Below are 72089 nucleotides of genomic sequence, written 5' to 3' on the forward strand. Positions count from 1 at the left end.
GTGCACAGCCTACAGTTGGTGGAACAGTGCGTAACCGGCAGTAAAGGAACAGTATACAGCCGACCTTTACTGTTGGCCGTAGCCTATCCACCAACCAGCATGGCCTGTGCGTAGTCCACTGTTGGTGGAACAGGAATGCTATTCAGCCGGCTGTACCTTCTAGGAAACCTACCTTCGGCTATAAATACTCCAACACCTTGGAATGGTAAGGACATCATCTGATATCTCAATCTTATCTAGCAATCTCTTAATATACACTTATATTCAGAGCAATCTAGTCTGATTCTCACGCCGGAGAGTGGTCACAAGGAGGAACCCCCCCTTCTCAGTGACGAGCTTACGGTGTCTGTTTTGCAGGTCTCCTGAAGAACAACCTTCTCTGCTGGACCTCATCCTCGTGGGAAACATTACTTAACCCCCAGATTATCTATAATCTGCCCAGGGTTCACTTAGTGTTTCTTCACATTCCCTTTTGTATTAGGATCTATTTATGCGTTAAAATAGATAAATGAGTAATATAAGTTACCCGATACTTAAGTGCAATCTCTAATGGGGCATTTTGCTTGATATCGTTGCAAACATTTATAGGCAACTGCTACAACATTTGTTGCTTTAGATTGTCATTGACGTTAGAAGCTCTGTGAAAACTCAATCCTAATCGTTCGAGCTATGGAAGCTCTGCCCATGGGCCATGCACATAACTTTTAAATTGATGCAATACACATGTTGTCATGCTGAAAATGCTTCAAAGGGCATTTTTATATCACTAGATCCACGGTTTGTAATTCATCTGAGTTTTCACACTCGATCCTGATCGTTCAAACTTTTCCCGTGTTTCTTTCCACTCTCATGTGCTTTATTGTTAAAGTAAATGTTATAGTCACAAAGTGATTGATAAACATTCAAATCACTATTAATCTATATTATTATATTATTAGGGGGGGTGAAAGACATTCATCGTAATTTCACAATTAGAGGACGATGATAGAAACGGCATTTCACAATTGAGCAGGAAAGTAATTTGTCATTGCATGATTTCGTTCTTCAAGCGTATCGTATAAGTTCATGAAGCTTCATCCATTTATGAAATTACTCTTCCATCTTTATGCAAAAGGTTTTTAACTACATTAACTAGATATAATAATGCACAATTAATTAATTAATTACATAGCATTAAGTTCATATAATACAACATCTGTTGCAATTTTAATGATGATATTATAGGCATATAGTACAACATCTATTGCAATTTTAATGATGATATTATATGTATATGGTGCAACATCTGTTGCAAGTGCTTCGAGAGCAAAACTAGAATATGTAATTACATAATAACCATTCTTCGACTCCTGCTTAAAGAGACCATCCGTTTTGTGACAATCCTTGATTTCGGGTCAAATTGTATTTATTTTGTATTTGTTTTTATGTTGTAAACCTACCCGATTTATATCCCGAACATTTCAAATATATAAAATATTGGATTTTATGTTACTAAAACATTCCCGCTTGTCTAATTTGAAAAACCCCTTTTACGGATTCGAAAACGGACTTAAAACGCTCAAGATACATCAAAAACGAACTTCCGGACGCGAACCGACGTGCTGACCAGCAGTAGACCAGCAGCCCATTTTTTTATTTTTTATTTTTTTTGTTGTTTTGTGACTTTTCTTGACCCCTCTTGCATGCAAACCTTGATATCACACCCCATGCTTGACCATTTCAACCCACTCTATATATACACCCCTATCCTCTTTATTAATCCTTGCTCATTCATCTCTTTCTCTTCCAATTCTCAAGCATTCAAAGGTGTTCTTCATATTTTTTATCGCAGTTTGACTTTCCAAAGTCAAACTGACCATAGTCTTACATTATAATCAACTTGTTAACACTTATTTATACTTGAAGATTGTTATACAACATATATATAATAGCACCCTTTGTACCTTCGGTGGGCATTTCTCCGGTCTCGGTCTGTTAAGTGTCCGGCCCATAAGACAAAGCTACATGGAGGACTCGTAGTAGTCCTTGATTATATATATTTTTCGCATCTAACTATCAAACTAGTTATACTTGTTTAACTTCTGCTCATCTTAGTTTTATATTACATTTTGAGTTCCATGGTTATGGGTTTGTAGAGACTAGCCTCGGTTATTCCGAAATAGCTCAAAACTGGAAGCCGAACTCTTGTTTACTAGTTTGTTTAAATAGTTGTATAAACATGTTTTATGTAAGATTTGAGTTTCTAAAATCATTTTAATTAGTTCCATGGTTATGGGTTTGTAGAGACTAGCCTCGGTTATTCAGTAAATAGCTCAAAACCGGAAGCCGAACTCTTGCTTACTAGTTTGTTTAAATAGTTGTATAAACATGTTTTATGTAAGATTTGAGTTTCTAAAATCATTTTAATTAGTTCCATGGTTATGGGTTTGTAGATTCTAACCTCGGTCTTATCCCGAAACAAGATCCGAACCGGAAACCGAACTTTCGTTTAAAGACTTTGTTTTTGACTTTTTGTATGTAAAACTTTGGTATTATTATTTATAAATTATTTTACAAGTTCTATGATGTTTGGACATGTGGTAACCATTCTTGGCCTTATTCCAAGATAAAAAAACCGAACCAAACCGAACTAAACCAAGTTTACTCGCTTAAGACACACAAGTGTGTTTTTAACCATTAAAGCATATATATTTCTTTAAAAGTACTTTATAAACTGATTTTAATTATATTCACAAAGTACTCGGAATGTTGAATCCAACTTGATTCTATAACAAAGTTTGGACCAACTAAACCGAACACTCGATTAACGGACGTTGTTAGTTCTAAAACAATAGAACTACATACTTGGTTAAGTCTCTTTAAGATTTATTGAGTTATCTCATACATTTATTATTTTGGGAAAGTTGACTTTGGGTTTGGTCAAGTCACCAAGACCCGAACCGACCACCCGAACACTCGTTAAAACTCGTTTTAGTATCTATATTATAAAGGGACTTGTTTTCTTGCATTTTTACCCACCTTATTACTTAACATAGGTTGAGTAAAATTAAGGGCTAGATACTTTAACCCAGTTTCGAGTAAACTTACATTTTTAAAGGACTATTATTATAATTTCTTAAATATTTACATTTTAAACCTTAAACTTTAAATTGTTTATATTTCTTATCATTTATTTTCATTTAAAGACTTCCAAGACAACTTTTCTAATACAAGACTTCTTCTCCTTTAGGCTTCGTTCGTTAAACTCATCGTTCCGGTTAATCTCCAAATCATCAAATCTTTCAAGTTTATTACTTGAATGTGAGTACTTTCATCCCCCGTTTTCACTCTTTTATATTTTGGGGGTGACATTGCAAACTTATTCAAATCCAAATGATTTATACTTGAGTCTTAAACCACAAACTTTGTTGTATGCTTCACTTAAATAAATGCTCGATTTGGTGATTACATGCTTAAGTGCTAATGTGTTTACCGCTTTTGGATGGTTGATTCATAAATCCGAGTATATCTGGCATCCCCTTATAGAAAGGTGTCGTTAATGTATTCTTATTAACGATTTCATACAAAATCAGAGTATATTTGACATCCCCTTATAGAAAGGTGTCGTTAATGTATTCTTATTAACGATTTCATTTATCTAAATTGTTGCTATTATTTATTGTTTTGTATACAAGCTGTGGAATTTCATATTATATATCTATTGTTCAAAAACTATGAAATTGCTCACCAACCTTTGTGTTGACAAAATCTATTTATGCAATGTTACATGTTTGACTTTAGGTTGACTCGAGGACTTGAAGGAAAAAAAAACGTTATCGAGACTATTAGGATATTAGCAAAACGAACAATATATTATTTACTATGATTTGAATTCGGTTATTGTATGAACAAGTTGTGTGACTCTTTGTGTTTTTATGAATTTAAATGAGTTGATTAAATATTGTCACTTAATAGTGTCGTGTGCGATGAACAATCGGTTGCGCCCCGACGTTTCCGTCATGGTCAGGGTGTGACACGTTTCATGTAACCATATGAAACCCTTCACCTATTTCGTTAACTTGTTGAATGTTTGGTTATTTGCAGGTTACATTTACAAATTACCTGGGTTCCATCACTGACATGCCTTTGTAAACCTTCTAATGAATTCCATAGTAGAGCTCTAAGTTTTTGTTGTTCTTTCAGTTTCTTATTACTTTGATGATTGTTGAAGATAATCAAACTTCGATCTTTTTGAATCAGGATTTGGTTTCAAGGGTAGATTATATTTGTCACATTCACTTTCAATATCACTTCTATAAAATGTACAGTTTTGTCTTTTTATTTACCCTCTTTTGTCCTCAAAAGATGGGTTTGCTTACAACAAATCAACTTTGCTTCAAACTTTAATCAATCTATTTTTTATTTTTTTATTTTTGGTTGAAAAGTTAGGGTTTTAATGCAAGTTTAAGATGAAACAAAATGGCTAGAGAAATTGGAAAAAAAAAGTTTGACTAACGTAAATGAAACAATTGTAAAAAATGATTATTATTAATTGGCGATTGGCATTTTCACTATGTTTTTAGAAATAAAAAAAGTCCTCATTTAATATGATTTTCAATTCTTATTGCAATAACTATAATCTCTAAAAGTTACCTTAAGTCGTTCTTAGTTTTATGACGCAGTGGATACCCAATAGTCACATCCAACATGTTTCAGAATTGCAAAGGTTTCATGCAATGTATGTGTGTTGAACCTCCTGAGTTTAGTCTGCATTTATTGGCTTATGATATGATACAGATATGATGCGAATTTTAAAAACGCAGACATGAAAGTAGTGAAAGGCAGTGGGTAGAAGCTAAAGTTGAGAATGCAAAACAAGTTATTCCTTTAGACACATAAGAATTCAAGTAAAGTAGATGTATCAACAACCTATAAGCAAGAATATATACTGAGCTTAAAAGTTATAGATTTGAGTCTTATCAATATATAACAGGTGCACTTTTATTAAAAGCTTGAAACGACTATTATCTGCATCCTTCACCGCTGCACAACCAATTTTGACACATCGGGTAGATAATATTTTCTTTTAAACATAACCACTGAATTCTAATTTGTTGTTAGAGCTTACAAGTTGAACTCAAAATTTTGTAGACTCTGGTGAAAAAGGTAGATGAGGTGGAAACTTCGAATGCCAAATTTTCTGTTGCAAAACTAGTAACACATGGGCACAGCTAGAAGAAAGAGGTAAATTTCATTCGAATTTTTATATTATTTGTAACTAATCTCTAAATTAACGATGGTACCAAAAAGTATTCTGTGTATATTGGGTGATAAGAATTACAAGAGATGTAAAGCCAAATAAATACAAGTGGTCAATCTTTAGAAAAAGGAAATAGCAAAACATGTGGATGGTGGTAAGGAATGTGAGCTGTAATAGGAGTAAATCATGGTGACTAAATCAAGGAGAGAATAATTGAGTAGGTTGACCATATCCATTATAATCAGTGTTAATAATATTCGTTTATATTATTTTTAAGTATGACATGCAATTTAAGATCAGTGAAGTAACAATTGTAGTTTTTAGAACTGCTGTTGTGTTGAGTACAACTCCACACTTTTTTTTATGCCAAGTCAAGATGACCTTTTTATAGGAAACTTTGAAAAAATGAAGCGAAGGAATTTGGATATAACTTGTTTTTGGTCCTTTCTTGCACAACTTTTTTTTAATGAAAGTTTGTTTTAGGTTCTTCCAGGTTCATTCTTCTTCAATCGTCACTTTATCTATTGTTTTTATAGTTTGGACACAAAGCCAGCATCAAGAAGCAAAACACAAATCATTCTTCAACTGTCACTTTATCTACTGTTTTTATAGTTTGGACACAAAGCCAGCATCAAAAAGCAAAACACAAATCATGAAAGGGCAGTGATAAGTTACAAGTACACGACCAACACAAAATCTCCATCTGTAACTAAATGTTATCATTTAGCTACCATATCAAATTATCAACCTCTAACTTTTGTAACCATATACATATAGAAACCTTAAGATATTGTGGTATAATTCAAGATATGTTCTTAGTTAATACCCTAATTGTCTTGGACCGAACGGATTCTACCAATTTTTCGTACCTATGCTATAATTTAAGATAGTTTTATTTACAAATTAATTATAAAGAATTTTGTAGGTGTGTAGTTAATTACACATAAAGTTATTGTGAATTGGTACATTAATTGATTAATGGATTAGTTTAAGAAACACACGCTCGTCGCGAAGCACGGGCTTTCCTACTACTTGTTACATTATAAAACATTTGACAATGGTAGTTCAAAAATTTTTTATTTGTATGAGTTTTACAATACTTTATGTATAAAGTACAATATTTGAAGACTTCAGATTTAACTTTTAAGTGATAAAAACAGTAAATTTGTAAAGAACTTTTACCTATGCTTTTGAAAAAATAAAGCGCTGCCCATTATACCACATAAAACACTACAAACCAATACGAAAGGATAATTTTCACGAACACGCAAGAAAAGCACGGGTACTACTGATAGTTAAGCTAATTATTAAGTTCTTCATAAGACTTGAGCTAAGTCTAAAGTAAACATTACTACATGATTTGGTATTCCCTGCCACTAATTTTTATCTTCTAAACATGTAATCCAACTTCAATTGTATTTGCAAATTTCATAAACTATAAACCTTAACTTCTCACTATTTTTCTTTATATACTTTTAAATATTAAAAATGAAAACATTTAAACAATTTCACTTTTTCAACACCATTTAAGTTTAGCTCAACTGACATGGAAGATAAAATGAAGATTTGAGCTTAAGATCGCAAGATTACAAGTTTGAATTCGAATTCAACAGGTTTTACTTAAGTTGGCCTTCGGGCAATAAGGTTTCTTTGAAACAGAAGATGATAGACGACTACTAATCTTAGTCTGCGTTTACTATCTTATGGTATGGAATCGTATTTTGCCATTGATTACCCGAGTAGCCGGGCTCTATTCTCTATTCGAGAAAATAAAAACACCATTTAAATCAATCTAATTACACATATCACATATATATATACTGGAAGCCTGCAAAACCCTTGGTACTGTGTTCATTTTCGTTCTAGAACAAGCTCCGGCAACCCATGGCGACTGTCACCACCAGACGAACCCTAACCACTCTCTGTTACCGCATCCTATCATCACCATCACCGTCATCTCGTTACCGATACGCTCTCCCACTCCTCAACCACCACTACCAATCCCCCCACCTCGCTCCACGGATCCATGCCCGACTCAAAACTTCCGGTTCGGGTTACTCCCCGTTGAACGATTCGTCACCGAACTGGAGCAACCGTCCGCCAAAGGAAACAATATTACTTGACGGCTGTGATTACGAGCACTGGCTTATTGTTATGGAGTTCCCCACTGACCCTAAACCCTCTGAAGATGAAATGATTGATTCTTATGTTAAAACCCTAGCTTCTGTTCTCGAAAGGTAGTGTTTATTTTGATTTTGTTGTTTATTGTGAAGTTTTATATATTTGAATTGTAAAACCCTAATTTGCTTTATGTTATTAAACCCTAGTTGATTAGAATTTGCAAAATCCTTGAATGCACTGCTTTGTATTATTGTTATTTGATATGAATCTGTTATTACTGCTAGGCCGTCTTTGAGGATTTAAATACCTTGGCCGAGCCCGAAAAAAAAGGCCCATAGCCTTAACGACTAATGAAATATATAGGCTAATTTTTTTAAACGAGGCTTAATGTTATAACAATAAACATAGAAAAATATACTATTAAAATAAAATACCGTAATAATTAACGATTAACCAGTGATTCGTGAAACTCTCCTAAGTCCTAACATTGGAAAAAAATAGCTTGGTCCTTGGTGGCTAGCTTGGTCAACCATGGAGGAGCCTGGTGGTTAACAACGAACCAATAGTGGTGGTCGGCTGGGTTGGTCGTTGTTCAGCATTCGCAAAGAAGGAAGGAACCAAAGAGAAATTTCAATCGACCGCTATTTCTTTTATTTTGCATCGGGTTTTTATTTAATTTTTTTTAGTTTTTAGTTTTAGTTTGGGCCCAATAATTTAAACTTAATTAAATGGATTATGGATAAAAAATAATTTCAGGCCCAATAATTATAAGATGATAAAGAGCAATTCATATTTTATAAGTTTTATATTTTTAAATGTATATATAAAAATGTAGATACAAAAAATTTTGGCCCCTAAAGATTACGTGCCCCGGCCGACGGTTCAACCGGCGCCACTCTCTAGCTGGCCCTGATTACTGCATTAGTAGTATATAAAATATTTTTTTATGTGGTGGTTTTCAGTGAGGAAGAGGCGAAGAAGAAGATATACTCTGTTTCGACTACAACTTATACTGGTTTTGGTGCTTTGATATCCGAGGAGCTATCTTACAAAATCAAAGGTTTCACTTTAACTAAATCTTGATTCTTTTAGGTCTAATAATTAAGATTTAAGGCTGTAAAAGAACCGAATCGAACAAGGTCTTGTTCATGTTCGCTCGTTAGGCTTTTATTGGGCTAACGAACGGTTCGCAAATAGCAAACTGATCGAAACTTTATCTGTATGCTCGTTCATCAAGGAAATGGAATTGTTCATGAACGGTTCACGTATGAAAACGAACAAACACACAAAAAAATGTTTTTATTGATTTTGCTAACCGAGAATGGTTAGTGTCGATGGTTCAGTCTGACTACCAAGTTTGTATTGGTGTTTTATTTGGCATTCATATTCATATGCTAATTTTACATATAAATTAATCACATTCATGTGTATATGTTTTTGTTTTATAGTTAATAGGTTTGCTTAAATTTATAGGATAAGATTACAAAAGTCAAAAGTGTTAACAACCGTCAGTACATAAACAAATAAACATTAACGAACATAAACTGACATAAATGAATGTAAACAAACACACTGTCGAACGCTCATGAATGCAATTGAACGAACATGGCCTCTGTTTGTGTTTGTTCATTTAGTTAACTGAAAGAAATTCCTTGTTCATGTTCGTTCATTTGTTAAACGAGCGTACATAAACAAATTTCTCACCGAACATTCGGTTTGTTTACAGCCCTACACATACTGTTTGTTTGTTTCTTTTAATTTTATTTATAAATATTGTTTATTAATGAGAAATATAGCATACATGTTTTGTAAGCTCATCTTGGTTGTTGACAACATTAACAAGTTTTCATTTTGAGCAGGTTTACCTGGTGTGCTTTGGGTTTTGCCTGATTCATATCTTGATGTTCCAAACAAAGATTACGGAGGTTTGTATAAAATGAATTTTAGTTACAGACTTACAGTTACAGTCCCACTATTTCATTGCCATTTCAAATGCGTTTAAGCATTTTTTTATGTTTGTTTGTAGGTGATTTGTTTGTTGATGGGAAAGTTATACCACGGCCTCAGTATAGGTTTACTGACAGGCAGCAAAACAGTAGGCCCCGGTCAAGGCCACGATATGATAAACGTCGTGAGACAATGCAGACTATCCGAAGAGAGCCCGTTCAAAGAGACGGGTGGGTTCAGGGTCAGGGACAGAATGTGGCCCAACCGGCTGTAAACCAGGGTTCGGGTCAAAGTGATGGTGGGTTCCAGAACCAGGGTGGTTCTTAACGGTCTACAAGTTAAGTTGTCACTGTTATAAGTTTTTAGTGGTTTTGCTTGTTTAGTTAACTTAAGTTGTCACTGTTATAAGTTTTTAGTGGTTTTGCTTGTTTAGTTAATAACGTTACGTTTTCTTATATGTCATAATTATACATTTGTTCTCCATGTTTCATAGTTACTTTGTAGTTCTTGGTTACAGGACCTGGACTGCATTGCCTAGGCTAATCTTTGTGAGGTCTTTTTGCTCAGGCCCGTGCTTTTTGTGTAACGTCCGACTTTTAGAAATAATAAATAAAGTAATATTTAAATAAAGTTTGTTATTTAATCGTCATATAATAATAAGTCATAAATTAAAATGAGAGATGGCAGGCTTAAATGGATATGGACTTAAAAATAAAACATGGACTTAGTGAATTAATGGGCCTAAGGTCCATAAGATAAGGGTATACTTATAAGTACCCCTTAAAACCTTAGATCTCATAATCTCATACCTTTCCATTTTTACCAATACACACTCTCCCTACCTTGAAACCCGGGAACGAGATCCAAGTTGTTTTAGTGATTTCCGCATCCAAACAACAAGAAGAATCAAGATCTAGCTCGTGTCAAGATTTAAGCTCTAAAACGAGTTTCGCTAGAGGTACGTTTGTAGTGTAAAGGTAGTCCTTTTGATGTCGGTTCTCCATGAAAATTGGTAGAACCATAGATCGGGGCCTAAAGATTAATAAAAATATAAACTTGACGTAAAAATGTGAACCTTGAGAGTCAGATTCGTTGACTCATTAGTCAAGTTCGGCTCATTTATAATTATAGATCCAATGAAGATATTGGCTCTTTATAAACCTAAGATAAAATATTTGAAACTTGAAACTAACCAAATTGGATATTTGGTTATTAATAAAATATAATAATAATTCAATAATATAATAACAATAACATGGAGGTAGCTACTGTACGTTTAAAAATAATAATAATAATAAAACGTCGACAACAATGATAATATTAATATTAATATATATATATTAATAATAATATTAATATATATATATATTAATATTAATAATACTTTAAATAACAATGATAATAATAATAATAATGAAAGTCAAAAGAAGCAACATCCCAAAGAAATGTCGACAACATGCAGCATGTTGAATCAACAATAACAATAATATTGTAATAATGGTAACAATAAATAATAGTAATAAATGAAGGGAAGCATGAGAAAACAATATCCATATATAAATAAGTGGAATGAAAGGAATACCATCCAAGCATTCTAGCTTAGTGGTGGAGTTGTTGCTTTAAGTGTGAGAAGTCGCGAGTTCGAATCCCAACTTTCGCGTGATTTCTTTTTATGCGAAGAAGGCTATGCAAAACAGACCAGGTCCAAGCGAAGCGAACTGAGTCCAAGGGTTCAAGCGAAGCGAACTGAGGGGTTCATGCGATGTGAACTGGGTCATTCCTAGATAATCCAACAAGATGAACCAAACCAACTAACCTCGTCACCTCTGTATGACCCGATATATTTTTAAGATAAATAATCCGTTAAAGCAAAGAAATATATAATATTTAATTAAAAGAAAGGTACATATATATATATATTGCATATACACACTTATATATTAATGAAAAGGAACACATTATTATAAAGGGGAGAAATATATATATATATATATATATATATATATATATATATATATATATATATATATGTATGTATATGTATATATATATATATATAATAACAATTGGAGAATGTGAACGGGAAATAAAGATCGTCATTAAACGAAGTAATCCCGTTTGATTCGTTAGCCCAAACAAACGAGCCTAGCCTATCAACTACGCTAGATTAATAAATACAAATCTAATTAATTATGTTAGTACATGGTTAATTAATGAATATATGTGTTAAACAGTTAGCCGCGCACAACTCAGGAAGGGCATTACTATAAACGGTAAACGTAATAGGATCCAGGTGAGTTCTAGCCCCTTTTATGTGTTATGTTTTCGGGGCTGTGTGCATACTACGATGTGTTTAGATTTATACACTTAACTTAAATGGTAAGTGTATATTAGATACATGTTTGTATACGAATGTGAACGTTATGGATTGATTAATTAGTATGCACATAATGTTATATTAGTTATGATTGAAGGAATTCGAAGGAAATGAAATGAAGTTAGAATGGTATGGTATGTTAGAGGGCATCGGGCCCTAATAATAATCGAGGTATGTAGGGCACTAGACCCTTATAATATCCAAGGTAAGTAGGGACTGGACTCTGAGGAGATCCAAGGTATGAAGGACACCGGATCCTTATAATTCCGAGGTATGTAGGGCACTGGACCCTTATAATATCCAAGGTAAGTGAGGACCGGATCTTTATAGTATCCGAGGTATGTTGTTAGTAAAAAGTATGAAAGTATGAATGTATGTATGATTGAATGATAGACGAACGAGTAAGTATCAATACGTATCTTCGGACGGTATTGGTAAGTAAGTGAATGTAATGTACGTTGATTAACTAGAACTCACTCAGCGTAGCTGACTTTTAGTATGCACGCAGGCAAGTAGAATGAGACAAGTTGCTTGATGAGGACACGTGGCAATAAGAGAAAGACTGGCATCGCTATGAAGAAGACACCGTGTCGTTTAATGTTTTATGTTTTGTGGATTTATGTTATGATGTTTAAGACAAGATAGTTATGTTATGAATGAATGACTTTTAATTCCGCGCAAAGTTTTAATTAACTCTGATTTTACGAATTATGTGAATGAGTAAATCCAACCAGCAAGAAAGTAGGGCACCCGGGTCGGGGGCCTTAAATTTTGTTGCGTTGCCAGTTGAGCCTTAATGCAGTTTAGACCCAATTTAGGTTGGGCGCGTTAATGGCTTGGTAACAAACGTAACTAAACAGGGGCTCACCCATGTAACCTGTTTATGTATGACACGAATGGTACGTTTACCTAACCGTGTTAAATGAGTTAATAGGTTTATATGACACGTTTAAGACCTGTTTAAGCGTTTTATAAACGTTGTTGCCTCATTAGAACAGGTTATTGACTTGAAAACCATAAAGTATGAAGAAGCGGTAGGTAGATTAAAGGCCTACGAAGACCGTGTGAACAGTGTTGATGACGAGCCCGAGAGTCGTGGGAAGTTATTGTTTAATAAGGCAAAGGCTGGAAAGTATAAAGGGAAGGGCAAAGGAGAATCTGAGCAATCCCGTGATGACTCAAAAGGTGACCGAAACAAAGAAGGTAATTCATGGAAGAAAAGGGATTATTCAGGGGTTCAATGTTTTCGTTGTGACGAGATGGGTCACTTTGCCTCGGTATGCCCAGAAAGAAGAGGAAAACGGGCTGAAGCAAACGAACCACCAACAAATAAGGAAGTTTTGATGAAAATTAGCATTAATGATCAAGTTTTTTTGAATAAAGAAAACGTGCATCCGAAGCGGTACGAGTCGGAACCGATGGAGGATGGTTTTTGGTATCTTGATAACGGGGCGAGTAATCATATGACGGGTATGAAATCTTATTTTTCTGAATTAGATGAAACCTTTGTTGGGCAGGTGCGCTTCGGTGATAGTTCATGTGTCGACATCAAGGGAAAAGGCTCCATTACAATTACTTATGATGATGTTGAGAGAATTATCTCAAACGTTTATTTTATCCCGGACTTAAAGAGCAATATTTTAAGTTTGGGACAAGCAACCGAACATGGGTGCAAGGTGATTATGGAGGATGACCAACTTTTAGTTCTTGGCAAATCGAGAAAGGTGATTATGAAGTTGGTTAGATCAAGAAATCGGTTGTACAAGGTTAGGCTTCGGGTTGAAACACCGATGTGTTTGTTATCAATTACTTCAGTTAAAAAGTTTGATGACCGAAATACCCCTATGGTTAATCTCGGTACCGAACCCGGAAAAAAGGAATATTGAAAGTATGACCCCGGTTCAGAACAAAATACATCTTTCTCGAGATGTGATCTTTTATGAGAAAAGAGGGTTGAACCGGGTTGATAAAAATCTCAAAAACCGAGTCACGAGTGGGGCTACACAGTGCTCATTTTCAGCAGTTGAAATAGTTGGGCAGGCGGCCCAATCTACTGATAGCATAGCTACTGAAAATCTGCAGTCCAATTTAAAAATTCAGAAGCTTCGTTTCGAACGAGGAAGAGAAAACAATTTTGATGATCCAAAATTATTTTTAACTCAAGATGGTGAACCGGCGAGTTATGTCGAGACATCCGGATGAGTAAAAGAATGCGAGAATCGAGACAAAAGAGACATGCTCGGAGTGAGATCCATCTATTTCGAGTCAGAAATTAGGGGGTGATTGTTGGAATTAATTCCCGTCCTCAAGTCAATGAGGCGGGTTGGACCGACCCATCAAGCCTATGATGGATTAGTATCTTGTTTATCAAGTTGAGCACGTGACTTGATTTATATGGAATAAATTACTTGGTGAACAAGTCGAGCGAATGACTTGGACAACAAGGAATTTATTTATTAATTATTATTTAAATTTTTTTTACCCAATTAATATTAGAATATGATTATGGTATTTGTATTCTAGTCTAGTTGAGTTTTCAAATTTAAATTAGTATATATACCCGAGCTTGTGGGTTATATCATTATGAAGAGTTTAGGTATTGTAATTTTCGAGCTAATGAAGAATTACGAGATTGAGCTTATGATCTAAATATCATTTTTGTGTTTATCGATCATGGTCACCAAACTTCAGATTTAGCCAATCCGTCGGTTATCAGTGGGTTTTCACCGTTTTACGGACATGGATAAAGGTTTGGGTTTGGTTCTGGTTCCTCTCCGGGTTGGTTCGAGCCGTTTAGGGGTTCAGATTCCGTCGTGGTTCGAATCTGGGTTCAAGTTTACTTTGGGTTCGAATACGAGACTCACTAAGTCGGTTATGGTTCAGATCTGGGCTCGGGTTCTCGTTTGGCCAAGCCGCTGGGATCCGGGTTTCACAAAACACCCGTTTGTATCAATTTCTTATTTGTATTATTTATTTACTTATCAAATTCCATTATTATTATTGTTATCCATTTGCTAGATTGAAGGAAACTCGTTTATATTAGTTCGCTCATGTCGATTTTCATGTTAATAATCTTAACGAATAAATGCACGAAATGAATATAATATTTATCTCTTGGATTTGATTGAGCTAGACCTAGGATGGAATGAACTTGGATTTGGAAGGTTTGGTGTACAAGAGGTTTTTGTGTGTATGTGTGTGATAATGATTGGAGAATGATGGTGAAATGATAAGGATAGAGATGATTTAGGGTTTTAGGGGTTTAAATAGGTTAAGCCCAAAGGCTTTTAGGCCCAAATCACCCTTAATTCCATTAAACCCTCTTAATATTATCCACGCTTCTACATATTATTTAATTAATTTAACGACGCCAAATGATTCGATAGCTAAAATAAAATTCACGACATTTTGTTTGTTTATTTATTACCGAAACGAGGACGTTACAGTATGTTGTGAAACCTGCGTATTAAAGATGTCTGTTACTTATTTGACGTGTCGCACTCGTTGAACTAACGTATTAAACCTGTTGCCTACTAAACTTGTTTAGTAACTGTAAATGTTAGCTTCCACATACGTGTTAAGTTAATGATCAAATTTTTTGTTTGAAAAACAAATAGCAAGAAGTTAAAAAGAGTACATAACTAAAACGCAAAAAGAATACAAAAGACCACAAGGTAATTACAAATTAATGATCTTACAAACATTTTTTTTTTGAAAGATGGTATTATACTGAAACAAGACAACTAGCAAAGACTAAGCCAACAAAAAAACAAGGCACAAAACAACAAACTATAATTCTAGTACATCAAATTTGTATCATGTTTCCCAATCAACACCCATTTTTTTTACCTTGCCACCGCCCAAAGGAAAGCTATGCCTTTGTCTTCCGTCACTAATTTGCATGCGTTTGTGTTAACCTCATTGGAGATCTTTTCATTCCTCGCTTTTCAAATACTTCAAATTATGACCCCAAGGATAGCATGAATTGACTTTTTTTTTTTGTTGAACTACGAACCAAGTGATCTTGATACTTCATGACATCGGACATCGAGAAAACGCAAAAAGGTGGTAGTTTATACCACCTAGCAATTCCTTTGCCAAATCGTATCCGCCAAAGAGCACGGAATTAACAAATGCTCCACGGTAGGGATGAGATTGGGACCGTACCGGTACCGACTGGTCCCGGCCCCGAAAATCCCGGTCCTGAAAATCACCAATTTTTGGTATCGGTCCTGGTCCCGATACGAAACTCAAAATTTTGGTACCGATTTGGTACCGACGGTACCAGTAGTTTGCCCATCCCTACTCCACGGTATCTTGGTGATCCAAACAGAAAGGGTAGACTTATAAGAGCGGGCCTTGTAGCAATTCGTTCCAAGAAAGTTAAAAAAATTGCTTTTTTTGGTAGGTCAACTCATTACTCATACAAATATAGATAAACACCTTGAATTGATTTTCTAGCTATTCACACTGTACAGGGGTTTTAAAAGTCAAATGGGTAAATTTGTAGTCATAGATAATCAAGGGGCTATTTATGCCACTAGTATATTCTTCTGCCGTTCAGACCAAAAGCCAGAACAGAGAATCCAATAATCAATCATCCATTTCTTTTCAAATCCATCCGGTGATCCATCAATTCCGTCGGTACACGGCGGCACTGACGACGGCGTCCATAAGGTATTACTCAGATCTCATTCATTCTCCTCCGATCTATTCATTCCAGATCCTGTAAACTTGAATTCCAACTACGGTAGATCAACTCAATCCGGATCTCTTAACAATTTCGATTTCGATCTCGGACTCAATTCCAATCGCTCAAAGTCTCTTAATAGTAATAATAATAGCACCTACACGCAACCTAAACCTAATACGACGCCGTCTTGGCAATCGAATTATAATAATAATAATAATAATAATAATAATAATAATAATAATAATAATAATAATAATAATAATAATAATAAACCTTCATGGACCCACCAACCTGCTGCTCCTTCACTTAACGGACCTACATCTATGGTCGGAGATATCACCGGAAGAAGCTGGGCCTCGTCCACACCGACACCGCAGCTGACGTCGAATACTGCGGCTGCGAGTGTCGGTATTGCGAATAAGAACCCTAATTTGTTTAGTGATTTGCTTGGATCGAATTTGGGGGCAAAATCCAGTAATGTTCCTTTAAAGAATGCTGCACCGATTTCGTCGCAGACGAGTACGAAAAGTGCTTATTCGATGGGCGGTATGGCGGATTCGTTGCCGAAAACTGGTGGTACGGTTAATAGTGGTGGCGGTTGGGGTTCGGGTTCTTCACAAGGTTTTGGGAGTTATAATTGTTATGGGAGTAATAGGAATCAGAATCTTGGAGGTCCAGCGATGAAAAGTTCGAGTGTGAGTGGTACTGGTATTGGTATTGGAGGTAGTATGAATTCAAACAAGGACCCATTTGGATCGTTAGTTGATTTTAGTTCTAAGCCAGCTGCTAGCATGAAAGCTGGAAGTAAAAAAACTGCACCGTCATCATCAGGAGATGACGTGTTTGGCACCTTTCAGAATGCACCAAAACCTAGCGTTGGTTCTCTGTCAAAGTTTGATGATTTTGGTTTTGGTGGTATGCGAAGTCAACCCACGGCTCAATCAAAAGTTGATGATTTTGGCTTTGGTGGTATGCAAAGTCAACCCACGGCTCAATCAAAAGTGGATGATTTTGGTTTTGGTGGTATGCAAAGTCAACCCCCGGTCCAGTCAAAAGTGGATGGTTTTGGTTTTGGTTTTGGTGGTATGCAAAGTCAGCCACCGGTTCAATCGTCAGGAGTGAATGATTTTGATGCGTTATTAAAAACAAAGAAACTTAGGTACTTGTTCTTGAAAATAATATAACAACGTGTTGATTAAAAATAAAAAAAAGGTAAAATAGTTTGGCCACCACGAGACGACCATGACATCTCCAAATCAAAAAAACCGTTGAACACAATTTCAGTTTCAATTCCAACCCGACCCGTTTTACAGTATTCTGCCCATAATAAATCCAAAATTTCCAAACTAGACTTCACAGATTTGTTCCATTTACGTTACCTACCCTTTGTATTCTCTCTCATCAAAATTAATAATAACTTCATCACATTCATCTTCTCTTCCTCATCAATCCAACACAACTCATACACGTAACACCAATTTTCATTCATTAATTATTATTATTATTATTGTTTCCAATTTTGATCGGAGTTGAGAGTAATAATAATAATATCCATGGCATCGGAGCAGTTAATATCGTCGACTGGATCTCACTACGTGCAAATGCAATCTGAGCCGTCCAGACTCTCTTCCTTCTTCTCCTTCCACCAGAATCCGCCTGAGTCAACTCGAATATTCGATGAGTTGCCCAAGGCTACAATTGTGCAGGTTTCGCGTCTTGATGCCGGCGATATTAGCCCTATGCTGCTGTCTTATACTATTGACTTTCAGTATAAACAGGTATATATATGTATGTTTGTATGTATGTATGTATGTATGTATGTATGTATGTTTGTTAATTGTGAGTTTAGCTTGTAAATTTGTAATTGAATTGGTGGTGATCGTGTATGCAGTTTCGGTTAACTGTTTGATTGAATACTATTTGAGCATTAATGCTGTTAGTTAGAGAATTAATTTGAATTTATTGAGATGAGATTTATTCGAGGTGGTTAATGGTTGCTTTTAAAACCTAGGGTTTTTTTTTCGGATGCGAAATTGATCAATTTTGTTAGCAATTTGTCAATAGCATTGATGTCATCAAAGTTGTAGTAGTAGCTAGTTGAGCGGTTAGGTGGTGACTAGCAATTAATCGGATCGGACTTTAATGTATAATTTTCAATTTTATACACACATACACGCACGCAATTTTGTATGTAATATTCACACACACATTTCGGCCGGACATTTGTTGGAATCTCGCCAGAAACTGCTGATTTTGGTTGGATCCTCGCCAGAAAACGCCGACCAAGTCTGGTTAATCCGGATATTGCCGGATTTGACCATTGAAGTATTAATTGGCCGGCTAGCTCAAAATTAATCAGTGGGGTGGGGACTAGCGATTAGTCAGGGATTAATCGGCGCCTAGTCGGGATTTTTGCAACCATGGATGTCATGCTATTAGGTTTGATGTGGTTTATGAGTTTTATGATTGATCAATCTGTTTGACCAAAATACAATTTAGAGTGAGACCCAAGTTACTGGGAATTAAATAGCAACGCTTTGCTTAACAAACAAGTTAAAACGAATACTGGTAAAAAGTTTTTTGGATCAGTTGGCTAAAATCAGCTGGCATCTTTTGTAATTTGTAAAGTGTGGTTTTTTGTGATTGAAAACTTCTATTTCAAGCTATGGCACCATTCAAACAACTAAAAGAGTATTGGAACTTGAAGTATAGTGAGATGCTGAAGACCAGTTTTAGCAGTTGAATAACTGATGTTTGCTGGATGGATTTTATAACAGAATGAAAGTTTTGATAACTGATAAAAGCTGCTTAGTTGTGTAGATGGGATGGATGAGGGTGTTGATGAATGATAAGTGTGTAAACCATGATTTTGTTTCATGAAGAGACATACGCTATTAATATTTTTAGGCATTTTAGTGAGCAAGTAGATATAGATTCTAGAATTGTACATGAAAGAACTTAGATTTACCCTGGTTATTATCAATTTCATGGGCTTTTATTCTATTCAAAGTTTCCAAATTAGCTTTAGAGAGTGAGGAATTGAACAAATGGTAACGTACAGAGTAGCCTGATAGGTTTTACTAGATTTTTGTTGGAGTAAACATTGCATTAGTTTATTGATGTTATTGCTGGATATTAGCGCAGCTGATTGAGCCTTTGTTTTACTTGGCTACAGAGATTTAGTTCTTTTTCTTTGCCATTCCTGATTAATTGCTAAATAGACTAAAACAACCACCCTTTAACCAGATTGCACATACATCAATTTAGTTCTCGAGTATACTTTATATATTCTATTATATTTAGGATTGCAAGTTATTTGTTAGCTGAATTGTGGAGTTGCCTTTTCTTGGTAGTGCAAATGTTGCTGATTTATTTGTTTTGCCCCTTTATGTTATATACATTTGTTTTTGAATTAGAAATTGGTATAGCATAAGCTGCATTCAACTTCCAGATGCTATACAGTATTGTCATTTTTATGTTTTAAAGTATAACTAAGGTTTGGGACTGGATTTACCATTCCAGTCTCTTTCTTTTACTACTTCTGTTAAGTACTCATGCATTACAGGTCTACAAATTCATTATCCAGTTATCTTTATCAGTGATTTACTCTGATTGGGTACCCTGCAGTTCAAGTGGCAGTTAGTGAAGAAAGCTTCACACGTGTTTTACTTACACTTTGCATTGAAGAAACGTGCCATTATTGAAGAAATTCATGAGAAACAAGAACAGGTTTGTCTCTGAGTCTATCTTATGATCAGCTTATTTGCCTATTCTTGTTTGTTTCTCATAACTAACCATGTCTCTTATGAAGGTTAAAGAATGGCTTCAAAACCTAGGAATAGGGGACCATCCAGCGGTTGTGCATGATGATGATGATGAACCTGAGGACAATGTAGCAACATTAAATAGCGAGGGAAGTGTTAAAAACAGGTGATTACTAAGTATCTAACTTTACAAGGGTTAGTGGAAGTATTTATTCATGGCTATAATGATCATAGTTCTTACAGGTGATTTTTTGTTCAGAGATGTTCCATCAAGTGCAGCCCTACCAATGATACGACCGGCACTTGGGAGACAACATTCTATTTCAGATCGAGCAAAAACCGCAATGCAGGAATACTTGAATCATTTTCTTGGGAACCTGGATATTGTGAATTCAAGAGAGGTAAAACTTCTGTTACAGGTGGCAATACGGGTGGGTCTAATGGGTCAAAAAGGTATCTTGTATGGGTGGGATGTCTCAATACATAGGCTTGTAAATGAACCAAATGAACATGAATGGAGCATGCTCGTGTTCGTTTGTTTAACTTTAACGAAACAAACAATTGATCACGAACAATTAAACAAACAGGGTTTTCTTGTTCATGTTCGTTCGTTAAGAAAATTAACGTGTTCATGTTCATTTATGTTCGCTTGTTAACAGTATAAATGAAGGGCTCACAAACGTAAATTTGGTTCGTGCTCGTTTGTATATTAATAAACGAACTTCCGTCGTATGGTTCATGAAAAGTTCACTTAACATCTGCTTCATTTACAGGCATACTAATGCAGTTCCTAATTTTTAGTGTTTTTATAAATGATTAGTGTGCCAAGTATTATTAAAAGTCAAAACTTTTTCACCAATATTCTAATTTTTGAATAAAATGATTTAGTAGTTTATGCAGTAAAACTACACTTTTGGCGTACCTTTTTAGACCCATTTACTTTTTAAGTTTTTTTTTTCTATTTCTTTTTACTTTATTTGTTTGACCTATTAGAGGTAAAATATAAATGAAATCAACAAAATATAAAATAAAAGGGTTGGAATTGTCATCTCTATTTCTGAGCGCGTATCTTCTTTTGATTTGCTTTCTTTTAGACTATTTGAGGCATATATCTTTATGCCTGTTTAAAAGTTTTGCAAATAGTAAACAAAGTTTTTACTTGATTGGGGAATACTGCTTCACCAGTCATCACCTTCTTACAATATACGTGAATGTTTTTGTAAGCAGGTTTGCAAGTTCATGGGTGCTTCTAAGTTATCCTTTTGCCCAGAGTATGGCTCCAAGCTAAAAGAAGAATATGTATTAGTGAAGCATTTACCAAAAATTCCCGACAAGGAAAACGACAGACAATGTTCTGCTTGTCTTTGGTTCAATTGTTGTAATGACAATTGGCAAAAGGTATCACTCGCCTCATATTAGACTTTATAATTTATTAGGTTAGACACCCATGTCTTACAGGGTTTGAATAAATCCAACCTGTTGTAAATCAACAGTTTCTATGAAGATTTGTACGTTGGATGTCATAGCCATTGGTGAATTAGAAATAATGAAGATGTAAGAATTATAAATATCAAATAATGAAGATTTAAGAATTATAAAGTTATATTTTAAGATAAGATATGATTGAAATCTTCTTATGATATATTAAGTTTTAATAAAACATTAGAATAAATTTTAGATATAATTATTTAAAATCATTATTTTTTAATAGGAGAGAGTTATTTAATATCGGAGAGAGAGGCAGGAAGCAAAAATCTAGACTTCACCAAAAGTCGACAAGTGGCTACCCAAGTCACTTATTTATATTAATAAGATGTGCTCATGATATCAACTTTTCTTTATAATATTTTCAAATGCTTGCAGGTATGGGCTGTATTGAAACCCGGATTTTTAGCCCTACTGAAAGATCCATTTGATGCTGAGCCTTTAGACATAATTGTCTTTGATGTTCTACCTCCTTCAGACGGGAATGGAGAAGGTCGCGTATCATTAGCTAAAGAAACAAACGAACATAATCCCTTACGGCATTCTTTTCTGGCAAGTATAGCATAAATGCTAATAGTTTAATATATATTAGCACGCTATCTAACAAATAAGTAAATGATACTATCATGGAATTGACAATAGGTATCGTGTGGAAGCCGAAGCATAACAATAAGAAGTAGAAACAAAACAAAAGTAAGAGACTGGGTTGCAGCAATTAATGATGCTGGACTCAGGCCACCTGAGGGCTGGTGTTATCCTCACCGGTTCGGTTCATTTGCTCCACCTCGTGGTCTAACTGATGATGGCAGCCAGGCTCAGTGGTTCGTTGATGGTCGAGCGGCTTTTGATGCAATTGCTAAAGCAATTGAAGGTGCAAAATCAGAGGTTTGTTACTTTGTTCCTCATCCATATATCCTGATTAATGCATATTCTTTGTGATTAAAGTTATCTTTGTTGGTTATTATTTATGCAGATATTTATTTGTGGGTGGTGGTTATGTCCTGAATTGTATTTGAGACGTCCATTTCAAGCCCATGCTTCATCTCGCCTTGATGCTTTACTTGAGGCAAAAGCCAAACAGGGTGTTCAGGTTGGTTGTTTCCTTAAAGTTTGAACTACATTGATGATGAAAATAATCAACTTTTTTACTCACCCAGCATGTTTTGTTGGTATACATTTGACTGCAGATTTACATTCTCATGTATAAAGAGCTTGCACTCGCACTGAAAATTAATAGTGTGTATAGTAAGAAAAAGTTGGTTGCTATCCATGAAAATGTCCGAGTTTTACGTTTTCCAGACCATTTTTCTAGTGGTGTGTATCTATGGTAAGCAATCTCTTATTTTACATGTTTATTTCTTGATTTTTATCTTCTTTATAACTGTTTTCGTTTATTTATTGTATATGTAGGTCCCACCATGAGAAACTGGTCATTGTTGATAATGATGTTTGCTTCATTGGTGGACTTGATCTTTGCTTTGGTCGCTATGATACATCTGAGCACAAAGTGGGAGATGACCCTGCTATGTTTTGGCCTGGAAAAGACTATTATAACCCCAGGTATTTTATTATATTACCACTGTGGTAGTATGTCCCGCTAGTTACTAGTTACAATATTTTGACTTACAAATGATCTAACAAGAACAATTAGACGGACAGGGTTTTCTTGTTTGTGTTCATTCATCATTCGTTAAGAAAATGAGCGTGTTTGTGTTAACGTTCTCGTTTGTGTTCATGTGTTAACAGTATAAGCTACGGTTCACGAACTTAAACGAACAAACGCAACTGTACATAGATGGACGGACATAACTGAGCTAAAACCAATTAAAAGTAACCCTCAACAACAAATTGTTGGGCCTAAAAGGTTATTAAAACTTACAACTACACTAAATTGTAATGAACCTAAAAAAGTTAGATGAATATATCAGCGGGCGTAAATGAACGAACTTAGACAAACTTAAACTACCGAACATAAATGAATTTAAAAGAATGAACATTCACGAACATAAATGAACGAACGAGACATGTGTATTCGTTTGTTTAACAATGAACCAAAAAGTTTGCTCATGTTTGTTCGTAATTAAATAACCGAATATAAACAAACTTCCTACTGAACGGCTCACTAAACGTTTGGTTCGACTTCGTTTACAGGTCTGGTTGTCCCAAGTCCCAACTATCTAGTTTTTCCTTAGCTGAACAAAATACCATTTAGCATGCATAAGAGTAGAAAATCATATCATTTAATGAAGTCATGAAATGTGGAATCACTCAATTTTGATCTAAATGTTACAGGGAATCTGAACCAAATTCATGGGAAGATACAATGAAAGATGAGCTGGACCGTAAAAAATACCCTCGTATGCCATGGCATGATGTCCATTGTGCCTTATGGGGCCCACCGTGTCGTGATGTTGCTCGGCACTTTGTTCAACGTTGGAATTATGCAAAGGTTTTTGCTTTTAGTTTTACCTTATATTGGCAGCTGTACAGCCAAATTTAAAACATTATTGTGATCTTATATTTGTATCAATTTTATTCTGTCAGAGAAACAAAGCTCCAAATGAGCAAGGTCCACTACTCATGCCTCAACAGCACATGGTTATCCCACATTACATGGGCAATAATAATATTGAACCGGAGCATGAAGATTCAACACTTATGGGCCCTGTACACAGCAGACAAAATTCTTCTTCCTCTGCATCTTCTGAAGATATCCCATTGCTAATCCCTCAAGAAGCTGATGGAGTGGAAGCTTCTATTGCTAACGGGTCAATTCATAGTCAACCGAGTAGGACTTCTAGGGCTCCTTTTTCTTTCAGAAAATCAAAAGTTGAACCTTTAGTTCCGGATATGCCAATGAGAGATTTCGTGGATGAATGACAGACATTGAATCTTGAGCATATGAAATCTACAGATAAAGAATGGTGGGAGAATCAGGAGCATGGTAACCTGGTTGTTTCTGCAGATGAATCAGGACAAGTTGGTCCTCGTGTTGCATGTCGTTGTCAGGTTATTTTATATTCCTTTTTTTTAATGCTTGCAGTCACATTGTGACTTCTTTATATAAGTTTGCGATTAGAGGTGGAAAAATGGTCAGTTCAGGCAGATTGGGAACCATGTCCAAATGGGTTAGGGTTGACTTGTGATAATATTTTACTTTACACCATTTTTTTTAAAGTTATTGAAGAACTTAAGTGTAATTATTAGTATGAAAACAATATATCACAATAATAATCCAAGTCTTCAATGTTTGACCAGATTCAAATGTGCTGTGTGCTGAATTTCCAACACACTGTCTTTTAAATGCCTATAATCTATTTTTTTTTTTGGAAATGCTGAATGTTAATCTGTCATCTTTTGAAAAAAAGTTCATTTTTTTAATGATTACTATTATTACTATTATTTTAGATCATGATTTTCCCATTTTAGGTTGTAAGGAGTGTGAGTCAATGGTCAGCTGGAACAAGTCAAGTTGAAGAGAGCATTCATAATTCTTATTGCTCCCTTATTGAGAAAGCTGAACACTTTGTTTACATTGAGGTACATCTATATTTTCTTTATTAAAGCTTCTCATTTTACATTTTGCTGATTATTAAAATCAATTTTGTTTCCAGAACCAATTCTTTATCTCGGGTCTTTCTGGAGACGAGATCATACGGAACCGTGTTTTGGAATCCATATACAGACGTCTCATTAGAGCATATCATGAAAAAAAACATTTTAGGGTCATTATTGTTATACCACTCTTACCTGGCTTCCAGGTGAGTCAACTTGGTTTTTGACAGTAAAATTTTGGAATCCATATACAGACGTATCATTTTCTTTAGTTTTACAGGGTGGTCTAGATGATGTGGGGGCTGCATCTGTAAGAGCCATAATGCATTGGCAATACCGAACAATATCAAGAGGAAACAGTTCTATATTACACAATCTCTCTGAGCTGCTCGGTTCCCGAGTTCATGATTACATATCTTTCTATGGCCTTAGGGCTTACGGTAGACTTTCAGATAATGGGCTCGTCGCATCCAGTCCGGTATAATATTTTAAATGAGTTATAACCTCCATTTTAGTTTACAAGATCATAGTTAATTAACTGTTATTTTGTTTATAACACAGGTGTATGTGCATAGTAAGGTTATGATAATTGACGACAACACAGTCTTAGTTGGATCTGCTAATATTAACGATAGGAGTTTACTTGGATTACGAGATTCTGAGGTAAATTATTTATTATCAATTTATCCATCACACGTATTTTCAATAAAAATTAAAAATTGATATAAAATTTGATCGTTTGACCGCAGATTGGAGTACTTATTGAAGATAAGGAATTTGTTAAATCTTCAATGGGAGGAAATACATGGAAAGCTGGAAAATTTGCGTTGAGTCTTCGGCTTTCTCTATGGTCTGAACACCTTGGTCTTCATAATACAGAGGTTTGTTTATTTTAATTTAGACTATTCTATAAGGGTAAATGTTACAAGACAATTACCCTCACATGAATGGCACATGACATGGCTTTTCCGTTAAAAAATAACTGGGTTAATGATGGCCTTCATGGGGACGTGCAACCCTCTCACAAATATTTGGATTAGGTTTTCAATTTTTTGAATTTAGGGATCAAACTTGCAATATGGTCAAACCACAGGGACCATCTGTGCAATTTTCTATTTTATTTATTTGATTACAGTTACATTAATAAAATGGATGATGAATTGGAAATTGATTTCATATTTTTGTTTGTTCTTTGCAGATTAACAAAATAGCCGACCCTGTGATTGATTCCACGTACAAAGATATATGGATGGCAACCGCAAGGGTAGGATAGTCTTAAATCCAAATGATGTTTTATATAAAGTTGAGAATAAGTTCAACTCATTCGTTTTTAAACATCACACATTCGGTTAATTATTTGCAGACAAATACCATGATATACCAAGATGTTTTCTCCTGCATCCCTAATGATCTTATACATTCCAGGTAAAACCAAATTTTTTTTATTATTATTTTTTAATTTGGTGTTATTGGTTGTAATATTTAGTTTCAAAATCCAACATGCAGAGCATCTTTAAGGCAATGTGTGAGTGAGAGAAAGGCGAAACTCGGGCATACTACAATTGATTTAGGAATAGCCCCGAAGAATATCGAATATTATGAAGACGGGAATGTGAAGGGGATTGATCCGATGGAGAGATTACAAGCTGTGAAGGGGCATCTGGTTTCTTTCCCTACAGATTTCATGTTGAAAGAGGATTTAAGGCCCATGTTTAAAGAAAGCGAGTATTATGCGTCACCTCAAGTTTTTCATTGAATCTGATAGCGCAAGGTTCATCAATGGGGTTTCAGTTTCAGGGGCCAAAACCGTAAATATTTACACAAGAAAGTGCGCGCCAATAACACCTAGAAAACAAACACATATAATCTACATTCATATTTGTTGTGTATATGTCAACTATTCATGGCGAGTTGCAGCTTGCAGTATGAACTGATGACAGGTCTGTCACTTACAGCAGCCCACCAGATCTTGAACCTTGGACACGACTGGCGGGCTGAGACTCTGAGTAGATCCAACACCCAAGTGAGCTCAAATGGAGGGAATCGACTTTTTTTGGTTTTAGTTGATGGTTTGCTTTTCACTCCCATCTCTAGATGCTGCAACTCTTGTAAAACTTAATGTTTACTTTGAATCATTCGTATAGATAAAACTCTCTTGGTTGGCATTCTTTTTTAAATTTAGATTTTATTCTGAAATTATACTTTGCATGGAATGGTAAAAGCGTGTAATTAAGAAAATAATGTCGCACTGCGAGGTTTAATTAGGTAGGCCTCTGTGGCCCGAGAGTGATCATGAATGAGACTATGAGAGATAAAAGTAGAAATTTCATGTTTTGTTTTTTCTTTCCTTAAATGAAACTCGAGAACACAATCAATTTTTTCCATCCCTTCTTTTCATTCTATTTCCTCCTTTAAATGAAACTCTGAAACACAGAGTGTGGCAACCGGCAATGACTATACATCATAATATGAAAGTTCAAATAAATTACTCACTCGACTCAACAACTTCGTGAGATAGGGATGTCAGGTACGTTTATAGAGACGGCTGACAATAAAAGTACCAAGAAAATAGAAGTCCGTGCCATTTTCCTTGGAATTTTGGAGAATGATGCGTTGAGTATCCTTAATATTGAGGATGACAATATGACATACGGTAGAAACCTGTTGATTAAAAACCAATGTCAATTACCCGATTCGTTCATAGTTCTTGAAAGTTATTTTGTTTAGTAATTTGACTGATAAATAAGATAAAAGATAGGTTGAACTTTTTCAAATTCTTGATTGATCATATTTCTACGAACATAACATAGGGATACATTGATAAGTCGTGTGGTAAACATCATGTAGGCTAGAAAAAAATACCTTGATTCCCAACCATGTGTTTTGTGGCTTAGAATTAATTACCCATGATGAGTCAAGGTTAGATAACTTACCTAAGTGGGCAGAGTTGGTTTGTAGACCAGAGCAGAGGGAGTTAAACAACTGTCCGAGCCTATTAAACTCCACGTTGTTAAATGGCGGTAGTTCTGGAAAAACCATGCTGTGATGGTTGTCGCACTTGTAATTTTGGAACTAAAAACAAGACTTGGTAATTTAGGAGATAGCCATGGTTGAAAAATAACATGAAAAACAACTACTAGGTGATCAATAAGGTGGAACAGTGTCTTGAACAACGCATGAACATTGATTCGTGAACGTAGGAAAACACATTTTGGATAGGAAGAGTGAAAACTGAGATTAACAATGAAAACGTGTTTGAATTGGAAACACGACAGCGGCTGACTAGGTTTATGCATTGTACCAGAACAGATAGTGGGAAAACACAAATCTGAACAAGTTTTTAATATGAAACCCAGAACAATGATTCAGTTATTGAATGTATTGACGAGGGACAACTAAGGTTTGTATCAAAAGTTACCTCCAATACTTTATAATTAAAAAAAAAAAATCTAGCTATTGTGAACTCTGTAACATCCTCAAATTGGGTAGATTGTTTTGTAATATTTTAATTTGAAAACTAAATGATATGCATTTTAATTGGGTTTTGAGATTAAAGTAAATGAGTTTTTATATTGAAGTGTTAAGACTAAAATACCTCTTTCCTAGCCTTTTTAGGAAAATCAAACTTCTTATTTGAACCTAACCCTTGTATTTTATCCTTTATCTATATGTCTAATCTAATCTGCTCTATCTAATCTAATCCAACTCTACTAATAAAAGAAAATAATGAGATGTTCCCACATTCATTTTTGTTCTAATCTCTCTTCTCATTCATTCTATCTATCCATGGGTTATGGGCAAAAACAATTTTGACAAATAGGTTATAATTTCCTTTATAATCTTTCATCTCATTCTTCCTATCTATCTATGGGTCATGAGCCAAATATAATTTTGACAAATATGTTATAATTTTCTTTATAATTCTCTAATTATTCATCTTATTTATCCTTCATATCTATGGTTCATGGGTCAAAACAATTTTGACAAATAGGTTATAATTTCCCTTCTAATTTTCTAATATCTCATTTCATTCATTATAGTTATCGATGGGTACAAGTCAAAACAATTTAGACAAATTTTGTATATTATTGTAGTGGGTCATGTCATTTTAATTTGTGAATTTAAGATTATAGACTACTTATCATTTGTAGTATATATTTTATTTTCTTTTTACCTTTAATGTTGTTAATTTTTTCAAATAGCGTACCTTATTTACTTTTATTACTTAACAAATCCTAGGTTCAAAAGCTAGCAGCTTATATTTCCTATACTCAGAACCATATACGGTGAACGGATCGGGTCGGGTATTTTCATACACTGCTAGTGAAGGAGTAGGGCTATTTGCCCTAACTAATTCACATTCAAATTCGCGGGTAACTCTCTCTCTCAAACATATTTGATTATAATTATGGTTTTGTTCACAGTTCGATTTGTTGTTAAGTTAACAACCCTAATCTAACCATCCGCCTGATTTGATTGTTAATACTGTCGATAGGTGTTAAATCTTAATTGATTTATTTATGAAGTACACTCAAATATTTGAACAGTTGCTTGAATTACAGACATAAACAGAGCATTATTACTATAAAAACAGAAAGCCTAGCCTAGCCTCATGATGCTTATTGCTTACAATTAATAGTATTATTTTTCTGTGAATTGTTAGGGCCTCAATGTCATCACCTAATGTGCCCTCTGGTTCCCTGGTTATTTTACAACAACTTAACTCGTCTTCACCGCACTTCAAGCAGGGGGCATCCCTTAGAGTTACCGGAAAGTCGGTCATTTCTTTTTGCTTCATTTCTTATGCCATTCAAACGAAACCTTCAATTATATTAATCATCAAATGTTTCATTTTTAGTTGTCTGATTATTGTTTTGTGATTCTAGGTTACAAGAATACAACGTAGAGACCGCCATTGCTGTTATTGCTGATGGAGGCGCCACGCTGGCGGTTGACACGCAGCATTTGAGACTCGGTCTTCGAGTCGGTTCTCTTTACCAGTTCATTGGAGAACTCTCCATTCAACCAAGTAATGAGGTGCGTGAACACATGTCATGTTCGTTTATTTATGTTCATAACGTTTGTTTGCATTCATTCATTCAAATTCGTTTATGTTTGTTCGTTTACGTTTTATTTATGTCGCTAGTTTACATTTATTTAAGTTCGTTTATATATCTTTTAAAGATTTATGCACATTACAACTTAGTCTATTTAATGACATTAAAATATCACCCATTACAGTTTGGTCGAGCTTTTATAAATTTTAGGCCCAACAGATTGATGTTCACGTTTACTTTAAATTGGTGGTTGCTAAGTTATGTCCGTTTATCTATTTTCAATTAAGGTCGTGAATCGTTCGTTTATACTATTAATGAACAAATATAGACAAACGCGTACACATTCATTTTCTTTATAAACGAACACAAATAAGAAAACCTCATTCGTTAATTGTTCGTTCGACCGTTTGTTCGCTTAAAGTTAAAGTTAAACGAACGAGCCCAAACGCGTCTGGTTTGCAGTCTTTCGGTTCGTTTAAAGGCCTGCTTATAACCATTGGCTCGTGTATTTTTCTGTTGCAGGGGATATTGAAAGCAAGAGTGGGTAGAAATGTAGATGGGATGGACCTTAACTTGTATCAACAGTCTTTGAAGCTGTTAAGACAGTTTCAATCTGACCAAAACAGTCATCTCAATTGCTAAATCTGATTTTGTGATGAACATGTTTATTCCGAAAATTGAAAGTTGCAATATTTCTTTTTCAAGAAAGTGTTCATCTTACGTTGTATGTTCTTTAACTTCTTTATCTTTTGTTTTATTATATCAAATGCATAAAAATATTTGCTATGATGATAGTACAATGTTTTCCTTGACAACACCAAGCAACTTGTGTGGTACTTAAAGTTGAGTGATGTTTGATATTTCATATCCGTATCAAACAGAAAGTCTGTCTTTTGACTTTGCATTCAACTCTAATTTTGTAACTATAGCAAATTGCTACATTATTTTTTTCATTAAATACTTGCATATTTATTATTATCCATAACAACTAAATTGAGCGGATTGATTTTTGTCAATAATAAAATTTTTAGTGGTCTGTTGAAACATACTTCAAATGTTTGATATGCATACAATTTATACATACAAAAAGTAAATGTATACCTGTTTTCTACGTAAATTGTTTCAGTATTGAACGAGAGAATGATACATGTTATTAATTGTTGATTGTGCATCGTGTAGCTGTGTTTCTTTCTCTTCCATTATATGTGCATGGAATGGGGTTGAAAATCTAATTAACACAAAACATTAGTTTAGTTTGGGTCAATATATGACCTGTTGCCCTAATGCAATCATATTAATATATGCATGAATGCAACTGTTTTTTTCGTTTTTGGGCGAAGACAATAATCTTTTGAAGCGTGAACACATACACCTAAAACTTGCTTTTAAAATCTAGACGTCACTAAACCAAAAGAGCAAAGGCGTGAGAAATCAACCATGTCTTTTGCATTTAACAGTTAAATTAATCAAATTCGAAATCGTATGTATCCAAAACCATATACGAGCTAATGCTTTGGGCCGGACGTAGTTCGCTTGTTTTATCTATTTATGTATGTACACCGTACAGTCTTTGAAGCTGTTAAGACAATTTCAATCTAACCAAAACATTCATTTCAAAGAATAATATAAATCTGTGATGAACACTGAAAATTTAAAATTTCAATGTCTTACTCAAATAAGTTTTCACATTATATTTATTTCTTTTTAATTTTTTTGTATTGTGGACATTTTACCGGTATTCTACCAATGGAATCTTTGGATGTGAATCCAGTTCTTCAAAGCATAAATTTTCCACTTAGGAAATCAAATCACATATAGAAGATGTAAAGCTTTTTCTGTACATAGTACTAGTAGGGTTGGCCCTCATCTAATCCGTCTGCTTTTCCACCTATGTTAAATGTCATGGTTCACTAAATAGAAACTTTATAACTTGTTATACCTTATAAAGTTTATTGAACTGTCACATTGACGTACTATTTTTACTTATTTGACTTTTGTTTTATGCTCATATCAATGCATAAATATTGTTTCTGTGATTTTTTCCTTGACAAGACCAAGCAACTTGTGTGATATTAGTTGAGTGATGCTAGATATTTCATATTTGTATGATTGTTTCAAACAAAATGGATATCGTGTCGTCAAAAGGTTTTTATCTATCTTTTGACTTTATATTCAACTCTGATTTTGTGACCATCGAAAATTGCTATACTGTTTTTTATTTTTTTTTTCATTATAGTACTTATATGGGTTAGAAATCTTACTATTCTAATAAAAAAATTACTTTATTTTGTCACTTGTCAAGCTCATCACTACTCATTTTTTAACCCATATTCAATAAAATGGCATTTATTTCGGGTCAAACCCGCCCAAATAATAATTTTCGGATCCATATATTATTCAATCAATTTCTTTTCATTCAACACACACCCCTCCCAAATAACAAACCCTAAGTTCCCAACGCTGCTATTAGTTCGCCACTGCTCATCTTCACCGCTGCTGTCGATTCAGACCTACGAGACCGTTCATCCCCACCTCCGATTCAGACCACTGCTCCGATATTTGCCCCTTTGTTCATGTTTGTATTGATTGAATCTTATATTTAGGTATTGGTTGATTGAATCTTATATTCTTTTTGTTATATTATATTACAGTTTATAATCCTAGGGTACTCTTCGCCTCAATTTTGGAACTTGAAATCTATGACGAATTCTCATAAATCGGAGTAAATACATTATTCATCACAATTATTATTATTATTAAAATAATAATATAAGAAAAAAAAGATCTTCATCGAAAGTGGATCTATTGTCATCAACATAACATTGGCACAAAATACAAAGATTCTTTTTCATCTTAGAAATACTAAATTTAAATCTAAAAAAGAAAATTGTTTTTCATAACGGAAATCGGTTTGCCTAATTTTGTTTTAGAAGCATGTAAATAGATTTACCTAATTTTGTAAATTGTGTTTAAGATAATTATATAGGGCTGCTATTTCATATATAGTCCACTATTATTTGATTGTTCGAGTATAATTATGTTAATTCTTAGTGACATTATAAACATTCAAACAGAGGATTTGAACTTACTGGCATATTGCACATACCATTGATCATTACAAATTGATTCTTAATTTTCCTTAAGAGACGAATGGCATCTGGGTCTCTCTCTCTCTCTGTAACACCCTAGGCAAATCCCACATCGTCCGTGGACAGGAGAGATCTTTGGTTCATAAGTAAATGTCCCGCCTCTTAAATCACCAACGCGTTTTGGGCTTAATGGTAGTGGACGAGAGGATAGCTCCACAGTTAAGCGTGCTCAGGTGGGAGTAGTAGCAGGATGGGTGACCTCTTGGGAAGTCTCCACCTGGGCAACCAAAAACAAATCCGTGAGCTCTTCGTGGGCAAAGCGAACAATATTGGTGGTGCGAGGGGCCGGATGTTACACTCTCTCTCTCTGTCTCTCTCTCTCATGTATTCAGAAACTGACCACTAAATTTGGTGTTCACTTATAGTTGAACCCACAGTTTTAAATTTTGAGCCATTGGAGTACAAATATGTGTTTATGATGCAGTTCTATTATGGAAACGGGTTAATCAATTTTTGTTAAATGCTCACAGTTTTTTCTTTCTCTTAGTGCATAACTATAAACTTTTTTTTTTGGTTTGATGCAGTACCGTAACATGACTACAATTTGGCTACTTGAGAATATTTGGATGTATGTCCTGATGGCTGGATGGATTACGTATCAAAATGAATAGCACAGCTGTAAGCTTATTTTCATTTTCTAACGAACACATAAAAATATATTTGGCGTACATATTATTTTTCATTTTTTACATCATTTAGTTGGTTGAGTGATACAAACTTGACAATTCACATTGATTCTTTTCTCACTTTAATTTTTTTTTCTATAACCCTAGAGGCTCAAAGGATTGTAGCAACTGGACACTTTGTGAAGCGCACCTTAATACAGTTTTGCCAGCCACCATTTCACCCTCCATAGTTTCACAAATGTGTTGTTGGAAACTTAGATGATTATTCTACCCTGTGTAGTATGTAGGTTCTAAACAAAGTAATTGCAGTTGATTTGCTTATGAGTTAACTCTATTGTTCGTCAAAGAAACGGAATAAATTTTGAAATGTAGTTCTCACCAAATTTTTGAAACAGTGTAGTTAAATGCGATTTATATATTTTCTTTAGTTATTGTTATTTATAGAATTCTATAACTTGGTGATCTTTTTTATAATAGATTACCTTTTTATTAGTACATAATTAAGGTGTTTAGTATGGCTTAATTGCAATCTTTATATTTACGTCTATTGCCTATTGCCCATTACCGCAACCGTCTATTGTTTGACTATTTAGTTTGTTGTTTTAGTTCAAGTGTTTTTATTGTTTTCGATTTGAAATTGAATTGTCATCGCACTGTGTTCATCATCCATCTCATCTATTGCCTATTGCCCACTGGGCTCGCGTGCGTGTTCAGCCATTTTAGTAATTAATTAGCTAAATTATGTATTAAACAAAGCATATATGAAGAAGTATATGATGTTAAATTTCAGAGCATATTCCCTTAATTTCAAACCTCAAATACCTTCTTTTAAACTATGTGTTATTTTCCTTTGTTATGGAACTAAAAACAATTCAGTTGACTTATAAACTGAATCACGATGCACTAAGAAGTCATGGGAAATGACATGTCAAATATGTTATATGATATTGCATCTCATCGCGTTGTGTTCAACATCCATCTCATCTCATAGATGATTTGATACGTTTTTATGACCGCGTTAGCATTTATGAACTTAATTTACATGATTGTTGATTCTGCTATTGTATCAAAACTATGATACGATATGAACTTACACAGATTTATCATTTATGAACTCAATATGTGTATTTACATTGATATTTGTGTGACTTTTGTGATTTAAAATAGTGTATTTACATTGATATTAAGGCTTAATTGCAATATTTATATTTACGTGTATTGCCTATTGCCCATTACCTCATCCGTCTATTATTTGACTATTTAGTTTGTTATTTCACTTCAAGTGTTATTGTTTTCGATTTGACCGCCAACATTACCTTCACCTATATGTCTATCGTTGTCAAGTGACATCATATTATGGATTAAAATGTATGATATATTATGTGTATGAATATTTTTTTGTAAGTTTCATGGATATATCATCATTTATCTAGGGTTGATATGCACTTGAAGGACCGTATTTGTCACACGGACAACTATACGTGGCTAATCAAGAGTTATAAGAAGACCTATATGTAACGTTATCAAGAGTTACAAGTAGACATGGACTAAATATTTTGATTTTTGATATACGATGTATACCTACCAATACAATTACAAATGTAGTGTACAAAGAAGTTTTTACTTATTTCTAACATATTTATGTAATATTAGTAGTGTAATTTCTGTAATTTTAATGTAAATTGTAATTGTGTTAACAATATATAATCATTTTGTTGACTATGTTTCACTTAATGGTTAGAGTTTAAAATTTTTTATCAAAAACCGTGTAATATGATGGTTGGGTAAAAATTAGTTATTTTATATATTAATTAGTTAATTTTAGATAAATAAATGAATGAACATTGGTACTTCAAGCATTGTTATGTGTTTTCATGGATTTGGAAGTTATGGAGCTTATCGGGAATATTTACGAGCTTGGAATGAAGATTTGGAAGTGAGAGATTGGAAGTGCACGCATCACGAAGCAGTAAATAGAAGAAAATAAAGAATTTTGTGATTTTTCATCTTCGCGCAACGCGAAGATGCAAGACAAACAACTTCGTGCGACGCGAAGTTGCATCATATCGAGCCCGACTATTTTGTCCTTCACGCGACGCGAAGATGAATCCCAAGGCAACTTCGCGCGACACGAACCGACTTAAAACCGAAAAAATCTAGGTTTTGCCTTATATAAACCCATTAACCTCACCATTCGGTTTATCACGACTTCCAGAGGAAAAAGAGGCTGCTAAGGACGATTTTCCACCATTCCAAGGCTTCCGATTCCATCATTGATCATATGTTCATCAAGATTAGTGTTATAGTCGATATGTCGATGCTTGGCTAAGTTTCCGTGTTCATTCTAGGCTAGGTTTTGTGTATTTTAACTTCTGACCAGATTCATATGCTTAATGTTTATGAGCTTGATTGAGTTATTGCTTTGATCTTGCTTGATTATTTAAACAATTTGTGTTTTGGATTATTAATTAATAACATTACTTGTTTGGTTTTGTTCATTAACACTTAGGATTAGGCTCTTGTGTCATTGAACTATTAATCATCAAATATTGTCTTTTAATTTGGTAATACAAACATAAGTTGGTAATTAGGTAAACCGAGTTCAATTGTGTCAACAATTCGGTTAGGGTATCGTTTGCCATCACAATCAAAATACTAGGTTTAGTAATTACTACGTAATCAAGATAATTGAATCTGGGACTAAGTTGAAATATCACATTAACCGAACCTAGAATGAATACCTTTTAATTAATATTATTTACAAATTCTTTTTAAGTAATCATTTAGTTTTAATTAATCTTTTTTTCTAAAAAACCGTTTGACATCGTCTGTCCGCCTTTGTTAATAATTAATCTAGTAATATTAAATTAGCAATTTCCTTGAGTCCATGTGGAGACGGCCTTACTTACCTGTACTTGTTATAGGTATTAAATCTTTTTAATTGATTGTTTGAGTAGACCGCGACAGCCTACGTCATAATACATGGGCATCAAACTAGTTGTAAATATATTCCTTCATCTATGATCTATTAATAATATTTGTAAAGTGAATGCATCTTAACATGTTTTTTTAGAATGATAATTCACACGTTCTCTAACTCTAATTTGAATTAAATTTCATAGAGCTAGAATCCTTATCACTAGAAAGACGAAGTTTTACTTCAATACATAAAAACTGTTAGACCAAAGACTCTTTAGCGCATTGAATCATTTGAAAGAATTTTAAAATTACTTAAAAAGTTTTTGTACGTGCTTTCTTTACTGATATTTTAAATTAAATCAAATTAAAGAAGAAGAGAGACAAGAGCATTAATAAGAGATATAGTAAGAAAAGATTATTTAAGTTTGTAGATAAAGGATCCAATAAAATATCCTTTATCGTACATTACGTACGCGACACTTCGAAACGATGATTTTCAGAAACCCTAAATCACAATTACACTTGATATAACGTTAAATATATATAATTCTCTTGTATATTTTATATAATATTATATTGGTTTTTGTTCGGTTTTTATTAGAATTTGTATACTACTAACATATATGAATAATGTAGGTTCCAGAGGTTTATCGTGGTTAAAAAGAGTGAAAAATGAGCTAAAACGAAGAACCGACGGATCAGGAAACGAACTGGACCGCATCAGAATTGAACCGGGCCGGACCGGATCGGCCCCCTATTTTTGCATGCTACGCTACGCGACGAGGTGGTGCAATCCTCGTCGCACGGCGCAAGGAGTCCCAGATTTCCAAAATCTTTTTCGTTTTTTTATCAGTTTTGGGCCCAGAAAACCTATATAAACACCCATAAACTTAACCCTAAGCATACCCTGCGAACCAGAGCCGAATTTGGAGTTTCCCGGAGCTTAGGATTGCATATTTTGGCGGGTTTGAAAGCAAGGAATCAGCCGGTGAAGTGCTTATCGATCAAGAACGAAGACTACGGATTTTATCACCTATTTTCTTCCGTTTACATTATTTTTCACCAAGAATTCCTTTATGATTGTTTTGTTGATTTTACAATGCTTAACTAGACATTATAGACTGCCTACGCACGCGATGAACCTTTTTTGATGTTTGATTTTGATTTGGGAGTTATTTTACGTTATGGTTTTATGAATTAAGTAAAATGTTTGATTATGTTTAATTGATGCATATGTGTGCTTAGGATTGCTTAATTGAGTTTTATTATTCCATAGTTGTCTTGATTATTGTTTGTCATACGATAGGTTGCTATCAGGTCATCTACTTTCTGTTTTTGACTATTTATGTTTGATTTCGAATAAGATCATAAGAATAATATTATTTAATCAAGGAAAATTGGATTCTATTAATCCAAACTATTGAGTATTGGCCAATAATAATCCCAACTAACAATTTAACCGGTGACAATCCCAACTTTCAGTTTTGTTACCCACAACAATCCTAGTCTAACAAATAGTTAACCTCGTTAAGTTTTCTTAATGTGGCGCATGACGTGGCGATTACATGGTAATAGTTTATTTTTTTTTAATGATGTGGCATTGGAGTATATATTATTTTTATTAAAATAATTATATATAATGAAATATTAAAAAGAAATAAAGTGGGGCCCACTCACCACTAACTTCCTCTTCAACCTCCATCTATTCACCATCATCTTTAACCTCCTCCCCTCTCCATCAACCATCATCATCCCGATCATCTTCTCCTGTGTAATTTTTGAGCAAACCCCTTCTTCTCCATTAAACCGTTGGTGTTCTCTGGCAAACTCGTCGGAAAATCGAATGTACCATCACCACCATGCCGGCCAACCTCGACCTCACTGGAATCAGGCTAGTTTAAACAAGGTGGTTCATATCTCCGCCGGAAATCGACGTTAGTTCCAACTCATCTTATCGTTGATTCAGATCTGAATATAGTGAAGGGAAGTAAGTCCAAATCTGAAATACGAGGTGACCGGAGATATCCAAATCTGAGAAACGAACCTACGATGAAGACGAGTTGGAGATATCGTCAATTTCCGGCGGCCATCTGAACTTCCTCGTTTTAACTCCGATTCCGGCAAGTTCTAGGTTGGCCGGTATGATGCAGTGGCGGTGACGATATATAAATTGGTCAGAGCTCCGGTAAGTTCGAGCTAGGTCAGTGTGGTGTAGTAGTGATGATGGGTTAGCAAAGAAGATAGGTTTTGTTTTACAATTGCAAGTATGAGCGGGCAATTTTTCACTGGAGAAGGTGATCGGTGGTTATGATAGTGGTTGATGGAGAGGGAGGAGGTTGAGGATGATGATGGATGGATGAAATGAAGCTAGTGGTGAGTGGGTCCCACTTTATTTCTTTTAATATTTTATTAAATATAATTATTTTAATAAAAATAATATATATTCCAATGCCACATCATTAAAAAAAAATAAACCGTTGCCATGTAATCGCCACGTCATACGCCACATCAACAAAACTTAACGAGGTTTAGGCGAGGATTGTTGTGAGTAACAAAACTGAAAGTTGGGCTTGTCACCAGTTAGATTGTTAGTTGGGATTATTATTGGCCAATACTCAATAGTTTGGATTAATAGAATCCAATTTTCCTTTAATCAAATAAACCTAAGTGTGCTGCTAATGTAAATAGCTGCAAGGTGCTAGATTATTGATAGGTCTTTGTTAATCAAGCTTGCTAGATTTAGTTCTTCGTAAGGAGTCCGTCTATGTTTAATTGGTCAATTTTGTCTATTGAGTCAATTGAACATATTAGACCGCCTTTGATTTCCGCGCTGTAAGGTAGGATTTCGTATAAAGGAACTTGTTCATAATAAATTAGGTGACCGTAAGGAAATTTGATTTCTAAAACGGGTGTGCGTTAAAACTTATTAGTAACCCATAGGTGTCTTGTTGAGAAGGGTAAGGGGTCCTGTTAGGGTTTTCTTTTAAGCGTTTATTTTATGATCCATATCCATAACTAAATATTTTCCTGGTTAATTGACAAGTGAAACTTAGGGGATTCTAGCATAAGTAGTTTTCCTTTATCATCTGATTAAAATCAACCAAATTGTCTTTCGTTTAAATTACTTGTTTTTCTTAATTAGTTATTAATAATAGTTTAAAATTAGTATTTTAATAAAACCCCCTTTAACAAATATAAATAAATAAGTCGTGTCTGTAGTTGAGTATAATTAGCTAGTTTACGTAATTAAAAGAGTCTCGTGGGTTCGATATCCGGATTTACTTAGTTGTACTAGAGTCGACCGGTTCACTTGTCGGTTAGTAGTTTTAGTTAAGTTAAGAGTCTAGAATTATTACTTATCTAGATTAGCGTAATTTTAGTTAATAATTTTATAACTACTTTTAGCACATTAACACTCATCTGCCCATCCTTCTCCCTTAATCAGTCTCCACCACCACTCACCGGCATCACCACACTCCTTCACCATCACCACTTCAATTGAATTGAATTGAAATACACCATTTGCAGACACCCATTTGCAAAACTTTAAATACGTTCCAGATTTGTTCATATGATGAAATCGATGATTGATTGATGATTACGAGATTATATGATGTGATTTTAGCGTTCAATTTAATGTTACAGATGTTTAATTTCATATATGAGCTTCTGAACGTTTAAAGGTTTATCTAGAACGTTTAATTTCATATCAGAGCTCTGATTAAGGTTCTAAACTTCTAAACTTTTTGTTCAGAACTTCTAAACTAAAACGTTTAAAGGTGTTCGAAATTGGTTAGAACGTTTAACTTGAACGTTTAAAGATGTTCGTTTTTTTGTCAGAATGTTTAACTTGAACGTTTGAAGGTGTTCGCTTTTGGTCAGAACGCTTAACTTGAACGTTTAAAGGTGTTTGTTTTTTATCAGGACGTTTAACTTGAACGTTTAAAGGTGTTAGTTTTGGTTAGAACATTTTAGTGTCTTCAGTTTTGTTCAGAATGTTTAAACGTAATATTTTAAACCGTAATCAGAGCTCAATTGAGTATATTATTCTGCAAATTCATAATCGATTGATGAATCTAAATCCTTCTACACATCAATTTGATTGATTAAATTATCATTTTTGATTAATTTTGAAGGTTCTTAATGTTCAACGACGTTTCATTTTGATTTTGGTTTTTGACTTTTAAGATTTCATACTTTAATCTGATTAGGGTTTAGAAATTGGATGAGATCATGAGTTCAGAATTTGTATCAAAATGAATTTGTAATCGACGAATTTGATCATGAACTAGTTTGAGTTATTTACAAAACTGTCACCGCGTGTTTTTTAATCCAACACTCTGGAAGGTCGCATATGTAATGTATGATAAGTCATTATTATACAATAACCCACCCCTAAGTTAGCATACGTATAAATATTAATTATTTGAGAGGGTTATAGACGGAACATGTTCTTTTACGAGAACACGTTAAACAAAATAAATAATTTGTATTTCTTGACATAAAAAACAGTTGATATATAAAAAAAATGGTTGAATTACAATGTCTATTTCTCTATTTAAATTAAAATAAATCAAACAAATTTCATTTATATATATATTAAACCTACATATGTATTGACTACACATAACTTAATCATTAGCAATAAAACATACGAAAGAATTAATTCGACGGTTTGTTATCCACATAACTAACACATTTTAAGAAGTGTAAAATCTAAAAAAAAATATAATCAATTCATAAAATAAAAATTAAACGATATAAGTTTGTTTCCTGCTGTTCTCACAATAATTTAATATTTTATAATAAAATTTACATTATATATCACATAAAAGAAATTAAAACTATCGTCTTACCTTTTCAATTCTAATGAGTTATTTGAAATGAGTTATTTGGTAATCTTTTAATGATTCTAAACTGCTTTTAAATAAGTCAACATTAAGTGTGTTTAGTTCATTAGAATGACATCTTTGAGTCGGTCAACAAACCTTTTCCGTATTAAGTTTCAAAATGATGCTAACTAAAAGTTTTAGTTCTTTGTTCTTTCACATGAGTGCATAACCCTTAGTTTGTCATTCACACGCTACATCCTCGACCCACCATCACCTCCCCCGTCACCAATCACCATCACATTGGTGAATTAAGAACCGATTAAAAAAGACTCTTAACCACTTAAATCTCTTCCTGATACAAAGGCTGCCATATAACCCTTGAGTGTTTTATTATATATCATACATAATAATACTTTACCTAATTTTTTCTAATCGATATATAAAATATTCATCGTACATCATTTCCATGCATATTTAATTGTATCAAGATAAGACATATCAAGATAAGACATATTTAATATCGTATGCATCATTATCGTATAATAAAAAACACTTTTACTAGTAGGCAAACAAAATTTCAACAATTTTTAACTCAACTTTAACGGAAAACATCATAATTATTTAATAATAAATTTTGGATTTGTCTACTTAGTAATTATCGATTGGATTACTTAATTCATCTTTCTTATGGCAGCATCATTTTAAGCCTTTGACATATTTTAATTTAACTTTTTCTATACGTTTATAATTTTTTATCACCGACTTACTTTGGATATGTAAGTTTATTCATTTGTTTAGTAACAATAATATTTTGCTTGGCTCATATTACTTTGGAATCAAAATGTGTCCTTTCAATCAATTCTAGCTTCATCGTAACTATTATAGTATTACTTAAATCCATAATTTTAATTATTTAACTTCGTTACCATTAAGGCATCAAGTTAATTAAATAAAAGGTAAATAGAATGGTGGTGTGAAATTATAAGTGGGGCGATAGTTTTTGAATAACAAAGTTATTATTATTATTATTAGACCACATAATCAAATTTTAATGATAAAAATTAAAAGAAACCAACCTTACTTTTTATTTTTATTTTTTTAGTAAAAAGTAATTCATTAACATAACAACCAACTACAAACAAGAAAGGCAGGGACCTCCACAAAGCATGGAGGAAGAACAACCACAAGAACCCTAAAAACAAACTTACGTTATGACGCTCTTACACCAATTATACCAGCAACTCGTAGGGCTCTTACTGTCTTACACCCATTTTTAATCCATAAAAAGCTCAAAGACTTGATATCACCAATAATCTCTTCAATTTTAGCCTTTTTACTTTCGTAAAACTTCTCGTTTTTCGTCTTTCAAATCCTCTTACTTTAAACTGAAATGCAAATTGAAAATATATTCCACTAAAACAAAAATAATGGACATTGGAAAAACATGTTAAATACTTTTTGGTAGTAAATATAAACAGTTGACCTTTAGCTTTGCGTGAAATGAAATTTAGCTAGCCCTTGTAGTTTATGGTAATTAGCCATAAGTCCTATATGTTGAGAAATCTTGCAAGAAAGTTGTATAAGATTATTCTTTATGTAATGATATTATTGTCAATTTAGAAAAGTAAATTGTCATTTTCGTTAAAGTAGTTTGGTCAATTTTGTGTAAATCCTTTTTTCCTCCTCACAATCCTTATAGTTCTAAAACTTGTTACTTTCATCCATTTCATTAACTCCGAATGAGGGGTATTAGTATTTTGTTTTACTTAATGCACAATTTTCTAAACATGTACAAGTTGTATTATAAATAATAACTGTATATCAATCTCTTTCTATATCTCGACAACACAACCATGACCTGATCACAAGCAATATAGAAAATATGTAAATTATTTGTGATTTCCGAAATACTTTTATAGATATTCCAAGAGATGTGTGGACAAAATTTCGATAATCCTATAATCCGAAGTCATGTAAATTCCTTTGATTGTAATATATTAATTATTAACACTACATTTCTTTTAGAAAACTTGTTTTTAGCTCTTTTTACTTGTTTCTAGGAGTTTTTAGCTCTTTTTACTTGTTTCTAGTGAATTGTTCCATATTACTAACTCTAAAGATATATAACTGTAAACTACATATCGAATACTCAAATGAATCAAACGTGCTAAAAGCAATTTAATGTATTATTGTTTTAATATTCATAATATCTTAATCTATTGTTTGCGTTTTTTAATTATGATTAATGGATTAGATTTGACTTTTCATTTAATTGGTATGCAACAGAATATTAGACACCCTACCTTTTTTACAATGAACACTCATACTTTTGGGTTAAAGTTGCAATTTGAAAACCCTAAAGGGGTGGTAATTGAATAATAATAATAACCTTAAGGTGTTAGGTGAAATAATAGTTGCACACTGAAAAAGCAAGTCATCCAATAAAACCCAAGTAATTATTATTATTATGCATATACGGAGGGACCCTGTACAAAACAGTAAACACGCCCACCTTCGTATACATATATGATCATTCATCCACCCACCATCTCTTGATCAATACAAAGGACGCGTTATAGACATTTGATACATATATATGCACACAACCTGTTTGTATAAATTCCCAAGTGACTTGGGACAGTTTACTTAAGAAACACATGGAGTGAAAGTTACCTGAAGCTTCAGAAACTGCATAAATATTCTGATCATTATCTTTGCAGGATTCTGTAGGTTTCTGTGTGCTTCTGGTCAACTTTTGGGCTGCTTTGTAACTTACATCTGCCACAAATCTTGCTAAAATACAAGGTTCTAAAAGTTTCTTGATTTAGTTATTAATTTGCTTGTTTATGAAGGTTTATGGATCACTTATGATATTGGTTTTGGATGATTGTTTGTTGTATTGATAGTTTGATGTTATATATTTTGTTTCTTTAGATTGTTCATAACATATATATAGCTAGGTTTAATTCCAGGTGAGTTTAGATTCATTTGTTATTGATATTGGAATCAAAAGAAGAATTTGATGGGTTAGGAGGTTTGTGTTGATCTGTCACAGAAAGTTAAATAATTTCCAAATCTGAACCAAATAAATTATTGAGAGTCAGTGAATTACTAAGGTCTAAAATCATTTTTCTTCTTTATGGAGTCAAATAATTAAGATCAACAGGCCATGTTCACTGACAGAAATTTTGTATCTTCTTGTAGTGATATAAAGAATTAAGAATAAAAGATTGTTACAGAAATTGTTTGGATCTTGTTATTATCTGATATATTTATGATTATCTGCTTTATCATTTTTTTTAAATGGCGGTAATATATTAGAAAGCACCAACTAGCAAGAAACTACACGTGCGAAAACAGAAAAAAAATTATATAACTAAAGAGGGTTTATCAGTTATCTTTTACATTTGTTTGTAATTATTCTATCTCTAGTTTGGATATTAAGATAGTTATTGAAATATTTTCGTTATCATTTCTATTTCATTGTAATATCTTTATATAAATAAGTCAGGTTTTCAGTTATTCAACAAACAGAAAATATTATGCACCATCTAATATGTTTGTTCTTCATTTAAATTCGTTCATATTTTCTATGGGAATCTTTTTAAATGTGACTTCCTTTTTTTTTAAAAAAGATTTTAATGATCATCTTGAATATCCAAACTCTGGTCAAAATTCAAGTTTCTACCACTTATATTAGAAACATATGGAGCCTTAAAAGGTTCAATTTTTAGAAAACATGTAGGCATAAGTCACAATTTACGTATCCTAAATTTAGTGGTCTCAGGTTCAAATCCAGGTTTCACTAATTTTTTTTAATCTTTAACCACCTATAGGCCACATATCCAGCACAAACAATGCTTATCAGATCTCATTGGTAAGTAGTGTATTAGTAAGCGGGTCTCGTAAGTTTTCTAGTAAATGGTTCTCATGATTGCCAAAAACACATCTCAAATGTCACATGGTTAGATGGGTATATATATCATTCCATATAAAGATTTTATGCCACTTAAAGGAAGTTCAAAGGGATGTGTTTGTGGTCCATCTAGGCTGTTGATTAATTTGGTCCAAGATGTGGATGGAAAACAGGATACCATACTTTGCCTGCTATTTTGTTATTTTTCAATCATGGTCCAAAAAAGAGACTCATTTGACCTTACTTGATATCAAGCCAAAGTCCCAAAAGAAAACTTGATCACGCGTTCCCTTAATAATTTGTGACACATGTTACACATATATAATACACTTTAATAATACACTTTAGTTATCAATCATTTTCTTTACCAAAAGTTTACCATCCATAATAAAAAATCTTCCCTTTTGATTCAAAATATCTGACCAACATATATTTCAAGTCAAATTAGTTATAAAAGTGGAATCATTTCATAATCTTCTATGCACTTTTCATATTGGCAGTTACATGAATTGGTGGATCTTTAGTATTATAATGGGCTGGTTTTGTTAGTATAATCTAATAACTTTGTGGGTATCAACTGAATTGCAGACAGGATGGTGCAATTTTCGTCTTTGTTGAGCGGATTAACGAAAAATATTGCAACAAAAAACGGGAAGAAACGGAGGATTAATCTCGGACGAGAAGCTACTGAGGCTTTGGCGAAAGAAGCAAGGAAAAACGGGTTATTATTAACGTCTTCGGGTAATGTTGCTGCCAAATGGTCTGATAATTATGTTTCTGCCTATTCTAAGGGAGGAAATAAAGGGATTAATCAAGATTGCTTCATTGTATGGGAGCCTGGGAGGTATATCATTTCATTAAGCCCATATTTTTACTTTTGTCGTTCTATAAAAGATTATTAATTTATAAAGATCAAGAGTTTAAATTAATTTAAACTAAGATCAAGCAAGCGTACTCAGAAAAATCTAACTCATATGATAGGGTCTGGGGAGGGTGGTACGGGTGTACAGAAATGGATGGGTTGATTTGGACTCAAACCAAGTTTTTGGTTTTTGAGTTAAAAATTGCATGGTTTCGGTTTTTTTCAGTTTTCAGTCCGGGTGGTTCGGTTTTTCCATTTGGGTTTGAAAAGTTTGGCCCAAAATAATGAATGTAGGACTCAATCTTTTTGTTACTTTAGGCTAATTAAATATTTGGTTACACTATTTGTAGGTCCTCGAAATGGATCTAGAAATGTGTAGTTCCGACATAAGTATTAGCCTAACACTATTTATTGAATTCTTGTAAACTAATTACATGTGATCCATAAATTGGGTTTCGTTTATGGTTATAATTACATGCAAAACCGATACCGAACTGAAGAATTCGATTTTCACAAAAAACAACATAAAACCAAACCGTTGATTTTTGTTTGGGTTTGGTGATTTCGGCTACAAGATTTTTTATAGTTACATTCACATTTCACACCTCTTGAGGGGTGGGTTGAGGGCAAGCATTCCTATTTCTTTTGAACTTTTTTAGGTGTAGTAAACTACAAAAAGTAGATAATATAAAGTGTCACCAACAAAATTAAGACAACAAGAAATAACAAATACTAATAATAAAAGTAGCCATTCCTTAACTTATATTAATTTTAATGTTGGCTAAATTGTAGGGTTTTGGAGGGAAGGAAGATGTGATGTTTTGTGGTGTTTTTGACGGGCACGGCCCATGGGGCCATCTGGTGGGAAAACGAGTGAAGAAAGTAATGCCTGCGTACTTGCTTCATTTTTGGCAAGAAACAATGGCTCAGTGTTCAATCTTGATGAATGGTGAGATGTTTAAACATACAAACTTTGACCAATTTGATATGTGGAAGAAATCTTTCTTGAAGGCTTGTGCTACTATTGATTATGATCTTGAGCTTCATCCTGTCATTGATTCGTTTTACAGCGGTACGGCTGCATTAACTGTAATACGCGAGGTAATTGATTGTAAATTTGTTTCTGAAATATGTATGATCAGATCGGATCGAATGAGTTTTCTCTTTAAAGTCAAACTTAGAGGTCGCAATTTCAACTCGTTTATTCATGAATGTGTTGATTTATGTTATGTATTTTTTTTTCTCTAAAATGTCAAATGGGTCGGGTCATTTTTCAATCTTAACCCATTTTACATAGAGAATATTAAAACATTTTATTGAAAAAATCAGATTATATTATAAGTGACAATCTTGACCGGTTCTTCAAATAACGGTTAATTTGGGAGAAAATAAATTGTATACGGGCTCATTGGGATCACCTCAAATTAGACAATGGGCCAATTTGGTTCTACTCAAATTAGTTAGCGGGTTACGACGGTCAACTATGGTAAAACTTGTTAACCTTAAAAAGGGTCCAAATGAGAGAGCTTCAGACAATCATAAATATTCATAATTATACATTTTTTGTGATCATAATAAGTTTTATGCTGCTAATACTTTTTCATGATCATGACTCACAGAATGATCTTTTGGTGTTAGCAAATGTTGGTGATTCTCGAGCAGTTCTAGGTACAACTTCAGACGATGGTAGCCTGGTAGCGGTTCAACTTACTGTAGACTTTAAACCGAATGTACCTCGTATGCACTCTCCTACATAACCTAATTATATGAATTCTAGTTATCTAAATATATGTTTTTTGCCGCTTACATTTTCTATCCTTGATTAGAGGAAACTGATAGAATACATAAGTCGGGAGGGCGCGTGTGTGAAGCAGAAGACGAGCCCGGTGTGTCCAGGATTCGGGCTCCTAGTGATGAGGCACCAGATGGACCAGGGCTTGCACTTTCAAGGGCTTTTGGTGACTTCTTTGTTAAAGATTTCGGTCTTATTTCTGAGCCAGATGTCATACAAACAACCGTAACTGCACGCAATTGTTTTGTCATTTTGGCGACTGATGGGGTATGATGTTAACTTTTAAACGTGTCATTTTCTTAAATGACACAAAAATTTTAAATAAGCTGATTACACGACACGAAACATTTAGCACGATTAAATATAACCAATATAATAAGACATGGCATGTTTAACATGGATATTGACACAGTTCACTAAATGAGGTTGAAAAATAATAAGACATAGTTAACATGATAAAATAAAAGTTACCAAAATCTATTAATCATATTTAATTATAATATATATAAACAATTATAAAATCATAAAAGTATGTTGTTTTGATAAATGTGTCATATACACGTTGTGTCAATTGTCGACCTATTTGCCTATGTAACACATAAAGTTAAATGTTTTTTTGGTGTGATAACTGTTGTGTCAACCTACTAACCTATATAACATGATTAGTTAAACATGTTACGTGTGTCAGGTATGGGATGTTGTTTCAAATGAAATGGCAGTGGAGATTGTTGCAGCCGGAAGGGAGGAATCGGCTAAAAGGGTGGTCGAGTATGCAGCCGCGCAGTGGAAGCGAAAGCGGCCTGGATACGCAGCAGATGACATTTCAGTTGTGTGCCTATTTCTCCACAATGAGTGATCATCTTCTCCATGATCATGAATGTTGTTGGCATATGGTGAGCAATGTCTCATTGCTGGTAGTATCCACTTTGTATGTAAAGAGTCAACAAATCCTTTCTTATATATTCCTATCTTTGTTATGTATAACATCAAGGCCCAATAACATCATATATAGATGTGAGAGTTGGTATTGGTATTGGTATTGGCCCAGGTAAGATATATTTCTTGGTTATATTTAGGAATAATGCAAATGAAGTGAATAATAATTTGTTAATTGGTATGAAATCGGCAAATCCTCTGAGGCTCTGATTAATCATAACCATGTATACTGTATACAATGAAATAATGAATAGACTTATCTATATTAGGATAAGATTGCTATCAATATTCATTCAATAAACAAAATCATCTCCTATAATATTTCCTCTATATGTATATAGGATAATATACCCCGCAATCGAAGCTGAAGGTATCCCTAAAATATCATAGTTCGGCTAAGGGTTTCTTTCTTTTTTTCTTTTAATTGTTAACTAGTTTTTGAATTCGTGTAATACACGGGATTTGTCAAATAATAAAAATTAGGTAAATTGGCTTCATATAATCCTAACTATGCCCGATTGACAAATATAAGTCTCAGCTATTGAAATGACAAAAAATAATCCCGACTATGCATGTGGGTGCAAAGTTAACTGAAACTTAGCCATCAGTTAGTTTTTGATGACGTGGCCGTTGACGTGTCTCTTAACTAGCTGACGGGCCCGCTGAGTTGTCTCTATCAAATTAAACAAAAACCCAAAAACTTACATGTTACACTCCTTTATATATTCATTGGTATGCTTATAAGCATAGTCTTGTTCATGGCACTCGCTGTACAATCGAAAGAATCTGCGAATGGGCATGCGTGATTTGTCGTGCTGATAAAGAAAGCCGTAGGCTTCACCTTTCATACAAAGGTTGCAGAGCCAATGACGGCAAACGGTTTGACGGTAGCTTCTACGGCCACAGAAATTGGTGGAAGAAGGTGGTGGATGACCAGGAAGAAGGTAGCTTCAACAGCTGTTGCTTGTTCAATTCCCCCAAGCCATCATTAGGGTTTTCAGATCTGAAATCGGCCAGCGTTGTAGCTACGGTTTCGGGAGAGGAAACTATTATGATTCTGGTGGTTGTCGGAGCTACAAAGAAACTAAGGGTTTAGGTTCTGGGAAGCTATGCAGTTAATGTGGTAAAAATCGGTTAGCGGTCAATGGCCGCTATTTGAGATATAAGTTATCGCAGTGGGATAGGGATGAGAAAGCGGTAATTTTAATATCATGCATCATATATATATATATATATATATATATATATTAATTGTAATATCAAAAGTAAAAAACACAAAAGTATCAATAACTGAAACATGATTTAATCATAAGCAATTAAATCTTCCTCTGAGTACACATCAACTAAGGAATCATTGGCAGACGAAAGAGTGAGAACATGACTTTTCTAGGGTTTGGATAAAAAAACTGGTTATACACAAAAAAAAAGGATCAAATTTGAAGTTTGAGCTATTTTCGTCTTTCTTAATTTAGCCCAAATATACAAACCTTGAAAATCGGTTCTATGATCACTATCTAGGAATAAAAAGTCGGTTAAATAGCGGCCAATAGCGCCGCCAATAGCGGTTCCGCTATTTTGGACCGCTATTGGCACCGCTATTTTGAAAAGGTCTGCTAACCACTATCTCACCGCTATTGACTGCATAGCTGGGAAGATGACATCCAAATACTTTTACGATGGTGATAGGTGGACGGGGCTTATAACGGTGGTCGGAGATGGTGAGGTGGTGGTCGGAGAGATTAGAGAGAGAGAGAGAGTGTGTGTGTGTGACGAGAGAGAGATGATGTGGGTTTATTATTATTATTATTATTATTATTATTATTATTATTAATTTTTTTGTAATTGATGACAACTCATCATCCCAATCAGCTGGTTAATGAAAACTCATCGTCCCCGTCAACTGGTTAAGAGGCACGTCAGCAGCCACGTCACCAAAAACTAATGGCTGGATAAGTTTCTGTTAACTTTGCACCTACATGCGTAGTTGGAATTATTTTTTGTCATTTCAATAGCTGAGATTTATATTTGCCAATCAAGCGTAGTTGGGATTATATGAAGCCAATTTATCTAAAAATTAATAAGGTATGTTATTTGAAAGAAATATAGAAAATTAAAGGTAAAAAGAAAATAAAATATATAGTACAGATAATAAAAAAGTCTAGAATCTCAAATTTACAAACTCAAAAAAATCTCTTTACAAACAATATTTGTCAAAATTGTTTTGATCTATTACCCATGATTAGCTATGATGAATTGTATGAGAGATTAGAGGGGAAATTATAACTCATTTGTCAAAATTGTTTTGACTGATGATCCATGTATAGATAGGATATAAGAGATTAGAGAATTAGAAAATAAATTATAACCCATTTGCCAAAATGGTTTTGCCCCATAACCCATGGATAGATAGGATTAATGAGAAGATAGATTAGGCCAAGAATAAATATGAGACTGCCACACCTCATTATTTCCTTTTATTAGTATAGTTAGATTATATAGATCTTTCGCTTATATGGATTTCTAGTAGAAACAATAAGGCAAACTTTAGATGGGTCAAATGGTTTTAAAACTCTCTAATGTTTAGTCGTTTGCCCTTTTAGTTTCTTAGGCCAAGGCATTCCTCAACACCATTTCTCTCACTCGTCACGTCAGTTTTTTCCCATCATTTAACCTCACTCTTAAACCATCAGTATGCATCATTCTCCTCATTCTTCATCATTCTCCATTTTTGATTTTTTTTTATTTAATTAAAAGAAAGGAAGAGAGTGACCATAGTCACTAGCCTACATCACGCGTGACCAGAAAAAGAGGAGGGTGGTGTTTCAGGTGTGTCATGCGCGTGACCCCTTTTACGTAGGACGCCATGTGGGACTAATCCTTTGCTACCCCACCTCATGCGTGTGGAAAAAGGGAGTATCCCTATACCCCAGCCTTACTAGTATGTTTTCTTTGATAATAAGTTATAAATATGATCATTAAGAACAACCTCTCTCTCTATCCTATTCAGCTCGTGAAGTTAACACTAGCTTTAATGCTTATTTTTTCCCAGTGGTTTAAGGGGGTGTTTGAAATTGCTTATTTTCATCAACTTATAACTTATTAACTTTTTGAAAAGAATAAGATGTTTGGGATTGCTTATATTGTGAGAGGAAAAGTTCCATAAGTTATACTTTTGTAACTTATTAACTTAATAAAAAATTATAAGGAGTTAAAATAAGGAATCCCAAACACCTCCTAATTTCTAACATTTTTTAAATTGGTTTTATTTCTAACATTTCTTACATCTTATTTACAAATATATAAACAAAAGTAGATATTAATTACCCTGAAATTAGTTTACATGATTACAATCTATAATATATATATAAACGAAACCCCTAAAATCTTATGTGTCGCAATGTGGCCGCTCTCCCTTTTATGGAAGCCACCAGATTTCTTGATTTTTAAATAGAGGCCTCTAATTGATTTAACCCGAATTTATGGGTTTGGATCTTACCAAAACCAGATAACTCTTTTAAACAGGTTATAACATATCATTTATTTATGAAACTCTTTCATCATCAAACCCTAAATATATTATTAACTTTCTTACAATAAAGAAAATTAAAATCCAAAAGATAAATATTAAAAAACAAAAAATGTAAAACAACCATTCTCACAAGCCATCAGATTGCTTTATTAGTAAATGAAGGTTTCTCACGCATTTGACCCGAATTCACGGGTAAATGTCTCACCAGACCCAGATAGCTCTTAAATGGGTTATAACATCTCATTATATTAAAAATTAATCTCATAAAATATTTGATATGAAAATCCTATAAAATAGAGATATACTAAAAATTAATCTCCTATTTTATTTAAAAAAAGATATTATTTATAATTAAAAACAATTTTATAATAAAGAAAATAAACGGGTAATGGGTATCACCAAATCCAGATAGCTTTTAAACCGGATTATAATATATCATTTATTTGTGAAACCATTTTATAATCAAACCACAAGTATATTAATTATTTACTTTCTTACAATAAATAAAATTAAAATCCAAATATACATATATAAATATTAAAAACGAATAATGTAAAACAACTCCGTAATACGGGGGATAAAATGCATTGCCTGTAACATACTCTGTAAAAGCCAAAGCCACCAAACCCAACATCGCAAACCGCCCATTCCACAGCTCCGCATCCGACGTCATTAACCCACTGGACTTGGACTCCACCTTCACCCCTTTAAACAACGACGCCAGCGTCAGCACCACACTCGTCCCTAAAAACACCGTCACACCACCGTTAGTTATCTGAGTCAACACACCTTGACCACTGCTTAGCTCCACCGCCATTGCGGACACAAACCCTATCATCGCTAACCTTCCGTTTATCTTCTCGGGTGCTGGCCCACTGAACGCCACCACATCCGAGAACTTAGTGCTCTGTTCCTTGGGTGCTGGTGTTGGTGTTGGAGTGTTTATTGGTGGTGTGGGGCCCTCGGTTGAAGCATCTTGAGGTTGTTGTTGCGGTGGCTGACACATGCATCTAACGGAGAAAGTGGTGGTTCTTTTGAAGGTGGTGAGATGTGTGCGTGGAGTTGAAGTGAAAATTGAGGAAGTAGTTGACATGTTTCTTTATGTGTTAATGTTGTTATTAATATTGTTATTGTGGAATTAGTTGTTGGCGATTTGAGGTGATGGTGGTATTTATAGGAGTGGGTGAATACATGCAAGTGGATAGTTTGAGGGCAACGTTGGTGGCTTTTTGGGGCATGGTCACGTGGCTTTCATATTAGCCGATGAGAGGATGTTGTGGTTGAAGGAACCAATAATTGTCCGATATTTTTTTACCATGATACAAGGTATAAATACAATAATGGCCTAACAAACAAGGAGACTACAAAGGAAAGAGAATAATCACAAATTAAATACGTTGAATACAATTACATGTTTCCAAAAATATCGTTTGACTTAGTGGGAGGACCACGAACGCAAAGACTGGACTTGAATATGGAGAAGAGAGGTCGTGGTAGTCCTTTTGTGAAAATATCAGCATACTGGTAGTCTACGGGTATGTGAAGTACACGGATATCACCAACTCGAACCTTGTCTCGAACAAAATGAATGTCAATTTCAATGTGCTTGTTTCGTTGATGTTGAACCGGGTTTTCGGAGAGTTATACGGAAGATAAGTTATCACAGTACACAATTGTGACTTGGCGAGTTGGAACGAATAATTCAAGGAAGAGGTTTCTCAACCAACTCGTTTCGGCGACCGTATTTGCAACACCACGGTATTCTGCTTCAGCACTAGATCTCGAGATAGTGGCTTGACGTTTCGACGACCATGAGACTAAATTAGTGCCCAAAAAATACAATATCCCGAGGTGGAGCGTCGGGAATCGGGACAACCACCCCAGTCCGCATCAGAGTATGCGATGAGAGACATCGACCGAGAAGGGCGGATATGTAACCCATGAGAAGTGGTACCGCGTAAGTAAAGCAAGACTCTTTTAAGAAAGTGTAGGTGAGGTTCTCATGGGTCATGCATGAAAAGGCAGATTTGTTGTACCGCATAGGATATGTCTAGACGGGTCAATGTAAGGTACTGAAGTGCACCGGCGAGGCTGCGGTATAGGGTCAGATCAGCAATAGGTGGACTGGAATTTGCACTTAGCTTGGCAGAAGTATCAACTGGTGTGGTGGCCGGTTTGCAAGTAGTTATATTTGATCGAGCCAAGATGCCCTCAGCGTATGTCTCTTGGGAAAGAAATAAATCTCCATGTTGATATTTAACAGAGACGCCTAGAAAATAGTGGAGTTTCCCCAAACCAGACATGGCAAACTCTTTGGAGAGAGAGGCGATAACGGTATGCAACAGACTCGTGTGAGATGCGGTTAGAATTATATATCAACATAAAGTAATAAGTAAGCCACTTGGTCGCCCTTTTTGTAGATGAATAATGATGAGTCCGAAACAGCACTTTTAAAACCGTAGTTGAGTAAATATGTGGCAAATCGTTCAAACCACGCACGCGGTGCTTTTTTGAGTCCATACAACGATTTTTTTTAATTTGCAAATGTGAGCCGGGTGTTGCGGATCTTTAAATCCCGATGGTTGAAACATATATACCGTTTCTTTGAGGTCACCGTGTAAAAAGGCGTTCTTGACATCCAGTTGATGGATTGGCCAAGACCGGGACGTAGCTAAACTGAGCACGGTACGAATGGTGGTTGGTTTGACCACCGGACTGAATGTTTCGTTACAGTCAATTCCAACATGTTGAGACTTCCAATTTACCACAAGTCATGCTTTATATTGTTGTAGTTGACCGGTGGCATTAAACTTATGTCGAAACAGCCACATACATCGAATAACATGGGCATCGGGTGGCCTCGGGACTAACTCCCAAGTGTTAGTGTTCATTAACGCGTTATACTCATCGAGCATGGCAGTTTCCCAATTTGGATCGTTTAACACGGTAAGATAAGATGTAGGTAATGGTGAGATTGAGTTTGTGTGAACGTTAAATTGGGTTTTAGGTTTGGAGATACTGGCACGGACGCGGGTTGTCATGGGGTGGGTGGAAGTGTTTGGGATTGGTGGTGTTGGAGAGTTAACATGTGGGTTAGTGGGGTGTTGAATGTTGTGTACATAGGTGGTAGGGGTATGTTTGGAAGATGGAGATTGGTTAGGTGAGGAGTGTATAGGTGGGACTGGTATTGAGTGGATGGACGGTGCAGGTATAGGTTGTGAGGGAGGGTCCGATGGTGGGTTAGTGGGGTTAGTGGACAAATGGTGGGGATAGAGGGGTTTGTTGAAGTTGGGTTGTTGATGGGAATGCTTGGGTTAGATTTTGAGTTGTAATGTGAGATGGGAATAAAAGTGGAGATGGATCGGAGTCTAGAAATGAGTAGTCAGTTGGGTTTAGAGGTGATATGGTTTTGAATGGAAAACATGATTCATCAAAGATGACGTGTCGGGACAAAATGACCTTGCCCGTCGATAATTTTAGGCATTGATATCCGCGAAAATTAGCCGGATAGCCTAAAAAGACACACAAAGATGAATGTGGGCTAAGTTTATGTGGTCGTGTTGCCGAAACGTTAGGATAGCAAGCACAACCAAACACTCGTAGGTGGTCATAGGTGGGGTGTCGTTGATATAAGGCGGCCATGGGTGAGTGTAATTTTAGGAGTTTAGTAGGTAAAAATTGTGGAGGTAAGTAGCAACGTGAAGTGCTTCAACCAAAAAATTTGGGGGTAAAGAAGCATGAGTTAGGAGGGTGAGCATGATTTCATTTAATCGTCGAATCATGCGTTCATATTTCCCATTTTGTTGGGAGGTTTAAGGATATGAAAAACGAAATTGGAGTCCTTTAGAATTTGCAAGATTTTTAAAGTTGTGATTGTCAAATTCACCCCTTAAATCACACTGAAAAGATTTTATGTGAACATTAAATTGTGTGAGAATAAAATTATGAAACTTGGCAAATTTTTCTAAAGTCTCGGATTTAAATTTAAGAGGAAATATCCAAGTGCATTGTGTTTTGTCATCAACGAGTACCATATAGTATTTATATCCGGTTTTACTTGGGACCGGGGAGGTCCACAAATCACAATGAATGATGTCAAATGACAATAAGGTTTGTGACAAGGATAATGAAAATGGTAAACGCTTACTCTTGGATAATTGACATGATTGACAAACAAGTTCACGATTACGTTTACTACATGAAATAAAATTATTCATGATAAGGGAATTAAAAATAGACAATCCAGGATGGCCAAGACGATTATGCCAAAAATCTTGTTCATGTGAAAAATGAAATGCGGAAGCGGTAGTGTTGGTGAGCGGGTAGAGATGACTGTCACTGTCATGCCTCGTCAGGATCTTCCCATCCGTGAAGTCCTTCACAGAAAAACCAAATGGGTCAAATTCAATGGATGTCCAATTATCAATATTGAATTGACGGACACTAAGTAGGTTTTTAATGATATTAGGAGCGTAAAGGACGTTTTTAAGATGTAAAGGTTTTGTGGAAGTGGGAATTGTGCTATTGCCCGATCCGAGGAATGGAATGCGCTGTCCATTGCCAACAAGTATAGAAGTTATTGAACTAGGTAACAAAGGGGAATTAAGATCACCTTGGTCACCCGTGATGTGAGAGGTGGCACCCGTATCCATGTGCAAAAAACCGTCCTCATCGTCAGTCTTCATAGCAGCAAATGCATTTGACAAATCAGTAGGATTGTGTGCATCAAAGTCAGTAACATGTGCTTGAGCAGTGGAGCTAGTACCTTGATTCCCTGTGGGCAAAGACTTGGATGATCGAGCCTGTGCCATGGGTTGATATGGTGTAACCCATGGAGCTGGAGCCCAGTCCGGTTGAGTGGGATAGGGGCAAGGAGGTGGAGGTGGTAGATTCCAATAGTTTGGCCATGAAGCTTGTGGGCCGGACTGAAACTGCCAAGATGGGCCGGAATGAAATTGGGTTGGATTAGACCTTTTTGACCTAGATGGCTGCTGGTGGAACCTTGAATTATTATTATGTGGGTCCGACTTGGTGTTGAACCTTCTGTTGTGGTTAGAGGAACGACCGCCATGACTGGATTCGCTTGAAGATTTGCGGCGGCTGTGCACGGATGGTTGGTCATGAGAATTATCATGTACCACAACTGCAGCGATAGGATCGGCCTGGTCACATGCCTGCTGCCTATCATATTCAGATCGGAGCATTTCACAAGTGTCTTCCCATGATGGTAGAGATTGGTTTATAATGGCTCCAGTGGCATTAAACTCGGGTGGCAAACCCCGAACAAGTTGGATTACGAGGCGTTCATCATTCACCGCAATACCGAGATTGGACAATTGGCTTCCTATTTCTCAAAGCCGTTGGCAGTAGTCAGGTAGAGACGGCATGTTGCGAAGTTTTAGAGTAACAAACTGTTGCTCAAGTGCAGCTATCCGAGGACCCCGATTATTGTGAAAAAGTTTCTTGACCCGGATCCATGCCTCGTAAGCTATTGACTCGGTTTCGAGGACACGGGCAAGGAATTTTTCCGACAGGGTGCCGTATATCCATTGCAAAACAATGGAATCAATCTTTTGCCAAGAAGCAAAATCGGGATCGGTTTTGAGAGGGGCTGGGGTAACGTCAATGTGTGAAGCAACTTCATATCCACGTGCATGGAGTAAGAAGAGTTTCACCCAAGAAGCATATGAAACTGACGTACCATCGAGCATACGGACCTTATGAAGTATGTTGGTTATGGTATAAACCGGATGAAGGGTAGTTCTAAGAGGTTTTTGTTTATCAGTCATGGTATGAAGGTGGATGGGAGGACCGAAGTCAAAAAAATAAACAGGCTGACCGAAGTCAGTGGCGGATCGTAGGTGATAGGGAAAGAAACCCTAGAAGGATGATACCATGAAGGAACCAATAATTAGGGGTGAGCACGGTTCGGTTCGGCTCGGTTATTGGGTGAAACCTAAACCGAAATCTAAGCCATCGGTTATTTTATAATACCAACCAATCGGTTTTCGGTTATTCGATTATTCAGTTATTCGGTTTCCGGTTATTTTCGGTTTCGGTTATTTTTGGTTTTTTATTGCATGTAGACATTGCAAAAAAAAAAATTATCAAATAGAGTACCACATATATATTGAATTCAAAATACAAAAAAAGGCACGTGTTGCGTGGAACCAAACAAATGCAAAGTTTCTTGAGTAGTAGAATTTAAAAGTAAACAAAATAAACAACGTTCTTAATAAAAAAACCCACTAAAAGTTTGGTCCGAATCTTTATTCATTATCTTAGTCATCTTCAAAGTGTTTAGACCTAATCGTCATCATCTTCATAATCTTCATCACCATCAATGATAGACTTTTTTGGTGTTTTATTTCCGGTCATAACATCTACAAAAAAACGCGTACAATTGTATTAATATTTAAGTAAAAATTAAAATGTCAAAACACGTCATAAATAAACATTATTACCAATTTCTATGTTCTCCAACTTTTCAATCAAAGTCTCTAATTGTTGACCATACACATTAGAATCTTGCAAATCCGTTGGTTCATTCCGTAACCAATCTTGGGCACAAATCAATGCCTCGGCGGTCTTGAGGGTAAGAGAGCTCCTATACTTATCAATGACCCTACCACCGGTACTGAAAGCCGATTCAGATGCAACACTTGACGTTGGAATTCCCAAAATATGCTTAGCAATTTGAGAGAGAATAGGGAATTTAACCGAATTTATCTTCCACCAACCTAAAACATCAAATTCTTCTTCTCTTTTTTTTGTCCCATCACGCAAATATATTTCTACCTCATTATCATCAACCACATCTTGTTCACCTTCTTCATTTAAATACTTTTTATAAGCCCTTTCTAAATCTTCATCATCCTCATCATCATCAACCAAACTAGGTGTAGAAGACGATGTATTCTTTCGCTCTTTTGCTTTCTCAATTTTTGACTTATAATGACGATACAACTCCATTAATGTTTCCTTCACTCTATCTTTGACTTCGTCGATTTTTGAAGAGCCTTTGCCATACATCATACATAAAGAAAAACCAAGATGTTTCATCTTACTTCGAGGATCTAAAACTGGTGCCACATATAACAACAAATTCATTGTCAGAATTATCCCAATACTTGTCAAATTTTGTTTTCATAGACAAACCTATATCTCTCTCTTTCTTTTCGGTATGTAAAGACATTTTTGTTATACTTGAATGCATTTTGCAAAGCTCAACAAATAACAAATTTTCGGTCACATATTTAGACCCCGAAATCTTCTTTGTCACATTAAAAAAAACCTTCAAAAACTCCATAAATAACCTATTAAAACAAATCACATTCAAACTCAAAATATATAATAACATAACAAAAATAAAGCAAATTAAAAACAAAATTTACCTCGCATTCTCCCAATCTTTTTCATCAGGTGCTCCCGTAACTTTATCACTTTTTTTTCTCTTTTTTGTAGTGGTCTCTCCAACAACAACTTCATTATCAAAATATGATCTATAATTGAAATCCACCTCATCAAGTCTAATAATAAAATAACACATAACATATTAGTATTAAACAAACAATAAAATAATATAATATAAATACAATTATGAAAAATAATCAGAAATACCTATCAAACGCCTTTGAAAATTTGAGTGCCGTTTCCAACATTAAGATTGTTGAATTCCATGGAGTCTCTACATCAAGGCAGGGTTTCCTTTTGCAATCAATCTTTTCTTTTTCAACACAATCTTTGAAGGCTTGAAGCCTAGACGGAGATGATCTTACAAATCTCACCGCATTTCAAATCCGAGCTATGGATTCAACATGTTCTTCTAAACCATCCTTTACAACAAGATTTATAATATGCAAATACTTGCAATTTAGTACTGAATGGGGACCCTTAAGCATTTTTTCAAATACTTAATTGCTCCATCATTTGATGAAGCATTATCGACGGTCACCGTAAATATTCTATCAATCCCCCAATCTTGTAAACAATGATAAACCAACTTTCCAATGGTCACACCCTTGTGATTTGATATTTGGCAAAAGTTGAGAATTCTTTTCCTCAAAACCCAATTTTCGTCTATCCAATGTGCGGTAAGAGACATGTAATTAAAGTTTTGAACGGATGTCCACGTATCGGTGGTAAGAGATACGGTTTGATTTTTTAAAAGATTTTTTAGCTTCTTTTTCTCTTCTTCGAATATTGTCAAACAATCCCTAGCAACCGTCCATCTAGAAGGAAACTTAAACATTGGATTCAACTCCCACACAAATTCTCTAAGCCCTTGATCATCAACGACACTAAATGGAAGATTATCTATTATGCTCATCCGAACAAAAAACTTTCTAGATCTTTCTTGATTAAAAGTGTGAGTAGCCAAACTACCATTACCCCCCCCCCCCCCCCCGAACTAGCAGGCTTAAAACTTATGTCGATTGTTTCTTATTATCTACCTTTTTATAAAGCGGTGACGTCAGACATGAGAGCTTCAAATGATTCCCCATAGCACTCAAACTTGATTTTGAACACTTGATAAACTTCTTACAATAATGGCATCGGGAAAAACCGGTTTCCTTATTTTTTGTGAAGTGTTTCACACAAACGACCGTCCACTTTTACTACCACCCTCATCCTCTTGCTCCACGGTTTTCTCATCAACATTGTCAACCGGTTCCTTCACATTTTCTTCGTCAAGATCAATAACAGGTGCATCCTTCTTATTTGTATTCGGAGTTGCACTACTCGAAGTTTGCATCTATTTACACAAAATAAATATAAGCAATAAGTTAATAAATTAGTTATTCATAATCTCATATATAGAAATCTTATATTACACAGTAGGCTTTTAGTATATAATTTTTCAAAAAAAAAAACTAACATATTCAATCATTCATCACTAGACAACATATTCAAAGTTTCAAAGTTAACCATGAAAGTTGACCAAAATATATACAGAGTGACGGCTCGAGTGTTCGACTAAATATTTAGAGTTGATTGAAATTTTGTTAATATTGTTACCTTTTATCCGCTATTAATACTTAAAAAAATAGAATAAGAACATAAAAGTTAGCCAAAAAATATAAAAACCCTAACCTGGAGAGATGGAAAACTTGAGTCTAGAGAGGGAGATACAATAGTTACAGCTGAAAGGTTAAAAAATTTCACAAGTCAAATACTTAAATATGCTAATGGGCCACACTTAGGGTAATAAAACAAAGACTTGTGGACCATAATGTTGGGCTGAACTATTAAAATATTCTAGTGGGCCACCATGATGCTATACGATTCGGTTCGATTATACACCGGGTCGGTTAATCGGTGCGGTTCGGTTCTGTTTTATTCATCGGTTCGGTTTGGTTTTTTTCGGTTTTTAAAAAATGGATAACCGAACCTAAACCGAAAAATCGGTTTTCCAAAAAACTAAAAAATTAACCTTCGGTTAATGCTTCGGTTCGGGTTTTTTCAGTTCGGTCTTTTCGGTTTTTTCGGTTTCGATTCGATTAATTCAGTTTTCTGCTCACCCCTACCAATAATTGTCCGTGATATTCTTTACCATGATACAAGGTATAAATACAATAATTGCCTAACAAACATTGAGACTACAAAGGAAGGAGAATAATCACAAATTAAATACATTGAATACAATTATATGTTTCTAAAGATATCGTTTGACTAAGAGTGATGACTTCGGTTGCTACATGTGTTTCACTACGTCGACGTACAAAAGAACTTTCTAGGTGCTTTTTGTTCCAACAGTTAAATAAATGCATGTTGTGGATTTAGAAATTTAATTAAATAGAGTCGTGGCTTTTAAATGTTCGCCATAAAATTTTTTGGATAGGTTTGATGGTTTATATCGGGTTTCTAGTGACGGTTCGGGACAGGTAAGGTTGAAGAAATCGTCTAAAACTAGTTATCTATAAAATTTGCAATCAAACAAGCAACAATGAACAACACGTACACAACTAATAATCCTAGTTCATAGTCTAGTAAGCCTTAATTAAATGAATCACGAATAAAGTAATAAAAAAATCGAACCATGCTACCATAAAATCAATGTTTCAATAAACAATCAAATGTATCCGCCACTTACTTTGAAGAAATCGGCTTGATAATCTGATTATAATTTTCTGATTTTGTCATGTTTGATCGGATCACTCGTGTAGTCTTTGTTCTTGGTTGCATTTTTACCATTTTAGTGGCTTTACTTATGTGTTATGCGTGTGGTCATGTTAGAAGAATTTGGCATTTCACATTACATGGAATTTGGTGCAATAACTTGAAAGAATTCTCCTATTTCAAAGTGTTGAAAAAGAAAGTCCTAAGCTTAGCATTTTCGGAATCATTTTTGTGTACTTGATTTTTGTATTTGCACTACTCATGGTACTTGTACTTTATTAGATCAAAAGTTGAGAGTGAAAATATATACGCAGCCATTAAAATCATCTCTCTGCTATTTTCATAACATGGTTCTCACACTATTATGATTCACTCTGCATTAAATATCTATGTGAGACATCTTGTCTTTTTTTTTTCTTTTCTTTTTTATGGGAAAATGAATTTATGTTTAAAAAATGTAATAATTTTTGTAAGAATACATAGGAAATTAAATAGAAATGACCAGTCTTTTAAATTCAAAGTGTATGGTTTGATGTAATAAATAAATCAGTAAATAAGATTTTGATAAACAAAGTTAATAAATTCAAACTCTCGTCTAGCCACTATTCAGTTTGCCAATTCAACCATCTGTTGAAAGAAGACGGTTTAATAATACTCAACCCGACTAGTTAGATAGATGGTTCATAGTCTGGTTGGTCGGTCCAATTCTAAAAACTATTAATATTTTATTATGTATTTATTACTTAAAAATCACATTCTTGAAAACACGAAAACGACCAAAACCATACACACCCATAATGAAACCATATTCGGATAGTTTTGAGTAAATGACCAAATTAGACATAAACATTAGGATTTGCCAAGAGAAATGCTTCAATGGCTTTAAATACACCAAAAGCTTTCTCTTTCCCCTCCTTGATATCCTCTTCTTTGATCTCAAAACCTTCTTTGATATGATACTTGCTTGTGTTTTTGCCAATGCACCCTCCATTCGGGCTCGACTCAAACGTCATGTTATATGAAATCGACTCAATCTTCTCTGCAGTCAGCTCGCCACCTTCGATCAATGTATATGCATATACCAGCTTCTCCTCGTCCAATGCATCAACTTTGTGCTTCACGTATATTACTTGACCGTCTGCATTTCAAATAAAAGATCTTAAAACAAGAATACATAGTCATCACAATTCCGTTGATAAGTGTCACGTCTCTAGCTAGTGGTTGTGCAAAAGGCCATTTAATTTGCGACCAATATTTTATACTAGTGATTTGCTGGAACTTGTTCAAGATGTCACCAAAATCTCATTAGTTTTCTCGGTTGTGATTTAGTAAGTGTTAAAGAAACTAATGTAGATGTATGAATGCATTTATATATGGATGAATGAAAACTTAACCTAGAATGAAGTTGATCTGCTTGATGCTTCCGGGACCTCCGTCACCTTCAACGGTGTCGATACTTTTGATCCCAAGGGGCGCGATCTTGGGATAGAGGTTATGGGCATCAAGGATCAAGGCTTTAAACAGTCTCGCTGCAGGAACGGTGCTCGTGAACTCATCGGTGAAGGTGATCACATTCACACCCATGGCTAGCTAGCTACTTTGTTTTGTATTGTTTTAGAGGATGGGGAGGAGAATGAGAAGAGAATGAATGAAGTACTTGAAGAGTTAATGTATATTATATAGAGGAAGTTGTAACCAAGGTTTTTATTTTTTTTAGTTGGTTTTAGAAAAACAAACTTATGAAATAATACGACTTGTGATAAATAGCTGAAAAAATGGTTGAAAGTTAGCAATGGAAATAAATAGAAAAACAGGAACATGTGGTTGCATAGGGTTCTCTATTTATTTCTCAACAACTATGACAACTTCCCACATCCATATCTATTTCAACATTTTTGGAAATAGTTTTTTTATATGAACAAAAGAAATAAAAAATATTTTATAAAGGTTTGATGTCTCTATTTGTTATATTAAAAAGAAAAGAAAATTAAATTATCATAGTGTTAGGTCATCCGGTATACTAGTCGGGAAGGCCCCAGAGGGTGCTAGGTAGGGTGCTGCCAGTGTAATCGATGTTGACGTAGAGGAGCTTGCAACAGTGTGTGTGGGGTGCAGAAGTCACCATGCAACTTAAGAAGAAATTAGAAGCGGGCGGGGATGCAACAAAGAAGGAAGCTGACATAGTGAAGCAAGGAAGCGTGCATATAACACCATGTCAGTGGAGTGGAGGTAACACGGAGGTATAGTGCATAGCCTTATTTATTGCGATTGTGAGAAGTATTTGCACTTTCAAGTTAATAATTACCTTCACATATTGTTGACAATGTTACCAGGTGATACAAATGTTGATTGTCCGTTTAGCAATCACAAGAATTTGCTTTTAAAACACAAGTAAACGCAAATGTTAACGGGTTGAAACATAGTAATTTAAAATTAAGCGGGTCGAAATTTCCATCTATTGTAAGTTCATGTTAAAATGTGTTGAGCTCACGCTATTTATTCAGTCTTTTGTATTTGCTAGTTTATTTCATGATTGTATTTTGATAGCTTTCGTTTTATCTCTTTGTATGTTTGAAACCGATGCCTTATAAACAAAAGCCCATTAGACCGAAATAATAGAAAGATGCATGTCATGCTCTCACCTATAAAAGGTAGAGCATCCACATGCATAAACAACCTTTTGAAATATAACTTTCTCTCTCTCCACCTTATCCTCTCAACCATTTCTAACTTATCTAAAATAGCAAATAATCAAGCACCATAAAAGATCCGAGATCTTGGTTAGTTATTGGTGATTTCCACTAGCCAACAACCGAGATTGATTCAAGAACAAGTTGTGAGATCCGGTTTAGAGACCTACAATTGGTAGCAGAGTTTTCGGCTCTACTAGTTAAGGTTTTTGGGTCATAACCTTGGATTTTGGTCTTGCTTTCTTGTTTGACAAGTGTGTACAAGTGTACTACGGGTTATTTGAGCTATTTTAAGCTTAAGATTTGGCAAAAGGAATGCTTGTATAAAGATTCGTACTCAACAGCGTATTTTGCGAATATGTACTATCAAATAGACGACCAATCGCATCTGATATCTGAATCACACTCGCGTTGTATACTAGATCGCATTCGCATTTGGAGATAGAATCACAATCGCATTTGTGACTCAAATCGCAATCGCATTGTCTTCCAAATCTCATTCGCATCTAGTGTTTCAATCGCATTCGCATCAGCGGTTTGTATTACGGTTTGAATTTCTTTAACACCATAATCAAGTGTGATAATGATGTAGTGGTTTGTATTGTTAAAAACCCGGTACAACACTCAAAGGCAAAACATATTGACATCCGAATGCATTTCATTCATGACTGTTATGATCGTAAGCTTGTCAATAATGAACAGGTGTCCTCAGATTACAACTTCGCAAACCGTTTCACCAAAGATTTTATCTTTAAAATTAGAAAATGTTTTAAAAAGAAAGTTCTCCTGTTTAGAGGGATCTCCCGTTAAGAGAGAGGTAGATAATTAAAATTTTGAGAAATCGATCCGACCTTTTGAAAATGATAAGAAATTGTCCCTTATGTTCTTAGCACATAAAAATAGTAGATAAAAAGCCAATAAGATCATTATTTGATGTGTAAATAGTCTTGGCAAATGAGTTAGTGTTAGTATGAATATAACAAATTAACCAAAACCTAAACCTATTTTATTTTGACGACAAAACCAAAGAGAAAATAATGAAGGCTAAAGTGGTTTGGCAAATGGGTGAGCTAATAATATTTTTAAGTCCACATTATTGTGTATGCAAGTTTTGAAGAAAATATGTGAAGAGTGCAAAATATATCTTGACTTTAGAATTTAAAATTAGAATTTCAAAAATAGTTGAATTAGATTAATTCATGAACCTTTTTGCATATGGGTGTGAATTAGCAGGTTGGCATTCTCTGTATATGCATATCCTTATTTACTACTACATATTTTTTGGGGTGTATAGCTCAGTTGGTAGAGCATTGGGCTTTTAACCTAATGGTCGCAGGTTCAAGTCCTGCTATACCCAAACCTAACTTGCACTATACTATGAGTAAGGATGCGTAGTAGCGCAAAGAGCACTCTTTGGCCTTTAGATTAGAGGCGCTTCGCCGTCTTTGATTGGAAGGAAACAGATATCTAAAGTGTGCAGTGAGGGATCTTTATATTCTAGGTAGCCAGTCTTTACTTCACTCGACCCAAGCAATGCCCAAAGAGTCCCCTGTCTTTCTTGGTCGGACCAAGCTAACTATTTCCGACAAGCCTTTCCTCATTTTTAGAGCAAGAAGCGGAACTACAAGAAATTTATCTTTACTATGAAAGAATTTATTCAGCGTTTTAAAGAGGATCCTAGGAATGCGGATATGTTTTTTGCGGAGGTACCGACTCAACCTGGATTGTCTGTTGACGAGATAGCAGAGCGTAGCTTCAACGAGTCGACGCTTTACCTTCCGGATCATCTTTATAGCCCCGCAAATGCCGAGTCCCTGACGAAGTTAAATTAACTTTTAGTGCATATGAAACATGACTTCGGCCCCCAGCCGGCCCTTCTTCAATCATTCCAAAGGGAAGTGAACAAGACATCCCCAGAATTCGTTTATAGGAAGCTTGAATCTATACATCAAAATCAGTTAACAAGTATAGATAATTTTTTAAAACCTTTCAACCAAAATTTCTCTAGTAAAGACTATTTGAATTATTGTGATGAGTACACTCGCTCACTTACGATTACGCCCAACAGCCCACTTGAGCAATTTGACATTCTCCCATTGATTCCTATGAAGATAGGAAACTTGTATTTCTCATTCACAAATTCATCTTTGTTTATGCTGCTAACTCTCAGTTTGGTCCTACTTCTGATTCATTTTGTTACTAAAAAAGGAGGAGGAAACTTAGTACCAAATGCTTGGCAATCCTTGGTAGAGCTTATTTATGATTTCGTGCTGAACCTGGTAACGAACAAATAGGGGGTCTTTCCGGAAATGTTAAACAAAAGTTTTTCCCTTGCATCTTGGTCACTTTTACTTTTTTGTTATTTTGTAATCTTCAGGGTATGATACCTTATAGCTTCACAGTTACAAGTCATTTTCTCATTACTTTAGGTCTCTCATTTTTTATTTTTATTGGCATTACTATAGTGGGATTTCAAAGAAATGGGCTTCATTTTTTAAGCTTCTTATTACCCGCAGGAGTCCCACTGCCATTAGCACCTTTTTTAGTACTCCTTGAGCTAATTTCTTATTATTTTCGCGCATTAAGCTTAGGAATACGTTTATTTGCTAATATGATGGCCGGTCATAGTTTAGTAAAGATTTTAAGTGGGTTCGCTTGGACTATGCTATGTATGAATGATATTTTGTATTTTATAGGGGATCTTGGTCCTTTATTTATAGTTCTTGCATTAACCGGTCTGGAATTAGGTGTAGCTATATTACAAGCTTATGTTTTTACGATCTTAATCTGTATTTACTTGAATGATGCTATAAATCTCCATTAAAGTGGTTATTTATTTATAATTGAACAAAAGCGAGGAGGCGAAGCCGCTTTACCGAATTGTAGAGGTGAAGGAACGAGAACTTCCCCCCCGAATCGACAAAAAGATTCCGAGCACGTCTGGTCAAAGTATATCTTGTCTTTACTAGAGCGGCTAACAAGAATTGAAGCAAAGTTGTCACACCCCGACTTAGGGCCTAGGTGTGTGACGCATAGTTGGTACCTGTTTTGTAAATATACCAGAGTTGCAAGTTATTTAGCGAAAGACTTGGGTTATAATAAAATATTGATTTATTTTGAAACTTCTGGAAAAATAAATACCCGAGTGTTTGATTTACAAACCTTGCTTGATCTTGTTTATAATATTTTAATAACTAAAACTGAGCCATATTCATAAGCAAGCATCTAACTTCATGAGTGACTCTTATTCCTTGTTATCTGTATTAAACTTGCTTTCCTGTAATGTGTAGGGGGGGGGGGGGGGAATACGTCAGTGATATGCTAGTGAATCGTTGACTCTAAAACATTTATTAAATCTTTTTCTGGCAAGATAGTTTTCTTGAACACACTCAGCAAAAATGTCTCTTATTTCTGGGACTTGTGCCACTTGCTATACACACACAATTATGGTTCTCCAGGAACCGACGCCCATTGGAGAACTTTGGTTATGACTGCTAGCCTACGGCCACGTAGCCTTGATTGATAGGCTAAATAGATATGTTTGGATCCAGACACATGTGTACTCGGTCTGAGTTGCTTTTATTTTCTACCTTGTGACTTAGGGATCACGTAATCCCTTAATTTATAGATCACGTAATCTCATATAAGCATGACTGACTTGTTAAGATAAACAACCCGTTTATCTTAATGACTGACTGTAAAAGGTTTAACGTATTCACCTGTGATTGTCTTTTCTAAATGATGTGGTGATCTCGTTTAAAAACTTTTGTGAATGAATGATGTGTAACCTATAATAAAATATGTTTATATAAATGCCCGGATCGTCTCTTGATCCAACTACAGACATTTAGTCTGGTTTTGATAGCTTTAAACCTTACTTGATCATTTGTTTGAATACAATATTTAGACATGTAGTCTTTCCCTTTATTTACAAATCATATGTTAAGTTTCTTCTTCACGAAAAAACATGTATTGATAGGTTTCTTCTTTAAGAAGAAGCAATTAAATTACTATAATCTTTGTATGTAAATTCTTACATTTCTTAATCACAAAGAAACATAAATTTTAATTATATTTCTTAATCACAAAGAAACATAAATTTTAATTATATCTTTTGCATGTAATGTTTCTTAATTGTGAAGAAACTATTTCTGACTATATCTTCTTGTATGTAAAAGCTTATGTTTCTTAATTATAATGAAACATCATTTTAGCTATAACCTTTGTAAATATAATTATGATCAAGGTTTGGGCACGGGTATTCAGATTTATATGCTTAAGTTTACACGAGCAGCACTTCTACTCTCTATCGCATACTAAGGCTTAAACCGTCGAAACCTTGGGGCTTGGCACGTACTATGAGAACTGGCACGAAAAACAAGACTTACTATGTTTGAGTGAAGGTGTTTTGGTGTGAAACTGAATGTGCAATGCCCCTCCCCTTATTTATAGCAGATTATGTGCTCCTTCTCGTAGCGTGAAGGAACAGAAATGGAGTCGTTCGCGCAACGCGAACAGACTTAGTTTGCTGAGTCATCAGGTGGCTTTTCTACGTGGTCTGACAACCGCCACGTGTTGACACATGTCTCACATGCAATATGGTTACTTCGCGTAGCGCGAAGTGAAAATGGACGTGTCCTTCACGTAGCACGAAGTTGTTCAAATTTAAGTTAGGAATTTTGTCTTTTGCGTACACGAAGACTTTAAACCTGATCCGTTCGCGTAGCGCGATGGATCAAAACTCATATTTTCATTTTTAGTCCCTGTATGTTGATAGCTCATCACATCTTGGTCAAACTTACATTGACCAAAAATACTAAGGCGGCTCTCGGCGATGTGAGCGAAGTGCAAAGTGCGCATCAAAGCGCCACATTGCGCCCATCGCCCGTGCACGTGCGCATCGGGTGCTTCGCACCCTCCGCTAGGACTACTGAGAGTGATTAGCCACATAAGAATATTACTATAGAAATTTTCTCTCTTATAAAGAGCTTCCATTTTCTTCATTCTTTGCATGTGGGATGAAAGTTTTCTTTCATATTTATACCCATGTGGAATGCTTCAATTTTCTTCCTTCTTTACATGTGGGATAAACTTTCATCATTTCCATGTGGGATGAATCCATTTTTCTTATTTCTTCAATATGGATTCTTTCACCTCCATATTTTATATTTTCTATTTATTTTGAAGAAATTTTAAATCCTTCATCTTTCAAAGTTGTCATCTTTGGCCCAAAATTAATATGGGATTTTCCGTGAGATTACAAAAGTAAGTAATCCTAGCTAGAAAATTGACTTCTAAAGTAAAACAAAATTTCAAATTTTGGTCTAACTGCTTGCAATAAAAGATTTAACCATAATTAAATTCATAAATACTTAGAAAAATATATGTATAGTCTGCAAAATAATGAAATATTTGTTGAGTTTCAAACTAAAGCCTCAAATGATTAACCAAATAAAACTTCATTCGTCAACAAATCAAGCACCAAATCGGTGGTAGTTTAAAGCTTGAAACATAAGCAACTCAGTTTATCAAACAAAAGACCAAAATACAAATTCTAAATGCCAACAAAAAACCAATTTTGGTTTCATTCTTGATCCGATTTTGAAAAAGTCACAACCTCATACCTATCAGAGACCAGTTTAAGGTTCCATATCACAAAATCCAACCAAAATGGTAAATACCGAGAAAAATAGATAGCACGCATCAATAACCTCAAACAAATAGAAACATTAATGAAGTCATATGGATAACAAATCAAAGCGCCTCTCGGATGAGCATATACTCATCATCATCGAACCAACAACATAGACCAAATAAGAAGTATAAATTAAGTAAAAGAATTATGTAAAAAAAATATATCACAAAAGAAGGCTCAGATCATATCATAATAGACAATCATCATAGCCTTAAACACACTCATTTTGTATCATCACCGATATAACATAAAGAAACAACTATGGAGGCTCAGACTAGGTCACGCTCATCATCATAACCTTTACCATCCACATGTAGACTCAAATAATCGTAGTGTCACATTATGCTATGCTTTCATCTCACTGTTCGCGGGATCGCCGCCGCGATGAAAAAGATCGGTGTCGACAGCCGTCGTTTGACCACCGCCGTCGCCTAGGGTTCCTAAATGGAACTCGATAACGGTCACAACATCATAATGTACAATCAGATGAAACAAATAAGTGATGAAAGTCGTCGTCCGCTGTCACTGCCATAGACGGCCGGAAAGCCACCAGCAACGATAGAGCAACAACCCTGTTTCTGTCACACTATTTCTCTATCCAAGAAATGATATATCTTATATGGGCTAAACTAAATATGAATTATATAAATATCCCCATTATTTTTAATAGTTTTTGTTTAGTTTTATTAAAAAAATATATCTAAATAATAAATATTATGGTGATTGAAAATTATATTATATTACATTAAATTTGTGATAAATTATGTCAAGGGTTTTATTGTTTAC

General features: G+C 34.7%; 4 protein-coding genes, 1 non-coding gene and 2 pseudogenes across 6 annotated transcripts; 5 read left to right on the plus strand and 2 right to left on the minus strand.

Moving 5' to 3' along the window:
- The first annotated feature begins 7078 nt into the window (after window positions 1-7078).
- Window positions 7079-9803, plus strand: LOC143541513 (multiple organellar RNA editing factor 3, mitochondrial-like). The gene is made up of 5 exons (XM_077034328.1): window positions 7079-7476; window positions 8323-8420; window positions 9220-9285; window positions 9387-9665; window positions 9717-9803. The coding sequence occupies exons 1-4, from the start codon at window positions 7124-7126 to the stop codon at window positions 9632-9634; spliced, it is 765 nt and encodes a 254-aa protein (XP_076890443.1). The 5' UTR covers window positions 7079-7123; the 3' UTR covers window positions 9635-9665; window positions 9717-9803.
- An 8127-nt stretch (window positions 9804-17930) lies between these two features.
- On the plus strand, window positions 17931-27121 carry LOC143541541 (phospholipase D zeta 1-like; annotated as a pseudogene). Its single transcript, XR_013136768.1, has 20 exons — window positions 17931-18155; window positions 20005-20106; window positions 20189-20307; window positions 20401-20542; window positions 21369-21539; window positions 22005-22178; window positions 22269-22511; window positions 22600-22716; window positions 22814-22953; window positions 23037-23186; window positions 23919-24075; window positions 24171-24635; window positions 25056-25166; window positions 25241-25387; window positions 25462-25659; window positions 25743-25844; window positions 25931-26062; window positions 26380-26445; window positions 26545-26606; window positions 26688-27121. The product of XR_013136768.1 is annotated as a phospholipase D zeta 1-like (transcript).
- A 2730-nt stretch (window positions 27122-29851) lies between these two features.
- On the plus strand, window positions 29852-30880 carry LOC143541525 (CST complex subunit TEN1-like). The gene is made up of 3 exons (XM_077034335.1): window positions 29852-29955; window positions 30068-30218; window positions 30761-30880. Exons 1-3 carry the CDS (start codon window positions 29852-29854, stop codon window positions 30878-30880), a joined length of 375 nt encoding a protein of 124 aa, XP_076890450.1.
- Window positions 30881-44269: 13389 nt separating this feature from the next.
- On the plus strand, window positions 44270-49329 carry LOC143541514 (putative protein phosphatase 2C 73). Its single transcript, XM_077034329.1, has 6 exons — window positions 44270-44569; window positions 46269-46514; window positions 47333-47643; window positions 48162-48279; window positions 48369-48601; window positions 49023-49329. The coding sequence occupies exons 2-6, from the start codon at window positions 46274-46276 to the stop codon at window positions 49188-49190; spliced, it is 1071 nt and encodes a 356-aa protein (XP_076890444.1). The 5' UTR covers window positions 44270-44569; window positions 46269-46273; the 3' UTR covers window positions 49191-49329.
- Window positions 49330-49912: 583 nt separating this feature from the next.
- Window positions 49913-53892, minus strand: LOC143541526 (early light-induced protein, chloroplastic pseudogene; annotated as a pseudogene).
- Window positions 53893-63739: 9847 nt separating this feature from the next.
- Window positions 63740-64712, minus strand: LOC143541515 (major allergen Pru ar 1-like). Its single transcript, XM_077034330.1, has 2 exons — window positions 64313-64712; window positions 63740-64056 (listed from the first exon to the last, which is right to left on the minus strand). The coding sequence occupies exons 1-2, from the start codon at window positions 64500-64502 to the stop codon at window positions 63755-63757; spliced, it is 492 nt and encodes a 163-aa protein (XP_076890445.1). The 5' UTR covers window positions 64503-64712; the 3' UTR covers window positions 63740-63754.
- Window positions 64713-66892: 2180 nt separating this feature from the next.
- TRNAK-UUU (transfer RNA lysine (anticodon UUU)) lies at window positions 66893-66965 on the plus strand. The gene has a single exon. It is a non-coding gene; the product is annotated as a tRNA-Lys (tRNA).
- The last annotated feature ends 5124 nt before the right edge of the window (window positions 66966-72089 follow it).

Source organism: Bidens hawaiensis, unplaced genomic scaffold (genome assembly GCF_021521415.1).
Source record: "Bidens hawaiensis isolate Kalapana, Puna unplaced genomic scaffold, B.hawaiensis_p1.1 tig00012610_1, whole genome shotgun sequence".
NCBI classification, from domain to species: Eukaryota; Viridiplantae; Streptophyta; class Magnoliopsida; order Asterales; family Asteraceae; genus Bidens; species Bidens hawaiensis.

What these genes read in the sequence shown, in the direction of transcription:
- LOC143541515 (XM_077034330.1), bottom strand. Translation starts at nt 64,502, where the DNA reads ATGGGTGTGAATGTGATCACCTTCACCGATGAGTTCACGAGCACCGTT. An exon ending in GCAGATCAACTTCATTCTAG is followed by an intron (nt 64,057 to 64,312) that starts GTTAAGTTTTCA and finishes TTTGAAATGCAG; the next exon opens with ACGGTCAAGTAATATACGTG.
- LOC143541513 (XM_077034328.1), top strand. Translation starts at nt 7,124, where the DNA reads ATGGCGACTGTCACCACCAGACGAACCCTAACCACTCTCTGTTACCGC. An exon ending in GCTATCTTACAAAATCAAAG is followed by an intron (nt 8,421 to 9,219) that starts GTTTCACTTTAA and finishes CATTTTGAGCAG; the next exon opens with GTTTACCTGGTGTGCTTTGG. An exon ending in TCCAAACAAAGATTACGGAG is followed by an intron (nt 9,286 to 9,386) that starts GTTTGTATAAAA and finishes GTTTGTTTGTAG; the next exon opens with GTGATTTGTTTGTTGATGGG.
- LOC143541514 (XM_077034329.1), top strand. Translation starts at nt 46,274, where the DNA reads ATGGTGCAATTTTCGTCTTTGTTGAGCGGATTAACGAAAAATATTGCA. An exon ending in AGATTGCTTCATTGTATGGG is followed by an intron (nt 46,515 to 47,332) that starts AGCCTGGGAGGT and finishes TGGCTAAATTGT; the next exon opens with AGGGTTTTGGAGGGAAGGAA. An exon ending in TCATTTTGGCGACTGATGGG is followed by an intron (nt 48,602 to 49,022) that starts GTATGATGTTAA and finishes TACGTGTGTCAG; the next exon opens with GTATGGGATGTTGTTTCAAA.
- LOC143541525 (XM_077034335.1), top strand. Translation starts at nt 29,852, where the DNA reads ATGTCATCACCTAATGTGCCCTCTGGTTCCCTGGTTATTTTACAACAA. An exon ending in TCCCTTAGAGTTACCGGAAA is followed by an intron (nt 29,956 to 30,067) that starts GTCGGTCATTTC and finishes TTGTGATTCTAG; the next exon opens with GTTACAAGAATACAACGTAG. An exon ending in CCATTCAACCAAGTAATGAG is followed by an intron (nt 30,219 to 30,760) that starts GTGCGTGAACAC and finishes TTTCTGTTGCAG; the next exon opens with GGGATATTGAAAGCAAGAGT.